Genomic DNA, 72,089 nt, shown 5'->3' on the forward strand with positions numbered 1-72,089 from the left:
CAAAGTAGTAAGATTATAAAACTTTAATAACTTATAAATATATACAAGAAAACAAAAACAGTAATAACATATAAACATTTTTAGGGAAAAACAACGAAGTAGCGGTCGGCTGTGCGAATAGTCCCAACGCAGCACAACGTTCAGATTTCTGGCATGGGGCGTCGCGGGGGGTGGGTCATCAGTAGCAAACTGTTGTGCGAATAGTTCCAAGGCAGCAGAACGATGGCACCAAGGTGATGTCCAGTAAGTTGCCGCACTGGTTTTGGTATCCTACAATGCTGCTCCGAATAACGGCGTGGGGCGCCCCGGGGGAGGCGGCGTGAACGGGCCTCTCCAGGTGGAGTCTCGTCTGTTGTAGTGGGGCGCCCCTTTACCGTTTCAGTTGCCATTCCGTCCGCTTTTGGTCCACTGTGTCAAAAGCCGCAATTCAGCTGAGTTGCGCCCACTCTTGCGGTGCAGCGATAGGCGGCTGTCACAGGACTCTCAAAATGGCGGCAGGCTGTTTCCTTTTTGGGCCTGGTCCACTGAAATGGCCCTGGGACACCTTGGAAATCGGACGTTTGTCTGCTAGGTCTTGGACCCCATTCTCGAAAGCGTCCCCTCCGCCTTGAGGATTCATCAAAAGTTTTGGGGGCCCCCGACTCCTGTAGGCTTCTGGTGGGGAGCGGCTGCCATGATTGCTCGCGGAATGACCACGACGGAGCTACGAGATGGTGGTGCTCTCATGCTGATGCCAGCTTCAGTCTGAAACATCCAGAAACAAGGTGGGGCTTTCATCGTTTGGGAAAAAAAAAAAGTTTTCATCCAATGAAAAGTGTTGTTTTTAGGTCATATGATCAAGCCTTCCATCATTAGGAAACCAAAAGTAAAATGAACCAATGAAAAGTTTTATAAACAAGTCACATGACCTGTTATGCGGCATAGGGTATAAAATGCGGAGAAAATACGTTGGCACGTGAGGCGGCGTCAGTAGCGGACCGATGTGCGAATAGGCCGAAGGCAACACAACGCGCCAAGATCCGGATGGCACCGAGGTGGTGTCCAGCAAGTTGCAGCACTGGTGTGGCCATCCTACAATGCTGAAAGTCGGCGTGGGGCGCCCCGTTGGCCTGTGAGTTTGCGTCAGTAGCGGACCGATGTGCGAATAGGCCGAAGGCAGCACAACGCGCCAAGATCCGGATGGCACCGAGGTGGTGTCTAGTAAGTTGCCGCACTGGTGTGGCCATCCTACAATGTTGAAAGTCGGCGTGGGGCGCCCCGTTGGCCTGTGAGATGGCGTCAGTAGCGGACCGATGTGCGAATGGGGCCAAAGGCAGCGCAACAATATTTTCTGACTAGAAGACACCACAAGGCGCTGAGATGCCAAGATTCGGATGGCACCGAGGTGGTGTCTAGCAAGTTGTGGTACTGGTGTGGCCATCCTACAATGGTAAAAGTCGGCGTGGGGCGCCCTGTTGGCCTGTGAGATGGTGTCAGTTGCGGACCGATGTGCGAATGGGGCCAAAGGCAGCACAACAATATTTTCTGTATGGAAGATACCACTAGGCGTTGAGATGCCAAGATCCGGATGGCACCGAGGTGATGTCTAGCAAGTTGCTGTACTGGTGTGGTCATCCTACAATGCTGAAACTCGGCGTGGGGCACCCCATTAGCCTGTGAGATGGCGTCAGTAGCGGACCGATGTGTGAATAGGCCGGAACCAGCACAAGGCGCCAAGATCCGGATGTCACCGTGGTGGTTTCATAGTTGAGAGGCACTTCATCTGCAGGGGGCGCCGAGATCCGGATGGCACCGAGGTGATGTCTAGCAAGTTGCTGTACTGGTGTGGTCATCCTACAATGCTGAAACTCGGCGTGGGGCGCCCCATTAGCCTGTGAGATGGCGTCAGTAGCGGACCGATGTGTGAATGGGGCAAAGGTAGCGCAAGAATATTTTCTGAATAGAAGACACTACAAGGCGCTGAGATGCCAAGATCCGGATGGCACCGAGGTGGTGTCTAGCAAGTTGTGGCACTGGTGTGGCCATCCTACAATGGTAAAAGTCGGCGTGGGGCGCCCTGTTGGCCTGTGAGATGGTGTCAGTAGCGGACCGATGTGCGAATGGGGCCAAAGGCAGCGCAACAATATTTTCTGACTAGAAGACACCACAAGGCGCTGAGATGCCAAGATCCGGATGGCACCGAGGTGATGTCTAGCAAGTTGCTGTACTGGTGTGGCCATCCTACAATGCTGAAACTCGGCGTGGGGCGCTCCATTAGCCTGTGAGATGGCGTCAGTAGCGGACCGATGTGCGAATGGGGCCAAAGGCAGCGCAACAATATTTTCTGAATAGAAGACACCACAAGGCGCTGAGATGCCAAGATCCGGATGGCACCGAGGTGGTGTCTAGTAAGGTGCACTGGTGTGGCCATCCTACAATGCTGAAAGTCGGCGTGGGGCGCCCCGTTGGCCTGTGAGATGGCGGCAGTAGCGGACCGATGTGCGAATGGGGCCAAAGGCAGCGCAACAATATTTTTGGAATAGAAGAGACCACAAGGCGCTGAGATTCGGTTAGCACCGAGGTGGTGTCTAGCAAGCTATGCAGCTGAGTTGCGTGCGCACTTGCGGCGAATAGGTCGAAGGCAGCACAACAATGTTTTCTGAATAGAAGACACCACAAGGCGCTGAGATTCGGTTACCACCGAGGTGATGTCTAGCAAGTTGCCGCACTGGTGTGGCCATCCTACAATACTGCTCCGAATAACGGCGTGGGGTGCCCGAAGGGGGGGGGGGAGGCGGCGTGAACGGGCCTTCCTAGGTGGAGGCTTGTCTGCTGTAGTGGGGCGCCCCTTTACCGTTTCAGTTGCCATTCAGCTGAGTTTCGGCTGCTCTTGATGCTACAGCGACAGACGGCTGCAACAGGACTCTCAAAATGGCGGCCTGTTCTTTGGATTTGGGCCTGGTCCACTAAAATGGCCCTGGGACACCTTAGAACTCGGACGCTCGGTTTTTTTTTCCTTTCCTGTACATGCAAAAAAAGGTAAATGCCCGGTACGTTACACGCTTCATCTGCCACGATGAACTCTCCAGAGGAACCGAAAAAAAATATAGTTATGGTAACTATACCATGCATCGTCATATGGAGAGGTGGCACCAATTAATTATAGTGCTGCATAAAAGAGAGATTTGGAGGAGAACCCCTGACCTGCTAGTACATTCATCAAAGAAGTGGCACTGACAGCATCAGAGGCAAGGGAAACGGTCCCAAATATTTAGAAGAACTTTGGAAAGATTAAAATGACATGTTTAGATTGTGGAAAATTAATTTCATGTGGACAGATGAGTGTTACTCTAATAAATACAGCATATGAACATCATCATAGTCGATGGTTGGTAGAGACATTTTGACTATATCCTGGACCTGCCCGTCCTCGCCCAAAATGGTGCCGGAATAAATGGGACTCGTAACTCCTTGTTGTGTACTGGTTGCAGAACCTTGAAATCACGAGATACGTATGCAGTTTTGAAGCACATGGCGGGCGGGGACGAGAATTGATTGAATATTTCGACATCCCTATTGATATTAAGTTCTGATGTGTTATTGATTACTGTACTATTGAAAGTTCGAATTAATGTCACCCATGGTACTTGCCCGCAAATGTATATCTAGATAATTTTATTGTAACTGGCCCTGTCGTATTTTAATTATAAAATGTACGTCCACCGATTCCGTAACTGTTAGACACCTTAGTTCTTGCAACCTAATGGCCCGCCCGTTACGTTCCTCTACAGTGTAAATGTCTACTCATCATATACGATTACAGTTTGCTCCGTGGCCGGCCCACGTGGTTATAGGCTCGTATTTATATAATGAAATTTTCACAATAAAGGTTTTTAAAAGAAAACATGGTAGTAGTATATACATTGGTAAAGTTTTTAATAATAGTCACTGTTTTAGAATCATTAAAAGGCAAGTGAAATAAAGCAGACCAATTACATGAAGGGTAAAAGGTATAATACGAAGGAACGCAGTAAAGATAAATGGTCAAGGGCTGTTGTGTTTTCTACTCCTGCAACATAAAGTGATCGATAAGAATCTCATATTCAGGCGTATCGGCGACTAAGACAGCAGGTCGACCCTCTTTTGCTCAACGGCTCCGTCATGGGACGAAGAAACGCTCTTTTTCTCGAAAAAAGAATATATTTTACTTGCAGGACAGTTGTAAATTTTCCGGGAAAGTACATTAGCCTGGAACATTATAACATATATTTAAGAAAAAATAATGTTCGGAAGTAATAAAAAGCATAATTTTTAGGTCATATGACCAAGCCTTTCATCATTAGAATAAGAAAAGTAAAATGAACCAATGAAAAGTTTTATTAACAAGTCACATGACTTGTTATGCTTACGTTACGCGCTGCGCGCCCCGGATGACTTCCGGATGCGCTAACGCGGCGCGTCATATGACGCATTACGCGACAACGCAGGTCCAGAATATAGTCAAAATGTCTCCACCAACCAGCGGTCGGAACACAACCCCTTTCAGCAGGCTAAATAGTTCTGTTAAATGACAACAGAAGGGACAGGCAACAAGAACCATCAGTCAAAGAGGGGAGGGCTAGTTCTTCTCTACCGGGTTACATTGGGGCGCTACCGGAACTGATCGAATTGGTAGTCTACAGTGTTTCTGGATGTTTCAGACTGAAGCTGGGGTTAGCATGAGAGCAGCACCATTTCGTAGCTCCGTCGTGGCCATTCCGCAACCAATCATGGCAGCCGCTCTTTATCGTTATTTTGGGCGGGGTGGGTGGCGGAGCCGAGCTGTTTTGCAGCCATCATTGTGTGGAGTTCAGTTCATCTCACTAGTTTTGTATTTGTCATGAGGGGTTGTTCCTAATGTTTCTATTTTAGCGAGGTCAAAAAGAGATCCCATTAGTGGCCTACTGATTTTGCTCGATTCCTTTTCTTTTTTTTTTACACAATTTTTCGTTATCTGCAAAGACTAAACAGAGTATTGCGACTCTGTGTTTGTTTGTAAATAGAGAATGAACCAAAGAGAACCAATTCTAAAACAGTAAATACTTGGATAAAAATCAATCAAATGGAGAGAGAAGCAGGCACGACGTATTACAACGGGGGCAAAGGCCTGCGTTAACTACCCTTCACTATGTGCAAAGAGAGAGTACTCCTAATAGAAATGAGGGGGGGGGCACCATTCAAAGCAGATCAGTGTGCATAAACACGAAAATGTTTTCACTTACCACGTACTTGACATTCGACAGCTTATGATATTTGCTATTAAAAAACCATTGAAATTCACTGAAAAAACCATAGGTTATAGACCATATATAGTTAGGAATTAGCATTTACAAAACCTTGAAAATTCACTGAAAAAACCATAGGTTATAGACCATATATAGTTAGGAATTAGCATTTAAAAAACCTTATTTTACTCACACAAAACCATTGAAATTCCATATATAGTTAGTTGCACTAACTATATATCGCGCACCCGCAATCCACTGCTGATGATGTCACATATTACATCATTCATGACATGGTCAGTGACATCACTGATGACATCACTGATGACATCTCAAATGACATCACTGATGACATCACTGATGACATCTCAAATGACATCACTGATAACATCTCAAATGACATCACTGATGACATCTCAAATGACATCACTGATGACATCACTGATGACATCTCATTTGACATCAATGACCACATCACTGATAATATCATTCATGTGACAATACAATGCATCTCCTCACACTTTAATATAACCTCTGTTACACCCAGTGTTAAATACAGAGTATAATTTTTGAAACCATTGACACACCAATACTAGTTACTACATACGCACTCAGTGATTCCTATGTTTACACACACATTCACTCATTTACCCATACAATCATTCATACATACAATCACTCATCTTTACAACACTATCATATGCACTCATACACCTATACAGACTCTCACACTCTGTCACTCATCCATGGAGTTACTCACACACCTAGTCAGTCCTGTAAATAATCAATCACACTTCCATTTTCTAATCTATACAGTTAAACATAGAGCACCTTACATTTTGAAACATATACTAACACATACTTACTCTCTTATACAATCATTGATACAAGTACACATTGATCTGCACAGAGTCACACACCTCCCAGCCAGCCACACACACACTCAGTCTCCCATACAAATACTTGGGCAATCAATCAATAACCCATATAGTTACTCATATAGCTACTGACCAACACATGCAGCAGTTTACAGAACAACAGACATAATGATGCACAAATTAAGACAGTTTAGTCACTAACCCATGCACTCAGTGGGACACATTTAATAACTCACTCATACAGTCAGTCACGCACCTACTAAATCCTTCATCCAGACACTTCTACATCTACTCATTCTTCAATATGTAAAACATATTTAAACTTTTCAGAAACACACAGTCACTGGATGATGTCATCAGTGATGTCATTTGAGATGTCATCAGTGATGTCATTTGAGATGTTATCAGTGATGTCATTTGAGATGTCATCAGTGATGTCATCAGTGATGTCATTTGAGATGTCATCAGTGATGTCATCAGTGATGTCACTGACCATGTCATGAATGATGTAATATGTGACATCATCAGCAGTGGATTGCGGGTGCGCGATATATAGTTAGTGCAACTAACTATATATGGAATTTCAATGGTTTTGTGTGAGTAAAATAAGGTTTTTTAAATGCTAATTCCTAACTATATATGGTCTATAACCTATGGTTTTTTCAGTGAATATATATATACATATATATATGTATTATTCACCAAAGGGAGTTGACGCTGCCCTCCCTGGGGTAGTTGACAGTTCCTTTGTTCAAACAACAGATTCCCATGAAGCTTTTCGACCTTGTGTCTTTCTCAAGTGAATGATAACTGTTTGTCATGCTAATTACCATTAGACTTCATCGCTGTGGCAGAGACTCTCCAAGCAATATGGAGAGTAAGAATTCATTGCCCGTAAAGCACCGATGTTGCCCTTTATTGGTGGTTGGGAGGAAGGGCTCGGAGGCAGGTGGACATATCTATGCTGAAACTATATAAAGTGAATAATATTCCATTGCACTAGGCAGATAAAGCACTAAGCAGAATTAAAATGAATGAATAAAGTATAAAAACGACAACTCCCACAATGCCTGAGTAAATATAAATAATGGTCACCCACCCTTTTTAAATGCTTTTGCAGTAGTACTACTTAAAGAAGTCTATGAAAACAGTATGGGGATTTTGCGTTTTGGAACCCCCCTTTTTTCTCCACCCCACTTAACGAATCACCCCGAAACCTTTAATGTACAAAGTAGGCCAAAAAATTCACTTTTTGAAAATGTTTCATGGCTATTCGTCAAATGGGACCAAAGTTAATAGCTCGTGCTCTAAGGTAACTATAACTCGCGCCCCCGCCATGCACAGTTTTCTCATCATTCATTTTACAGCTAATGTTGCAGTGATGTTATCAATGATGTTATAGAAGATGTCATGAGTGATGTAATATGTGGGGAAATTAGCAGTGCATGGCAAGGAAGTGAGTTATAGTTACCTTGTGGCACGAATTATAGTTACTTGAGATACCTATAACTATAACTGCTGAATTTCTATAGGTTTTGTGTATGTTAATTCTGAACCTAACTATAAAGTCCCTGTAAGATTTAGTTTTTAAGTGAATTTCTAATGGCTATTAATGTTATTTCCTAACTAAAATGTCCCTGTAACCTTCATTTTTTTCATTAATTTCTATAGTTTTTGTAAAGTAAAATAATATTTAATTACCATATGTTAATCCAACCACTGTCGTGCACGGCCTTTGACCATGTGCGGTGTGGGGTTGGCCACTGCAGCCAATCCCCCGCATACAGCCAATCACTTACAGCACACGTCCTTCTACTGAGTGCGGCGAGGAGTTGGCCATGCAGGCAGCCAACTCCCACGCCCCAGCTGGGAGCCATGCACAGTGGGAGGTAGGCCACAGGCCTTGTGGCCAACCCTCTCAAGGCGCTTTCCCCCACCCCAGGCTGTTTTATGCCCTGGGGTCCCCCAGGGCCAAGTGCATTTTTTAGGGAGAGGAGGGCATGGGCCGCCCTACCCGGGCCACTTTTGACCCCAGGACCCAACAACAAATTTCAGACAGAGGGTCTGCAGCTCCCCTCCCTGGGCTGATTTCGGCCTGGGCACACCATTCCCCAGGCCCAACTACTATATTTATGGCTGAGGGCGGGCAAGCAGCCCACCACCCCAGAAAAACTTGGGTCCCAGGGGCCCCATCTCCCAGTGTGGGCAGGGAAACCACTATGTCCTGGGGTTGGGCACCCCAAGACATAACAGGAGCCGGCCCTGGGTACATGGCTTTGGGAGGGGGTGCTGCTTGGCCCCCTTTCCTTTCAAAATTGCATCCAGGCCCTGGAGGATGGGGTCTCCAGGGCCATGATAAGCCTGGGGAGGTGGGCCACATGGCCCCCTCTCCATTATTAAGACAGCCAGACCCCTGGGATGGGGACCCCCATGCCAAAATCATGCCGAGGAGAAGGGCTGCGTGTCCCTTTCCAATTGATTATAAAGGCCTGGCCCCGGAGGCTGAAATCGGCATGGGAGAGGGTCCGCACAGTCCTGGTCCCCCTTCTTATAATCAAAGGGGCCACAGGGGATGGGTTCTCCCTCCCAGTTAATTATAAAGGCCTGGCCTCAGGTATCGGGGACCCAGGGCTGAAATCAGCCAGGGAGGGGGGCACATGGCCCCCCGCCCTCCCTCTTATAATCGGCAGGGCCCTGGGAGATGGAGTCTCTAGGGCCAAAAACAGCCTGGGGAGGTGGGGCCACTTGTGACCCCCCTCCCCAAGTGTATCTATTAATCTCTCCGGGAGCTGGCCAACACGGAGGGCATAAAAAAAAAACAAGCACAGGAGAATGCGCTTTTTAAAAATGTTGCTATGTATCCTCTGCGAATTTGCAGTACAAATTAACCATGGCGTGGAGATGCACTATGCGAAGTGCAAAAAAAACTCTGTCGCACTACCCAGATCTCCGCGAGCAGCGGAGTAAGGTAGAAAAATGCTGTTTGTGGTGATTGCACAATGCCGGATTCTTGTACGCACTGTGCAATCATTGTGAACAGCACCATGCACAGCTCAAGCTTACCTTTTCTGCCGCTCAAGTAGATTTTTACTCGAGCATCAGCTTTCTCAACGTGAACGGGCAGTTTCTCAACGCGAGCGGTCACAAGCATACTTGACCACTCGCAATGAGAACCTGACCCCCGCGTTGAGAAATCTCACCAGGAGGTTTTTTTCCATGCTCGCGCTCGCCAACTTGATGTTGGCGATCGCGAACGAGGAAAATTCTCACCAGGAGGTGGATTTTCCTCGCTCACGCCCGCCAACTGGATCTGTAGGATTCGCTGGACCCTTTGTGTCCCTAGATATTCATAAATCTTTTTTCTTTAATAACTCCACAACTACTGAATGGATTTACATCAACAGATCTTTCAGCAGCTATGGCTGTAGTTGTGTCTAAATTCCCACTGGAAAATTGCATACGAAAAAAGCATTTTGGGACCCCTCCGCTTGACGAATCACACCCGAAACTTACCAGACTGCAGCTGAAGTGAGTGACAGACTAGTTTTGTAAACTTTTGTGAAGAAACGATTTTCCTATGGAAACTAGGTCCTAACTAGAACTACCTACTGTATACACATGTAGATTTACCCACATTTGATTGTACCTTTGTGCATAGGCCCCTATGTGATTCACCTATAAAAACAGAGTTGCAAAACCTCTGGCACCATTCTGGTCTTTTCCTCATAAAACAATGACTCAGATAAATGTTTTTAAATATAAAGGACAGAGAAGGAGATGTGGGTTAGCACATCGATTTTTTTCTTAATACAATGACAGCTTAATCCATCAGCTTTAACAAGTCATTGACTTAGTGGGCTAATTGGCCTAACTTCGACAGGTGGTGGGGTATATAGGATGCAAGAGATAACCTGACCCTCCTGGATATATGTAAACATTTTACCTATGGCTAAAAAGATTTTTTTGCGTATATATTGCTTTTGTCAAAAGAAAATAATAGATTATTGTTCAATCAACTAGGAAAAGTCATTTTTAGAAAATATATTAATTGACTGTGCCTTCACTTCATTGCACACTCTTTTTCAGATTGATATCAGTAGCTGGGATCTAGCTAATATTGCTGCTTACTCTCTTTACATAAAAATAGATATATCTCCGGCCTCTGAGCGGATCAAGGCGCTTTTCTGAATTTCCTAACTGCATTGGCCAAATCACCCTCTTCTTAATCAATGTAATGATTATTGACAGATTTAGAGATGGGTAGTGATGTTAAACCAGTGGTGGAACCGCCCTATTTACAACTGAGTTTACTACTTTTAGGTATTAACAAACCATGTGCAGAGTTTTACAACCCTGCACTCCCTATACTTATGTATACAGAGTTCTCTGCCCCGACTGTGGTGTCTCCAGGTGCGGAGAACTCCGCACACATAAGTTTTGGGAGTGCGGTGTCATAAAACTCTGTACATAGTTTGTGAATACCTAAAAGTAGTAAAGTGTAAGTTTACCCATGTGAATCAGGCCCAGAGATTTCACGCTGCCATCGGAGGCTCCTCTGACTCTATCATGGACTCTGGCAAGGATAGGAGTTAATTACGACAGACATGAGCATTTTAACACTTGCCAGCACAATGTGACCGAGCCAATCCTAGCGCTGCTCTCATGCTGTTTGCTCAGCAAGGGAGCAGCGTCTAGATTGGCTCAGGGAATGAAGGGTGGGACTGGAGGGCCGAGCTCGTGGTCAGCTCACAACTTCCTCAATGCACGCTTGGATATGCAGCAAGTCAGAAGTCACAACGATGAGTGTTCACTCTTCTCTGCAACAAATCGACCGGGTGACTGTGAGTCACACTCACTGGTAATTTGTACTCAACTTACTTTGAGAAGTAGGGCTTCCATGCTTGTGACCCCACAGAGGCGAGATGCCCCCAGAACGTAAGAGCTTTCACCTGATGACATGATCATCAGAATGCAACTAAGATGAGAGACAACGATGTTTGTGCAGGCTGCTGGTCCATGTGTAAAGCGTTGATGTGCCCTTGCAACTACTTCTCAGCGTGAGAGTGAATTGTGAATTTTGGAAGAGACTGGACCTGCTGCTGCTGGTTGTTCTTTTTGCAGGGTCGGACTGGCCTAAGGCTATAGCCAGGTCAGTCTGAGTCTCGTAAGGGCAGGGCCATATGTAAAGTGTTGATGTGCCCCGCTGCACGCTCTGAGAAGAAGTGTGTGTAAATTTGATTGGAAGACTAGGCCTGCTGTTGAGTGTTCTTTCTGCAAGATCAGACTGGCCTAAGGATATAGGGCAGTCTGACAGTGCCCAATGGGCTGGTCCAACAGGTCAATGTGTAGACCTTTTTTTGGCTGTGTGCTGGCCTCTTTTGTATTCTGGTAGGTTGGTGTTTTCGTGTATACTGTTCTTTTCCCTGATATTACTGCAAACAGCTCAAGCAAAAACCCAAATGCATACAGTCTACTGTACCATACCTTGTACAATTATAGCTATGCACACTCACTGTGTCTTTACAAGTTCAAATGTGCTCCAATTTGCAAATGTCATCATGTGGGACCGTGGGCCGGTCTTTAGCTATCTCATGGGCGCCTTTATTTGGGTGCCTGACGTGTTCACATGCTGGAGCTTATTTATTCTGTGTTCACCAGTCTGATCCCTATGTTGTTTGTGCATGCATTTGTTTTTCTCACATTAACATTTGGTTGGCGGCATGCGAAGTGATAGTGAAACTGCCTAATAATGGTCATAAAATTCTCTATAAAATCACAGACGCTGCAAAGTCGTCATATGTTGCCATGGTTTGTGTTCTGTTGCTGCCGCCTGGGTTGGTATTCGTAAAGGTATATCAATAAATAAAGAAATGGTCTTCTAGCTGGTTCTCTTCTAAATTGTGTGGGTTTGTTTTAAAACCAGTCGCTGTGTGCTGGCAGCGGACTTGCAATTTACTCATCTGGATAGCTTAGCCAGATTGATCAAAGTATAACAAGCACTAAGACCGGGATTTATCATGTTGGACGCAGCACAACACAAGACAACTTGCTGTACTGTGTCAAATGGAAAGAACAGGAATGCCCCATATTTACCAAGATACTGCACATTCTTGCTCTCTCACTGCGCTGGCGCACTATGTGCCGCCTAGCGCCAACGCAGACCCTCTTGCTCCATGGTGCAAGGGGAGCCTGCGTTCAAGACAGGATTGTTTCTGTGCTGGAAGACACACCTTCCTGCACAAAAAACAACCCTTAGAGGCTTTTTCCTCTTTCTATGTGTGCTTCAGAAGGCATCACACTTAGAAAGAGGAAACAAGGAGGAGAAATAAAGATATTTCTCCCCGTTGCGCCTCTATAGAGAAGGCGTACACTTTTGATGCATTCCCAGGTTTACTTGTCTTGATAAATCCGGGAAATGCGCCAAAATCAATGGGTGGATGCGTGGAAACACCCACTCTCTACCCATGTAATGCCTTCCAAGGGCAGAGTAACACAATGCAGCGACTTGCGCTGCCTTGCATTACTCCAAATTTACCAAGCCAGGCAGGAAAATGCAAGGTGGCCCTGTGTGACCGTCCTGACTCGTTCCTGGTCTCCTGGGTATCGTAGTGCTTTTCCCCACTGCTGCTAAAAACGATCTTGTGCATTGCCGTGTAATCATTTGCCTGTTATTATTTTGTGCCCGCTCAGTATTGTAGCGCTTTTCCACTCCCTGTGGCCAAGAAGTAATTGTGCCCTGCTCGCATTGCTTTGTAATTAGTTGTGCCTGTGTATTATCGTAGCGCTGCACTGCTTGCTAATATTATTTAGTGCCTGATTCACATCGTGCCCCAATCTCGTCCTGTTTGCTTTTGTTGTTGCTGCCATTTTGTGTTGTGCCTCCAGCCCGTCTCTCCAACCCGCTCCCGCCTCCCAGCTGCTCCTCCCTTGCCCCTCCTCCCCCACCATCCACTTATGACAGATGATTTTGCGCGCAGCGTTCACGCGCAGCGGACGCGCCCCTTGCGTGCCGAAGGTGCGCCAAAGGTAAGCCCGTCTATGCCCGTCCACGCCTGTACCGCTCCCAGCGCCAGACCCCCTGGCCCCCGCAAGACCCACTCTGCCCGCCTTACATACGACGCAGCTACCCTCTCAGCACTTAACCCCGGCAGACTCCCAAACTGCTACCAAGCCGCCCCAGATCACACCCATGGACCCTTCACCTGCCGCTCCTGCAAGTTCGACTGCATCAGGACCCACACCAAATCCACAGACTCCAAACAGAGCTCTGACGTTAACCACCTGAAGTGCATCCTACTCAACGCCCGCTCGATCCACAGACACGCCATTGAACTTTGGAACCTACTCGACACCACAACGCCCGACGTCGCCTTTCTTACAGAAACCTGGATGAACGCCTCATCAGCGCCCGACATCGCTATAGCCATCCCGGACAACTACAAAATCATCCGAAAGGACCGTATCAACCAAACAGGAGGAGGCATCGCCATCGTCCATAAGAACACCATCCGCATCACGACCAGTTCTGACGATAACCTCGCTACCGCCGAACACCTCCACTTCCAGATCCACACTGACCCCAAGACCACACTCAGAGGCACCCTCATCTACAGGCCACCAGGACCCCGCACACAATTCAGCGAAGACATCACTGACTTCATCAGCCCACACGCCCTCCCCTCCGAGGACTACATTCTACTGGGAGACCTCAACTTCCACCTGGAAAAGAAAAACGACAGCAACACCACCACCCTTCTGGACAACCTCGCCAACCTCGGACTCGAACAACTTGTTGATACCCCCACCCACTATGCCGGACACACGCTCGATCCTATCTTCACCTCCAGCAAACACATCTCCTTCAACCACACCACAGCTCTCCATTGGACTGACCACAGCTGCGTTCACTTCAACTACAAAAAGACCACGACCCACAACCTCCCACAACCAATTCCCCGAAAAAACTGGAACAAAATCACCACCGACCAGCTCTTCACATCGCTTCACCAAAACCCTCCTGCCAAATCATCGGACCCAAACCAAGCAGCCAACAACCTCACACAATGGATCACCCACAGCGCTGACGAACTAGCACCCTTGAAAAACCATCAAATCAAGCAAGGTAGCAAAAAAGCCCCCTGGTTCAACGATGACCTTAAGAAATCCAAGAAGTTCTGTCGCACCCTCGAGAAAGCCTGGAGAAAAAACCCTACCACTGACAACCTGACCACCTTCAAGAACGCCACCCGCAAACACCACCAACTGATCCGATCCACCAAGAAATCAGCATTCAAGGATCGACTTGACAACAACGCCCACAACAGCAAGGAACTATTCAACATCGTCAAAGATTTTACCAACCCCACCGCCGGCACCAACGATATCACTCCCTCCCAAGACCTCTGCGACTCCCTAGCCTCATTCTTCCACAACAAAATCGCCGACATACATAACAGCTTTGATAACCAATCCGGAGACCAGTCCACCCCACCCACCTCCGAACCAAAACCCCCCTCCAACAACCTTTGCGCCTGGAACCCAATCACCACTGAAGACACCATTTGCCTGATGAACTCCATCCACTCAGGATCGCCAACCGACCCATGTCCCCACCACATTTTCAACAAAGCAGACTCCATTATCGCACCCCATCTCCGAGACGTCATCAACTGCTCCCTCAACTCCGCTACCTTCCCGGAAAGCTGGAAACATGCAGAACTCAGCGCCCTCCTGAAGAAACCCACAGCAGACCCCACTGAACTTAAGAACTACCGCCCCATCTCGCTCCTCCCATTCCCTGCCAAAGTCATTGAGAAAGCCGTCAACAGTCAGCTCGCCACCTTCCTCGAATCCAACAAATCCCTCGACCCCTCACAGTCCGGCTTCTGAGCCAAACACAGCACCGAAACCGCCCTCATCGCAGCAACAGACGACATTCGAACATTACTGGACAACGGAGAAACAGTTGCCCTCATCCTACTTGACCTCTCCGCAGCCTTCGACACAGTCTGTCATAGCACCCTCATACAACGCCTCAGCAACGTCGAAATACAAGGAAAAGCATTGAACTGGATCATCTCATTCCTAGCCGGAAGAACCCAGAGAGTCTGCCTCCCCCTTTTAGATCAGAGGCCACTGAAGTCATCTGCGGCGTACCACAAGGATCGTCACTCAGTCCCACCCTCTTCAACGTATACATGAGTCCCCTCGCATCCATCATGCGCCAACACAACCTCAACATCATCTCCTACGCAGACGACACCTAGCTGATCCCCTCCCTCACCAAAGACCCAAACACCGCCAAAACCAACTTACACGAAGGAATGAAAGATGTAGCCAAGTGGATGAAAAACAGCCGCCTAAAACTGAACTCTGACAAAACGGAAGTCCTCATCTTAGGCTCATCCCCCTCTGCTTGGGACGACTCATGGTGGCCACCGGCCCTGGGAACCGCACCCATACCAACGGACCACGCATGTAACCTAGGCTTCATCCTGGACTCCTCCCTCTCGATGACAAGACAAGTCAACGCCGTCTCATCATCATGCTTCAACATCCTGCGCATGCTCAAAAAATCTTCCGTTGGATCCCCACCGAAACAAGAAAAACGGTCACCCACGCACTGGTCACAAGCCGACTGGATTACGGAAACACCCTTTACGCCGGAACCACAGCCAAACTACAGAAAAAACTCCAACGCATCCAAAACGCCTCAGCCAGACTCATACTAGACATCCCCGCCAAGCTCACATTTCCAGTCACCTGAAAGACCTCCACTGGCTCCCCGTCAACAAGAGAATAACGTTCCGCCTCTTCACCCATGCACACAAAGCCCTCTACGACCTAGGACCCGAATGCCTCAACACGCGCCTGTCCTTCTACACCCCCACCCGCCAACTACGATCGTCCAACCAAGCCCTCGCCGCAATTCCGCGCTTCTGTAGATCCACCATGGGGGGAAGATCCTTCTCCTACTTAGCGGCCAAAACCTGGAATTCTCTCCCCACCCACCTCCGCCTCACACAGAACCACCTCTCCTTCAGAAAGCAACTAAAAACTTGGATATTCGACAAGTGAAGCACCCCCCTCCCTCAAGCGCCTTGAGACCCTCTGGGTGAGTAGTGCGCTATACAAATTCTTGAACTTGAACTTGTGTGACTTGTTAAATCTGACCTAAGCGTTGCATTGCCCTTGCTTAACCATGCAAGGGCAACGCAACATTTTGACAAATCCTGGCCTAAGTTCCTTTCTCCAAAGACTGTGTAATTTCTGATTTAGCCAATCAATAATAAACCCAATTAAAAAAAACCTCCCAGAACATCATTAGCTCAAAGCTTGTGAAATTTCTGGGGGAGATAGGGCAAAAAGCCCAAAACAGGTCAATTACTGCAGGACTCTGGTGAGGTAATCCTGATTCATATGGCGATTGACTATTACCCCCAGATAGAACTGGGAACTGCTAGTGGGATGTGTAATTTCTGGAGCAGGAATAAGGTATGGTATTCAAGAGCAACATATTACCGTCCCTGGTCTTACATTCAGAAATTCTGAGCTCTCTGTGCCCTTTTAGTTTTTTTGTGTGCTTCAGCTGAACCAGTTGAACTAAAAAACACATGATAAGAAGGTGCTAGAAAGTTGAGAAATTGATGCACGGAGCTATGAGACAACCCTGCTTGAGACCGACTCTCCTACTTTTTCTGATGAGGAAAATGACCACTGCTCGTTTTATTTTACTGTTGTTGTCTGTCCTTGTCTGAAGGAGGCACTTATTGTGATTGTTATGCCAGCACAGACGGACGGGACAGCAGGCGCTATGACCTTTCTGTATCCAGAGATCAGGCGGTGCGGCGCGAGCTTCCCTCACCCACCGAAAAGGCGCGGTATAAACACTGAAGACTCTCTCTCAAAGAGAGCAGGCACTGTGACCGGGCAGGCGGACAGAGTCCTTCCCCTTGCACTGAGAACGGGCAGCGCGAGCTCCCCTCCGACTCCGACATGAAACAAGATGGAGCTAACATCCCTTCAGCCTTGAGCGAGGGAAGGGCCGCGCGGGAGCCGGTGATTAGCATTCCGTAGGCACGAGACACTCTGCTGATGTCAGTTTACGACACTAGATCATCGTGTTGCAGAAGGAGCGCGCGTTAAGATAATGGACCAGCCACTTCGAGACGACAGAGCCGATGGGAATACCATTCATCAAGCCCTAGAACCCGGGGGTGGGCGCGAGCACGCGGGGACTGGGAAAAACGTAGGAACTCATTAGGTAGATGAGAAATGCACTCACTTTCCACTCGAATATACTGGCAAAAGGGAGGGGACAGACAGGCTCTTAGGTCCACGTGCCCCGGGGTGGTCGGTTCCGCTGGTAGTATGGGTGTGGGGGAAAGGGGTGCTGCAGCACCGACATATATCTTTGATGGAGTTTAGATGCACAATTAAGAATAAAGAGGCCTCTGTTTATTAGGTTTGAATCATATGCATGACTGCATGTTTAAGGCATATTGTCGCTTTAAGTCGTGACACTCTTGCTGGGGTATGGGTAAAAGGGGGAGGCCAATATTCCAGAGTTATTGTAAATAAATACAAACATGGCACAGTCACACACTTAAGAGGGGTGATGTCAATGACCAGTTCCCCGACTGTGAATTGTTCCAGTTCAGCTGGTTAGAACCAGTCATCGCACGGCATTTACTGAAGTGTGACAAGCATGCAATAGCCTCAACAGAAGTATTCGACCTGTCCACGGGCCAAGCAGGCAATGGGCACCACCGTGCTGGCGAAACTACTCACCGGGGTGTCTAAGTCAATTCTCTAGGCATCACCCTTGACAAGAACTTATCGATGGAGGTCCACATAAAAAACTCTGCAAAAACGTGCTCTTTTCGCCCTAAAACACCTCAAGAAACTAAAACCTTTTCTACCTCATGATGACCTCAAGAAGGTGGTCCAATCCCTAGTTGTCTCCAAAATCGACTACGGAAACGCCATCCTTACAGGGACTCCTAAAGCACACCTAGCCCCGTTAAGAGTATTGCTGAACATGTCAGCTCGACTAGTATCTGGAGTTAAAAGATTTGAACACATCACTCCAGCTCTCAACTGCCTCAATTGGCTTCCCATGGAAGGGAGATGTATCTACGAATTGGCCTGCATCACACACAAAACCCTTCACTCTCCTACCCCCAAATACTTAAACAACAAACTGATTAAAGCAGGTCAATCCAGAACACTAAGAAGCACCAACTCACTCCTCCTTATTCCTCCAAAAGTGAAAAAGAAAAGTACCGAATAACGATCGTTCCCTGGCAACGCTCCCAGGATATGGAACGCTCTCCCTGGAGTCCTCAGATGCAACCCCTCCTTCTCCTGTTTCAAAAAGGACCTGAAACTCCATCTCCTAAACAAATACTTTCATGACCAACGTCAACTAACCCAGTCTTCCTTATCCAAGTTGTCTCCCCTCTCCCTGGACTTTCATGGATAGTGGGTGACCGGACGATGTCGTTCTCACCCTTTCTTTTTTCTCTCTCCCCCTCCGCTGTACTGCATATTCATTCATTCCCTTTTTGTTTTTGAATCTAGGGTTTGCTTCCTTACTGTAGGCCTACTATGCAATTGTAATGTACTCCTGCTGTTGTTCTGTGTGTATGTAAAGCGCTCTGATACCTACGGGTCGAGCTAGCGCTATATAAAACTTAAAAATAAAAAAAATTAAAAAAATCTTTGTCTACTTCCTTCTCCCTCTGCAGGCTATTATAACTCCAGTGTCCGTTCACGCCTGTGTAGTGCTGCACTGTAACAGTGTTACCATTCATTCATTCATTCATCTGTCCATCCTGCCTCATTCTCTTGTGATCTGGCTTATTTTCGGAGACTCTAAATTGCCCAATGCCATGTTTGAAACATGAAGCCAGTCTTGGCCTTTTTTGCTCAATTTGCCGTTTGGTACTTTTTACTTCTGCATGTGCAATAGGACAAGTCTGACTACAAGCACAGGCATAAGCAAACAACTGTACATCTAGCGCCTAAAATGAGACTACATGGGATCTCTGTTTTTGCAATACCTGTGATGAGTGGAGTCGGGCGGTTACTTCTTGCTAGCTTTTATCTCCAGGACGCAGCAGTTTCTTGGCCAGTTGCTGCCCCGTGTGGACCTTTGACTACCTCCAGGGATTTAAGTGGAGCGGGTCCTGCTGGGTCTCAAAAATGGCTTTATTTAACCCCTTCGGCGCTGATGACGAGCTCAGCTCGTCATGTAACGCAGCTTTTGGAAAAAAGCCGCGTAGCGCAAAAATAGCCGCAGCGCGCATGCGGTTAAAAGATGACTCTGAAATGGAGCACTCTATTCAGTGGCGTAGGAAGGGGGGTGCGGTATGTGTGGGCCGCCCCGGGTGTCACCACTAAGGGGGTGACAAAAAAGCAAAAATATGTGTTTTAAACACATATATTTGCTATTTTGTCAAGCCGTGGGTGACAAGAAATGTTCCGCACCGTGTATCACCTGACCTTGCTACGCCACTGCATCTATTCATGTCATTAATTTACTGGAAAAGTCACTGATAGAGTTCTCAACAATGGCTGTAAAGACCCTTAAAGTATTTCATGTCGGCAATGCAATTCGTGTTTACATTTCACATATTTTACTTTATCTTGCAATCTCTAAAATTATTTGCTTTTTTGAAAAGATGTTCTGTTTCTGTCATCTTTTTCATGCAACATATAAGTCTTGTATAGTGCATACTTTGAGCGTAGTCGTCTTCAGGTATCGGAGTTAGTTCGATTTTTTCCTGTGAGTGTTTATGATGCACACAATTGAGAACTCTGAACTTGGGGGTGAAGCCAGTGCGCCCTAAAGGTGTGCAGACTACATGCACATCCAATTCCTAACCTCCCTGCGGAGCACACAGAGTCACAGTTACACATGTGCAAACTGTCGTTGTGGAAAAGTGCAGGCTGTGCGAATGGAAGTTTTCAGAAAGATGTGGGGCGAAGAAGGGCGTTCATGTCTAGCATGGTGAGAGACTGCAGAAAAAAGTGGTGTGAAGGGTAGAAAGGGATTGTTTGAGCCTCTCAAGCCACTACCTCTACTTCAGATCTTAGTAATGTTTAATTCACAGTCTCATATTTTCAAACCTGAAACATTTTGAATTCTACTTATTCACAACAAATCATTGTTGTTATTCATTTATCTGATACAACAAAAATGCATTGTGAAAGCCAACAGGTCAACTATGTTGTTTTGTGACATGTCTAGATGCAGTTGCTGAAAACTCACAGTGATGCACCCAAATACTGCTTAGGTGGAACACTGTGTCCAGCACAAGATTTTAGTTTACATGTTATAATCTGAACTCTTAATTACATAGGCCACATCTCTTGGAAAAGATTCCTAGTTATATTCCTTTGGCCACGCCCATTTTAGAGACCCTCCACCTTTTTCATCCTACTTGAAACGCTGAGTACCACTACTTACTTGACAGGCTGAAGAGCCCTGAGTTTAGAAGGTTAGAACAGTGCTCACCTTAGACCTTGTCTGAAAGTGCTTTTTATCTGTTTGACAGAAGTAAGGCAAAAGTATTGCCTGCTTGATAGCGGCAAGCCACCTGTTTCAGACGTGCCAGCCAGATCTTTGTCAGAGGGACGATAGAGCCATGCATAAACAGACATGTGACATGAACACCCATGACCATAGTACAATGTGGTGTGTCATGGTTGTGTGAATATGTGTCTGTGGATGGGACAGTGGTTGTACCACTTGATGTGATCGGTGGTCAACATGTGTGTGTGATATCACTGTCATTACCCCCATGATTTGTTGACCTAATGTACCAGTAGAAGATAAGAGTGGGACAGGCTCGGAGGGCAATGGTACAAATTCTGGTAAGGTTTACATGACCAAAAGAGCAGACCAGGATCTGCTGTGGCAGAGAAGTCTGTCATCTTGCTCTCATGTAGTGGCTAGACTAAATGCGACATTGAGGAAACCAGCAGTGTTCTTCCTGACTCAGGCCAGGCAGTAAGCTCCATACTTAAGATACATAGGTGTAAGGTTTCCTCCATAATGGAGAGATGGGGTAAGAATAAGGTTCCCTGATGACTCCATGTCATTATGGGCACTTGATTCCGGTCCAGCCTTTCTATCTATAACCCACTGTTAGCTGGAAATATAGTCCAATTGGTTAAAATGAAGTGATCTGGGACTACAAATCCTAGAATACAATCCATTGTTTAATCAATGTCCCTAATTAGGAAATGGTGTCTGCAATGACACAGAGTCACCTGGTAACCTTAGGTTAGTGAAACAATGCATCCTGTATCAGGCACAGGTGATTTATTTGCAACAGAAGGTTAAGAGAGGAGCTATAATTATGTTCTCTGTTGGCGGCTTAGGTAGCAACCACTGTGGATGACTTGAGGAGGGCAAGATAACTACAGGAGCATTTCCTAGCAATAGTTGGGTGACTTTCTGTTAGTGTCTGTTAAACGCTGGCCTGGTGTGTGAACAGGAGCGCTTGAAGTCTGCTTGGAGAAAGAACTATATAGTTTGTGTGCAGCAGTTGACTAACCAATGCTAGGAGCTGTAGAGGTTAACTATTACTGCAGCACTCCTAGACAATGTCACCCTACCCACCTGCCGAGGTTCCCTCAAGTGATTGCTAGATTAGCCCTGGAGTGGCATGCCCTCTCCCCTTTGGTAGGACTAGAGCAGCCTTTGATACAGATGGTTGCACAGTGCACCCACTATAAAGAGGACCTTTGGAGGGAAGATTGCCTGAACCACCACAAATGGCCTCCAGCCCTTTGAGTTATTGTGCCTGTGACACCTCCATCCTAGGTCCAGGACGGGTACTGGTCCCACAGGGACTGGTAGCAGATCATTCTTTTTGTTATTTTTTATTATCTTTATTAGATTTTATACAAAAAAAGACAAGACGATACAACACATATAACAACACCCCCCCCCCCTCCGGTCGGGCAGGTTGTATGTGGAACAAAAGGAAAGCATAAAACATATATGTAATAAAAGTAAAATGTAAACTAAAGCATTATCGGATAATCATTCAAAGACAGATGAACATCAGGTTACAAAGGTACACGTGACAGTTAAATCATTACAACCAGATTGTTACTATATATGTCATTGAGATTGAGACCATTCTATTAAAGGTGACCAGATTTTTAACCCTTTGGTCCTACGCTTCCTACCTTTTGTTTTATATATTGCCATTTCTAGATTAAAGATGGCTAACAGTCTTGAAAACCACTGTTGAAATGAGGGGGCCAAAGGATCTAGCCAGGCTGATGCTATGCAAATTCTTAGTACGGCCATCGAGATAAAAATCAATTCATGACCGATATTCTGGTTGGTACGATTTGTTACGCCCAGAACAACTGTTTGATCAGATAGGGTAACCACTATTTTGAGAATCAATGAGAGGAAATGTTCGATTTTTGACTTAAGAGGAGTTAAACCGCGAAAGGATGAAAAAATGTGTACACAGTCCACATTTGGTAAATTACATCGAAAACAGCATGTGCCTCTCCCACTGCCCCATTTAGCAATTTTATCCGGAGTATAATACATAAAAAAACATATTTTATAAAATTGTGTTTGTAGTTTCGTCGACATAAGAACAGTTTGCGATAGGCCATATACATAATGAAATTCTTCTGTGGAAATAGTGATTTTACTTTGCCATTTCTGAGTGATTTTCTGCATATCATCCGTAACATGCATAAATAATAACTGATATAACCCCCCTGTTGGACCCGGCCTCGTGGCGTGGTCCTACCCCTCCCGCATGGCGGGCCCCGGACGACATCGGCCCTCCATCCAGCCCGGGTCGGCCTCGGGCACACCTCTGCACGACCCACAAACCACCAGATCCGCCACCCGGCGGCCCACAACCACTGACACGGCACACTCGGGCCGCCCCAGCATTACCGGTCCGGTGCCCACCCCGGACCCTCATTCCAGGCCCGACGCCATCTTAGGCCCATCACGTCACAGACACGTGGTCCCGGACCAGCCGCGGCCACGGCCCCAGCGAGCCCGCCATCGAGGCACCAGGAACCCTCCGGGTGGTAGAGTGGCCACTCAACCAGAGACAAGGAGAGGGGAGTTTCGATGGCTCTGACCGTCCCCGGATGCCTGGTTTCGATCGGCCACCGGCCTCCCTGAGCGATGGCTCCACCCCCCTGCTGGGTGTCTGGACACCATCATCCCGGCCCCTCTGACCCCCAGGCGAGAGGGTCCGGACATCAAAGGACTCCAGACCTATATCTGGGCCAGCCCCGGAGTAGGACGGCAGTTGTATCCCGGAGTCGAGAAGCCCTGCTGACGCTGTCGCGGCTGACCCTGAGACGAACTCCCCTTGCTGCTCTACCTGGAACCTGCTGGCGCTGCCGCGGTCCATCTTCGCTGTAACCACCTTGGAGCCTGCTGGCGCTGCCGCGGTCCATCTTTGCTGTAATCATCTTGGAGCCTGCTGGCGCTGCCGCGGTCCACACTCGCTGAACCATCTCGGAACCTGCTGGCGCTGCCGCGGTCCACACTCGCTGAACCATCTTGGAACCTGCTGGCGCTGCCGCGGTCCACACTCGCTGAACCATCTCGGAACCTGCTGGCGCTGCCGCGGTCCACTCTCGCTGAACCATCTTGGAACCTGCTGGCGCTGCCGCGGTCCACACTCGCTGAATCATCTTGGAACCTGCTGGCGCTGCCGCGGTCCACACTCGCTGAATCATCTTGGAACCTGCTGGCGCTGCCGCGGTCCACACTCGCTGAACCATCTTGGGACCTGCCGGCACTGCCGCGGTCCACACTCGCTGAACCATCTCGGAGCCTGCTGGCGCTGCCGCGGCCCAACCTTCCGGAACCCCCCAGCTCGAGGATTGATAGCTGTGCGTAGGGTCTCCTTGCAACCGACCATCTATAAGACTGTCCCGCTACCTTGCCCCTTGCCACGAGACTTTCCAGATCTCGGGATCTGCTGTATATATTGAAACGATACTTATTGCCCGATAAAGATTGAAAACTCTATCTACGTGTGGTGTATATTTGTAGTGGTGTGGTTACTCTGCTGTACAATTCTAGGAGAGGGCCCTCCCGTCGGAGGCCTCTCGACATCGCTCGGTCCCTTCTCTGAAGGAGGGGTAGACCTAGGGGTGGTCAGTCAGACACCTTCTGCCTCCCCCGGGTTCGCCTTTTTAACATTGGTGGCAGGCGCTGCGATCCGAGCCAACGCAAAATCGTACAGAGAGTGATCTACCCGCTACGACGGAAAAACACACAGAGACCATGACGACCCAAGGAACCAACCTACCTGCCGAATTCCAGAAAGAGAAGATAGAAGAATACAGCCACAAAGAACTAAAACAATTCTGTAAAGGCATGGGTATCGCTACCACTGGCCTGAGCACAAAAGAGGACTTCAAATCGGCCCTACAAGCCTGGGTGGAAACCCGAGACAGACCACCCCAAGAGGAGAATAGCCCGAACGGGCAACAGGAAACCAGCGCACCCCCGACGGGGGAAGGAACCGCAACACTAAACGCGGACCTCATCTATGAAGACGCTCGAGAACGAGAGCGCAACCGGCTACACGAATTGAAGCTGGCACGACTCCGGCTAGACGGAGAACTCCAGCTAGCGGAGAAAAAGATAGCCCTCGAGCAACTACGGCTGGAGGGGGATCTAGAAGAGAAACGGAGACAACGTGACCTCGAAGAAAAACGGCTAGCATATGAACACGAACGAGGCCTGAGAGAACTAGAAATCCAAGCCAAGGTCAACGAAGATAGCGCGGCCGGGGCCAAGACCTCGGCCCCTCCCGTGGACACCAAGGTTCACCTACCGAAAGATGTAGTCAAAGAATACTACAAGAACGATGATATCCAGCAATGGTTCAAAGCCTACGAGGTGGCCATGACCGCCCATCGGGTGCCCCTGAAGGATTGGGGCGCCGGCCTGTGGGGAAAGTTCGTCAACGAAGGGAGGGACGCCCTGCTGGAACTCCCTGACACCGAAATGACCTCCTATGAACACATGAAGACGGCCCTACTCACGCGCTACGGACTCACCCCCGAAATGTACCAGCAGAGGTTCCGAGACTGTAAAAAAATCCCCGTTACCACTTGGGTGGAATATGTGAACTTTTTTAGCAGAGCCTTCGAGGGGTGGGTCAAAGGCAGTCAGGTCACTACCTACCAGCAGTTGGTCGACCTTATGTTATGGGAGCACCTCTCCAACAACTGCTTCATTGAACTACGACAGCACCTCCTCGACAGCAAGTTGACCGAGCCGCGAAAGCTAGCGGTCGAAGCAGATCGGTGGGCGAGCAACCGCGTCCACCGGAACACCACAGGAGAATACGGACGAGGGTCCCCGGGGAACCACCGGCCGCGAGGCGGCGGGTCTGGCATCAGCCGAGGCCGAGACCTCCCGCCGGGGTCTTCGCCCGCCTCCTCTACACCAGCCTCCAGCCCGGGGGGGGCCCATCCAGCCCGACCAGGGCCACGCCCCAACGTTACGTGCCACAGATGCCAGCGGCTGGGGCACTATGCCAATGATCCTCTCTGCCCCATGAACCAGCGGCCCGGCACCACCGGGCCCCCCGGTCGACAAATCGCTGCAGCCGCTCTGAGCGAAGAAAAGGATGAAGAAGAAGAGGTCCCTATGGAACCAGAAGAATGGGAGTCCGCGGCCATGTGCCTCGCCTCCCTGGGCGACAAAGACATGATCCCCCGAGACCAGATTCTGATCAACACCCAGAAATACCGCCAGTGGGTCACCATCAACGGACGCCGGGCCGAGGCTCTCCGTGACACGGGGGCCAGCATAACCGCCGTCCGCTGCCATCTGGTGACCCCAGAACAAATCTTGCCCCACGTTCTGTGCCCTGTCCGGTCAGCGGACAATTCCGAGAGCCTGTGCCAGATGGCTCGCATCCCCTTCGAGTGGGGAGGAGTGTCCGGCATGCTGAAAGTCACCGTCCGAGACGATGCCCCGGTGGACTGCCTCCTAGGGAATGACCTGGAAAGTTCCCCCTGGGCACAGATCGAGCGAAGAGAGCATCTGGGGATGCTAGGCCTTCCTGAATGGGTTTGCGTAACGACCCGCTCCATGTCCACCCGGGACGCCGTCCCAACCGAAGACAATCTGCCCGAAGAACCTGAATGGCCGGCACCTCCGCCACCCGCCACTGCCACAGCCGAACCCGAACTGGGGCCGCAGGGCCCCAGCCATGAAGAACTTCCCGAGCTCGGGCCCCTTCCCGAACTAGCCTAGTGGCGCCAAGAAGGGGGCCCCACCCGCGAGCAGTTCCGTCGGGAACAAAAGACAAGTCCTTCCCTCGAGGGACTCCGACAACAAGCCGCCACGCAAGCCACAGGAGACTCTTCGGGGTCCCACTGGATCTATTGGGACCAGGACCTCCTGTACAGTGAACAAAAGATCACCGAGCTGGGGGCCGGCCGAGTGCTAGTCGTCCCCCTCCACTTAAGAGACTTTCTCTTAAACCTGGCACCTGATGTGCCCCTCGCCGGGCACCTGGGGCAGGACAAAACCTACAGCCGCCTGGTGACCCACTTTTATTGGCCGAAGATGCGCAGCGATGTGTACAACCACTGCCGAACCTGTCCGACCTGCCAAGCCAGCGGAAAGAGTGGGGGGAGAATCAAGGCCCTACTCCAACCGTTTCCCGTGGTGACCACTCCCTTCGAGCGAGTAGGGATCGACATCGTGGGGCCCCTGGATCCTCCAACCTCTCAGGGGCACCGCTTCATCCTCGTCCTGGTGGACCATGCCACCCGCTACCCAGAAGCTATCCCCCTCCGGACTATCACAGCCCCCGTAGTGGGTCGGGCGCTAATGGGGATCTTCTCTAGAGTCGGCTTCCCCCGAGAGGTCGTAAGTGATCGGGGCACAAACTTTATATCGAAATATATGCGGTCCCTGTGGCAACAGTGCGGGGTCGCGTATAAGTTCACCACCCCGTATCACCCTCAAGGGAATGGACTAGTGGAGCGATTTAATAGGACCCTGAAAGGAATGATCAAGGGCCTAGAAGAGCCCCTCCGGCGCAAATGGGACGTTCTGCTGCCATGCCTCCTGTTCGCCTACCGGGAGGTACCCCAGAAGTCCCTGGGGTTCAGCCCCTTTGAACTATTATATGGACACCCTGTGCGAGGCCCCCTCAGCCTGGTCAAGGAAGGCTGGGAGCTGGCCGCCTCCGATACTCCGCCCGATGTTTTCCGATATCTCTTGACTCTCCGCAACCAGACTCGGAAGTTCCGGGAACTGGCCGAAACCAACCTGAAGGCCAGTCAAGAGGAGATGAAGCGCTGGTATGATGAAAATGCCTCGTCCATTGAATTCGAGCCGGGCCAGCAGGTCTGGGTCATGTCCCCGGTCGACCCCGGCGCCCTCCAGGACAAATGGACGGGGCCCTTCAAAGTGGTGGAGCGCAAGAGCCCCGTCACCTACCTAGTGGACATGGAGTCCCCCCGGAACCCCCTCCAGGTCCTACACGCCAACCGGCTCAAGCCCCACTTTGTCCGCACCGAACTGAGCCTGTTGTTGGCTACCGATGACGGAGCAGAGGACGACTCCGAGCCTCTACCAGACCTCCTGAGCACCTCCGAGAAAGATGGCTCCGTCGAGGGGGTCTCTCCCGCGCTGACACCCAAACAGCGCCAGGACTGCCAGAAACTGCTGGGTCAATTTGCGAACTTATTTTCCCTCACCCAGGGGTCACCCAGTGGTGTGTTCACGACGTCGACACCGGGGACAGTCCGCCCGTGCGGCACCGAGCCTACCGCGTCCCCGACCGAGTCCGGGCCTGCATCCAAGCCGAAGTTTCCAAGATGCTAGCCCTAGGGGTAGTCGAACCCTCAGACAGTCCATGGGCCAGTCCTGTTGTCCTGGTCCCTAAGGCCGCCGGCCCCGGGGTGCCCCCAGAGCTGCGGTTCTGTGTCGACTACCGGGGACTGAATGCCGTCACCAGGACCGACGCCCATCCCATTCCCCGAGCGGATGAACTGATCGATCGCCTGGGAGCCGCCAGGTACCTCAGCACCTTCGACCTCACGGCCGGATACTGGCAAATCGGCCTCACGCCAGGGACACAAGAACGATCCGCTTTCTCGACCCCCAATGGCCACTTCCACTTCAACGTGATGCCCTTCGGCATGAAGAATGCTCCGGCCACCTTCCAGAGACTAGTGAATCGGGTGCTGGCAGGGCTGGAAGAGTTCAGTGCCGCCTATCTGGACGATATTGCGGTGTACAGCCTCTGTTGGGACGAGCACCTGACCCACCTCTGGAAGGTCCTGACGGCCCTCCAACGGGCCGGACTAACAATAAAAGCCAGCAAGTGCCAGATCGGTCAAGGGTCCATGACCTATCTGGGACACTAAGTGGGGAGCGGCCAAGTGGCTCCCCTTCAACCCAAAATCGACGCCATCCAGGCCTGGGAGCCCCCCGTCACCCAGACCGCCGTCCGAGCCTTCCTGGGGCTCACTGGATACTATCGGCGGTTCATAAACGACTATGGGAGCATTGTGGGGCCCCTCACAGAACTAACCTCCAAGAGACTACCCCCGAATGTGCACTGGACCCCCGAGTGCCAAGTAGCCTTTGAGACACTAAAGACTGCCATGTGCACCGCCCCGGTGCTCCAGGCCCCCGACTACAGCCGAGAGTTCATCGTCCAAACTGACGCCTCGGAACACGGCATTGGGGCCGTACTCTCCCAAATGAACTCTGACGGAGTCGACCTTCCTGTGGCCTTCATCAGCCGGCGCCTGCTGGCCCGAGAACAACGATGGAGCACCATCGAGAGGGAAGTATTCGCCGTCGTATGGGCCCTAAAGAAGCTCCGGCCCTACCTTTTCGGCACCCATTTCCGAGTACAGACCGACCACCGGCCCCTGCGGTGGTTGATGCAGATGTGGGGCGAAAACCCGAAGTTGCTACGTTGGTCCATCTCCCTCCAAGGGATGAACTTCACCGTGGAGCATCGCCCTGGCAACGACCACGCCTATGCTGACGGCCTCTCCAGATTCTTCCGCCTTGGCGAGGAGAATCCCCAAGAAGATGGGTGACTCTCCCCTGCCTTCAGCTGGAGGGGACGTGTGTTGGACCCGGCCTCGTGGCGTGGTCCTACCCCTCCCGCATGGCGGGCCCCGGACGACATCGGCCCTCCATCCAGCCCGGGTCGGCCTCGGGCACACCTCTGCATGACCCACAAACCACCAGATCCGCCACCCGGCGGCCCACAACCACTGACACGGCACACTCGGGCCGCCCCAGCATTACCGGTCCGGTGCCCACCCCGGACCCTCATTCCAGGCCCGACGCCATCTTGGGCCCATCACGTCACAGACACGTGGTCCCGGACCAGCCGCGGCCACGGCCCCAGCGAGCCCGCCATCGAGGCACCAGGAACCCTCCGGGTGGTAGAGTGGTCACTCAACCAGAGACAAGGAGAGGGGAGTTTCGATGGCTCTCCGACCGTCCCCGGATGCCTGGTTTCGATCGGCCTCCGGCCTCCCTGAGCGATGGCTCCACCCCCCTGCTGGGTGTCTGGACACCATCATCCCGGCCCCTCTGACCCCCAGGCGAGAGGGTCCGGACATCAAAGGACTCCAGACCTATATCTGGCCAGCCCCGGAGTAGGACGGCAGTTGTATCCCGGAGTCGAGAAGCCCTGCTGACGCTGTCGCGGCTGACCCTGAGACGAACTCCCCTTGCTGCTCTACCTGGAACCTGCTGGCGCTGCCGCGGTCCATCTTCGCTGTAACCACCTTGGAGCCTGCTGGCGCTGCCGCGGTCCATCTTTGCTGTAACCATCTTGGAGCCTGCTGGCGCTGCCGCGGTCCACACTCGGTAAACCATCTCGGAACCTGCTGGCGCTGCCGAAATCCACACTCGCTGAACCATCTTGGAACCTGCTGGCGCTGCCGCGGTCCACACTCGCTGAACCATCTCGGAACCTGCTGGCGCTGCCGCGGTCCACTCTCGCTGAACCATCTCGGAACCTGCTGGCGCTGCCGCGGTCCACTCTAGCTGAACCATCTTGGAACCTGCTGGCGCTGCCGCGGTCCACACTCGCTGAATCATCTTGGAACCTGCTGGCGCTGCCGCGGTCCACACTCGTTGAATCATCTTGGAACCTGCTGGCGCTGCCGCGGTCCACACTCGCTGAACCATCTTGGGACCTGCCAGCACTGCCGCGGTCCACACTCGCTGAACCATCTCGGAGCCTGCTGGCGCTGCCGCGGCCCAACCTTCCGGAACCCCCCAGCTCGAGGATTGAGAGCTGTGCGTAGGGTCTCCTTGCAACCGACCATCTATAAGACTGTCCCGCAACCTTGCCCCTTGCCACGAGACTTTCCAGATCTCGGGATCTGCTGTATATATTGAAACGATACTTATTGCCCGATAAAGATTGAAAACTCTATCTACGTGTGGTGTATATTTGTAGTGGTGTGGTTACTCTGCTGTACGATTCTAGGAGAGGGCCCTCCCGTCGGAGGCCTCTCGACATCGCTCGGTCCCTTCTCTGAAGGAGGGGTAGACCTAGGGGTGGTCAGTCAGACACCTTCTGCCTCCCCCGGGTTCGCCTTTTTAACACCCCCAATCCTGAATTTTTCCTGAGAGTTGCTTAGAATGTCGGCTATGACGTTTTTAATCAGGGTGCCCTCTCTCTCTATACGTCGTGATAGAAAATCTCTTATTTGGAGATATTTGAAGAAGTCTCTCCATTCCAAATGATACTTATCTTTCAAAAATTCAAAAGAATGTATCCCCTCTGAGGAAAAAAAACATCCTATATGAGTGATTCCGGCTGTATTCCACCTATTGATGTAGGTATCTTTAAATATTTCTGGTAAGGAAGGATTATTTTGTATAGGGGTGTAAAAAGATAAACGTCCCACACCTATCATTTTCCTCACAGATTTCCAAACCTTGAATGTTCCTATGAGTGTTTTTAATCTCACTTTTTTATGGTAACTATCGAAGAGATATCTCCAAAGATAGCCAGTGCTTCTATTGCCCAGTATTATTTGGTGTTTTGAAGGGGCGTCATTATTCCCCTCTGTCCCTGTCCCATCAAGATGAAAGAGTTCATGACTATATAACAAGACTGTTGCCCAGTAATATAACTTGAGATTTGGGAGGGCTAATCCTCCTCTTTCTTTGGGAAGTGTCAGCAGTTTATAGGCGCGGCAGGGCTGTGTGTACAACCAGACAAAGTTCGTGAAAATACGCTCTATTTTTTTAAACCACTGGTCTGAAATTTCTAGATTAATGGCCCTAAATATGTACAAAAGTTTTGGAAAGTAGACCATTCTTAATGCATTCACCCGTCCGATCAAAGAGAGATGTAAATTATTAATACGGCGGAGATCTTTTTGTATTTTATTTAGTGAGGGTTTTAGGTTCAGGTCGACTAAATTCCCTAATTCAGATGTAATAGTGACCCCAAGATATGTAGCTGATTCTGTTATGCGTGGATCTGCCATATCACATTTGTTATTGATAATTATTTGGGTTTTCCCTTGATTCAGAGCATACCCTGAAACTTTCCCGAATCTTACAGCCTCCAGCTCAATGATAGGCATAGCCAAGTTTGGATTAGCAGTGACAATGGCGATGTCATCGGCATATGCAAGAGTCTTTGTTGAATATCCATGTGTCGAGATAGCAGTTATATTCCTATTACATTCCAATCTCCTAATAAACGGATCAATGTAAATAGCGAACAGCAACGGGGAACATGGACATCCCTGCCTAGTTCCTCTCGAGATTTTTAGTTCTTTAGAGATACAGCCGTTGACCATCACCATAGCCCGAGGACTAATGTAGAGTTTTTGGATTGCCTGAATGAAAACCTGCTTGAATCCGACCCGGGACATAGCCTGCCAGAGGAATGACCAGTAGACCCTGTCAAAAGCCTTCTCGGCGTCGAGTAGTATTAACGCCATCGGGTCTCCTGTCACCTGGATACTGTCAAATAAGCTGATTACCCTCCGTGTGTGATTAGTAGTGTCTCTCCTGGGGATAAAGCCATGCTGAAATTTAGATATGACCTTATCAATAATTAATGAGATACAATTAGCAAGCAGTTTAGAGTAGATTTTGGAGTCTGCGTTTATTAGCGTAATGGGACGATAAGAGCCCAACTGGTCCGGGGGTTTGTTTTTCTTAGGGAATATAACAATTTTTGCCCTTGACCAGGAGTTGGGGGGTTGCCCTCCTCTAAATAGATGTAGGCATAAGTTTAACAATATTTCTTGAAGCTGATCCATGAATACTATATAAAATTCCAATGGAATAGCATCTAATCCAGTTGCCTTCCCACGGGAGAGATTTTTTACTGTTTTTACTAATTCCTCTATGTCCGGGGCCTTTTCCAAGCTTTCCTGGTCTTCTGTGTTAAGTTTGTTGCAAGTATCTGTATCTAAATATTTGGTCATTTTCTCTTGATCTATTTCTCCCTCTTCTGTATATAGAGCACTATAAAAGCGCCAAAAAGCTTCTCTAATCTTCTCTGAGTCGGATACTCTGCCATCTATAGGATCCTGGATTTCCTGTATAACATTCTGTGAGGTCTGTTGTCTCATCCGGATGGCTAATTGCTGACCGACTGATTCACTAACCTCATATATTTTTTCGCGGTGAACTGTAGCTTTTTTAACTGCTTTGATGGTATATACATTTGTGATTGCTGCTTTGGCTATAGCAACCTGAATTTGAGCATTAGTTATCTCTTCTGTTGTAAAAGAGCCTCTTGTTACCCTTATAAGATCTTCTTCCACCCCTTTAAAGTTTCTTGTAACAATCTTAATGATTCTCTTGCACACTTGTTAGTCCTGAGTGAGTATTGTATAGTTTCTCCCCTAATTCCTGGTTTTAGGGCATCCCAAACGAAATCTACCGTTGTGCTCCCGGTATTCACCGCTAAGAAGTTAGGTATCCAGCTTCTCATGTGGTTACAATATTCCTTCTCAAGGAGAAGAGATCTCTCAAATGTCCTAGTTTGTGGTGTCTGTGTCAAAGATGTTATCTCGACTGTGAGTAGTAAAGGATTATGATCCGACATGATACGGGGTAGTTTTTCTAATTTAGAGGAGGTTTTCACTGAACTAGAGATTAAAAAGTAATCCAGCCTGACATGTGTATGATGCGGATTTGAATAAAATGTGTACCCTGGATCATTAGGGTTACTGTTTGAGGTCTGCCACGCATCCACTAACCCGTGGGTGATACATAATTCTTTGATTGCCATAAAGACTTTTGATTTTCGTCCACGGTAATGCCAGTCATCTTTTATTGACCAGTCGTGTGAAAGATTTATATTAAGATCTCCACAAATTATAACAGGTAGCGGCCAATTAGTGAGTTCATTAGAGACATTATTAATTACCGAGGGGTCATCACTATTATTCCCATAAATTGAGCAGATGGTCATTGGTAAAGATTGCCCTGTGTGAACTTCTGTGATCACCCACCTGCCTAATTTATCCGATTTTGTTCTGATAAAATTATACCCTCTACCTTTGGCTAGCAGTGCTACCCCTCTAGCCCGAATACCCTGTGTAGTTGCGCCGATCACATTGTATCCTAATGATCTTAACATGTGTGATTGAGACCCTTCGATCTTCGATATGGGTTTCCTGCATGCATACAATGTTAGCACCGATGGTCTGTAAGCCCACTGCCACCATTTGTCTCTTCTTTATATCATTTAAGCCACAAATATTTAATGACAATATTTTTGACATACCTATCTATCTATCCATTTTTGTATCAATAATGTGAAGTTTGTTCCTTTTAGTTCCCTAAGGAGTTTACCCAATAGGTGTCCGATCTGCCCTGCCCCCCCCCTCTTTCCCTCCCCCACCCACCACCACCTTTGGCAGATCATTCTAGCGTGGGAGAGTTCATAGTAGATCGAGAGGAACCATATCCATGACAGGTAGTAATCACTGACTAACTGATAATCACTACCTGTGTATATGATTTAGGGTTAGATTGTTTGATTGCTAATATTTCTTCTCTTAATGTCCTGGCAATTTGTGACGAATGTAGCTCTGAGGTTCCTGGAGTGTGACATGAGCCTTTTAGGCACCTTTAATATGGGGTGTAGAAAGAGCAGGTCAAAGTAAACCACAGGTCCTGGCTCCGGTTTGTCTACCAGTTTCACACAAGCAATTTGATGTTTATTAGTTCTAATAAACAGAGAGGCACCATAACATAAGTTACTATCCAGTGCCTAGAGGGGTTGCAGAGAGATTCACAGGTCAAACACACAAAGGATGATGTGAGGAATGCTTGCAATACGTCTAACCACTAGTATTTGCTTCGGGTAGCATCCCAACCCATCGTTCTTTTGCACATCATGCCACCTCAGTATGGACCCAGTCCTACGTAAACAGTCTTTACAGTGCTCCAATCGTAAGAGTTCATCTCAAGCTGCTAGGCCAGGCCCTCCCTGAATTGGTACACAAACAATTTTTGACCTGATTGGGGCTCATTAGTCCAGTGTAACTTGGTTCCAGTGGCACAGTGTGCACAGGACCAGCGCCTCGGCATACTCTTGCCACTTAAGGCAGTACACCAAACACACAAAAAGTGATTGGAGTACTGCTTGTAATTAGGTGACCACTGGCAATTGCCCAGGGTAGCATTCCAACTAATTGTTCTTTTGCCCACCATGCCACCTCAGTTTGGACCCAGCCACATACAAATCAGTCTTGAACCTGCTCCAATAGGAGCAGCCGAGACCAAAAAAATTCCAGGCCAAGTCCTCCCTGAAATGGAACACAAGCAGCCCACAACTTGTTTCACCCATATATTGGCAAGGGTGTGCCCAAAATGGATTTCTCTTATAGTTTATGTGTTATGTGTCAAATGTTCTTGTACTTTTGCAGTAATAACGAAAGTAAACAACTGTGGTGACTAGGTGTTCCCGGTCTGCAAAACCAAGTAGATGCACTGTAGTTCTGTATGATGGGTTTTCCACTAGTGAACTTCATAGACCACACACACATGCACTGGAAAGCCTCTCTTGCTTACATGTGCCAATAATGGCACCCTGGTTTATCTTACTGCGATAAGGAACTACGCTGGCCCATATGGGCGGTATTTACATAGATAAGTACTCAAGGTACCTAAAGTGGTACAGGGATGGCTCAGTAAATATAATTTGCCATCCCACATGCAGGCAGGTACAAACATTTAAGAAAGGTGTGTTTTTTTTAACCAATCAATTAAGAGAGACTAGAAAAAGAATGGGTGAGGTCATAGCTGATTGATTGGCTGAATAGGCAAAATGGGAAATAGGAGGTGTATTCTGTCCCCTGAAGTACGAGGGCTCAGAACAGTGCGTTGTTACCCGTATGGGCCCCATAGTAGTGCATAACAACAGTGGGCTAGTAGCCCCAAGCATGGATTTGGGCAACACATAACAACACATTTGCAGTAACACCTACTAAGACCTTAATTTCAAAGTTCCTACACCCAGTGTTTTACTTGTGTCAAATCTGGATTACAGTGTACAAAAAGTGGTACGAAGTTCCTCCAAGGTCATAGATAAGGAAAGGAGAGATACTGTAACGTGGGGTTCGGGGTAATATTGACCCCACTTATTGTAACAAAAAGGGGGAAGTTCCTCTTGTCGGAACTAGGGCTCTCAAACAACCAGCAAGCTAGGTGTCATGCTTCATCATATGAGCCTGCCCCTCGTCTGATCGGCGCTGGAATACCAGACGGGCACCCATACCGGGGCTCTTTATCAGGGATCTTTTGTTCCTGCCGGTGGGTGCAGTGGGGGTGAGAGGCCTAGTGTGTGTAGATGTGAATGGTTTTTAAAAAATCTAAAACAGGTCAGTTAGTCCTAACAACCAATTTATTATAAAGGTAAACTGCCTGATTAAAAGGAGCGAGAGGGGCAAAATGACTAGGGACAATGTGTGTAGCTGTGGGTACCCTGCTCTCGAGTGATCAACATGTTTCGTGTCATGAATGTCGTAAAGATCTGGGCACTTCCTCAGGATCGAAGAAAACGCTACTCTATCTGGATTACACACATCTCCCCTCTCCCCCAGGATGACAGACCAAAGAAACACAGGCCGACAAATATTTGCCAACTTTCTCTATATAGAGATTCAATTCTGTGGGTCTTCTCTACAGTCTCACAGGGAAGTACATGAGGAGGATCCTTATCAGGGAAATATGCCCACCCAAATGTTTTAGGCAGTTTCAGGGGTCACTCATCTTACACACACACGGTACAACGCCTTAACACCTAGCCTTAATGGATTTGCTACAACTAGACAAGGTACACAAGGTATTGGATAGAAGGAGCAGGGCACCCCTTTTTTCCCTGAATATTTCTCTCAGTGGGCTCCCTAGGCTATTAATGCCCTAGGAACTGGTGCATTCCTCGCCCCAAGAACAAAAATTCACCGGAGAAATCTAAGGTAGTCTCATAGGAAGGGCAATGTAGACCTTTTGGTCACTATGGAGGAAATACTCCTGCTCATCACCTTCAAAAAGTAATGACCTCAGGATTTGCTTTCAATGGTGCTAAGCAGAATATTTAAGCTTTTCCCTGTCAGGCCGCCATTGCAAGAACGAAGGCAATAATGTAAGGGAGTGGCGTGCTGCGCCACCTACCCATAGGTCTTTTTCCCCAATGGTGACCTGCATGTCTTGCCAAGTTACTACTTTCTTCCTAGAATTCTCAGTGCTTGTCAGGTCAATGGTCATTCCATTATCAGGAATGAAAACAAGAAGAGTTAGGTCAGCCCAAGAGATAACACACCACAGGCTCAAGTTGAACCTAGTGCGCACTAGACCTACTCTTGGGATTCTTCTCAGGTCCTGTCCCGCCTTTCAGGGAACCGTCGCAAACAGCAACTTCCACAAGCAATAGCCTCCCTATAATTATCTTCTCTGTCTGAAATTGATCTTAGACATTCTCAGTCTCCCAAAACATTGTTTCTGAGGTTCTTCCATCAACAAACCCTGCCAATCATTTGCTCATCCCAGGCATGTTGGTGACCATATTCTGTCAATACAGAGCATCAGCCCACTACAGTATAACATACAGGGAATCAAAGGAAGTATCCAACAAGCTGCAATCCACCCCCTTATAATGCCATACAGATCAATCACCTAGTCACTGCAGGCACTCACCCTTTCACTTTGGGGAAGCGAACCCCTAACCAATTGCACATTCACAGAACCCAGAGCCAGTGCTACATTAAGACTACTGTAGGCAACTACTTTATGGCACCACCAAAAGAGATCACAAATGTCTTAAAACAAATGTTGGGAAAGGGTTATTCTCCCTGAAGCTCAGAAAATCCTTGCACTGGGGCTCACGGAAACCTGTAGGCAGAGCACACCTCTGATACACCTAGCATTTACATTAATTCTCCAAGCCAATGATCCAAGCCGGCGGTCACTAGTATGCAATCTACTAGTAGATTCAATGTAAAGTCTCTAAATATGCTTTCCAACCATCTGTGTCTAGGCCCGAAGCATCCCATTCATACTTGATATTCAAGAGTGTCCCATTGTGCCCAGCACTCAAATACCATTCTCCTTCCTCCTGGAAACAACACACATGTCCTCCTTAGTTACTCAATCCACAACATGCCATTGTATCCAATATCACAAAATCAAATTGGATGAGGCATCACGCCTTGACAGGCCTTGTTCTTGCGTAATACCCTAACTATGGAGACTATGGCTATCCGTATTCTCTCTTCCCATCTTCCTCTATGGGACATCTACATTAAACCTCCAAACCCCAAATTTCCTCCAACATTTTACCTACCTAACCACATCCAATCAAACACCATTAACCTGTAGTCAAAATCATCATTTACTGTCCAGCCAACCCACCGCCATATTATGATTCACATTGACTTAACAACTACAAATGGCAAATATTTCCAACAAATAGGTATGGAACAACATTGATAGCACTTCATACCTCACTTCTCCCATTTGTCATCTCTGTAAGCACCTGCTGTTTCTATTAACTGTTTTAATGCTTTTTACATTTTGGCCTCAGAAAAAAATTAAAGCTGAGTTTGCCTGTTCAGGGTTTGAAGTCAGGGCTGGTGGATCACAAGACGCCAGTAGTGAGGTTTTAATACAGTGAGTTATCTTGCCAGCTAGAGCCTTCCCTCAGCCTCTTGGAACTAATCGCCATTATCTTGTCCCTATGGATGACACAGCCACAATGCCAGACCTTGATGTGTATGACCTTCTTTAACTCCCAGGGCCTCTCCATCTGAGTAGCATTGCCATCCACCAAAAGCATGGTCTCTTTTCTTTCTTACACCCATGGAGTACCGAGCATCTCCACCTCATTGTTTACCAACTTTTGAACCTTGGGCTTCTGTGAAGAATAGGTAACTGAAGAGGAGAACTTATATCGCTTAGGGATAGCTGAGGTAGGTACAACTCATGAAGGTAGGAGTGCTCAGACACAAGCGGATTCCTAACTCACAGAATACAATGTGCATTTCCCAGACAATAGGACAATACCTAAACATGTTACATTGTAGTGTAGTTCCTATATTCCCAATAAGCTCTGCGCATTGGAATAACATAAACGATAGTTTAGACGTAGGACTTAGGTCGCCTAGGTCTCTATTGAATATGTTAGACTTAATTATGAATGCCAGCTATCTCAGAGGTCACTAGAAACTTTCTTGAATTCACAAGAAGGGATTAGTTTCTGACAAACGCATACACATGACAACTTTGCTCCCTCAAGAATAAGGAGTATACCTCCAGAGTCGCGGAAACAATAGATAGCTATTTTACTCAGTCAATCGTGCATGCTTAGTTTCACCAGAAGTGCAGAGAAACAGAGAGACGGGCGTTTTCAATAAAAGAGGTTGCTTATTGAACAGTCTTCTTTCTTATGCAAGAGAAGTGAATTGCTACAATCACAATACTTGTCATAAAGTAAAGTGCGTACAGTAAAAGGAGTACTATAAAATAATACTGTAAAAGCATGGTATGGTTTCTAAGCCATACGGTGTTTAAAATGGATAAAATACATACAGTGATAAAATAATGACTAAACATACTCAACTGGTGCTTCTAAGATACGCCTACCCTGGTGTACCTAACCTAAGCCTAGTACATGGGAAGGAGTAAGTGAGATGTAGTTTGAGTTAAGATAGTTTCTGCCAAGAATCTAAATCCAGAATTCTCTAAGGGTCTAATCAGCTCCGTACCTTGGTTATAGAATGAAGGAGGTCTTGTATCTCTCTCTCAGGACTCGATCTCCCAGCAACCCGCAAGGGTGACAGGGAAACACTGGAGCTGGATTTCTCGGCAGGAGAAAAGACAGCGTCTCTCTCAGTGCGTCAGCGGGAGGGTCGGCTTCCTTCGGCACTTGCTACAGCAGGGCGTCGGGCAAGTAGATAGTCGATCTGCTCCAAACCACCGTGTGTCTTGCTAGGGCAGATGCTGGCATATTTATACCTGGAAGGTGCTGAGTTTGACGTAAGGTTGGACATAGGACGTCACTAAGAACTCGCAGTTCTTTCAGGACTCCGGGAGTTCTAGGACAAATTAATACAGAAGCAGGGGGAATTCCCGGGCTGCTGGAGGCTTGGTTTATCTAAGAACACGTTGTGCTTTCTAGAAGTCTATGGGAGTAGCCTTGCCGTATTTGGACTGCATTGGCTATGTCTTAATATGGGTATGATTCTTATGCCTACATAAGGATATGATTTGATATAACCGCATAAGGGCATAAATCGGGAATACTTAAATAGAGTCCTAGATTCATCTACAACACCCACTCCACGTATAATGTCCATGAATTGCTTTTAAAATCACTTAGCGCCCACTCCCCAGCACCTACCTGATACTCCCCAAACAGCCGATCTAAACGCTGTCAGGGGCAGGAATCGCTCGCACGCCGCCATCACCAGCCTCGGGGAGCCAGGGGACACGCCCACCCCTGTTGGCCACGCCCACCCTCCAACGCCCCGAACTTCTTCCATAAATCATGTGTCAGTTCAGGCAGCGCAGCGGACGGGCGCAGCGGGCGCGCCAAAGGCAAGCCCGTCTGGGCCCGTCCGGGCCCTGCCGGACCCAGGCCCAGTTACTCTGCCCATTTCTGTCATGAAATGCCCGACCTACACCCGGGATAGGCTTCTGGCCCTAAACACACAAAACCACCCCTTCTGCAATTACACCCACACGGGCGACAACCCTTTTACCGGCTGCAGTCTCTGCAATCCTCCTGGCACAGACTCGGTACCTGGTGGATCTCAACTAGGCCTCCTTAACTGCAGGTCGCTTGTTAAACACGCGCATGAAATTAACCTCCTGATCCTAAACCACGCTATGGATATTCTGTTTCTTACTGAAACATGGCTCACTCACAACAATGGCCCTGACATAGTCCTCGCACTCCCTCCTGGCTATCAAATCTGCTCACTGAATAGACCAGATGGTAGAGGAGGCGGCCTAGCCATAATATTCAAGGACGTCTTCACCTGCAGAATCTCTGATGGCAACATCAAAGGCTGTGAAAGCTGCCACTTCTCCATCCAAATCTCCCCAGTAACATCTTTGTCGGGACTGCTTGTATATCGCCCCCCCGGCCAACTCGCCGAATTTCCTAGCAAACTCATCGACCATATCACCTTGGAATGCACGACTTCCTCCAACTATCTCTTACTGGGGGACTTCAATATCCACTTTCTGGACCCGGTCGACAAGCAGGCTGTAGAACTCCTACAAGATATCGCCTCCACTGGCCTCGGCCTAAAAAACCCACAGGCTACTCACGACAGAGGACAGCTACTAGATCCCATATTTACAAACATCCAAGATCTGAATACTCGCCCTCACGTCCCCCTCCCTTGGACCGACCACTTCCTGGTCCCCTTCGAATGGCACATCAACATCCCTCCACCTCAACCTCCCAAATTCAGAACCCTTATCAGACGCTGGCACAAACTGGTCCCAGATGAATGGGCAGCCAAACTAAGTGAAGATACCCCTTCCCCCTCTCAAGACACTATCACTGCTGACACCGAATTCAATACATGGGTCACCCAATCTCTGGATGACATCCTCCCGAAATCCAGCACCCTTAAACGTACCAAGAGAGTCAACCCTTCCCCTTGGTACACGCCTGAATTAAACCTATTACGAAAGGAATGCAAGAGAAACGAACGCTTATGGAGGAAAGATAAAACGGCAGACAAGAAAGACATATTTCGGGCCTCCTTAAAATCTTATAAAATGGAACTCCTCAATACCAAAATCGCTTTCTACGAAGATAGAATCAAAAATGCCTCCTGCTCGGCCCATGAAACCTTTGCCGTTCTTAAAGAACTCCTCCAGGCCCCAGACCCCCCAGCAAAACCTTTGGATCCCAAAGCAGCGGCAAGCAAATGTATTAAACTTGCCACCTTCTTCGACGAGAAAATTAAAAAAATTCTCGCGGCCCTACCCCCCATTGCTACCGGCCACATGGGCGGGGGTCCTCCTAACTTTCCCCTTCACCGCTCTCATTCCCCTGATGACCCCTCACCCTCTCTTGACACCTTTGGCCCAGTGTCTACGGAAGAGGTAGCCGCGACGTTGGCTACAATCAAAAGTGGCTCCCCTCGCGATCCCGCCCCTCTCCGTTTTCTGAAAAAAGTGTCCAGCACCATCATCCCCCCCTTACGTCCCTCATCAACTCCTCCCTTTCGCAGGGTCTAGTCCCTCCTAGCTGGAAAGCGGCAGTGATTAAAGGCCTTCTAAAGAAACCCTCTCTAGACCCCCAGGACCTAGCCAACTACAGACCTATCTCCCTCCTCCCAGGAAACAGTAAGATCACGGAGAAGCTAGTGAATAAAAAACTATCACTATTCCTTGAGAGCAACAACTTACTCGGGTTCTCCCAGACAGGGTTTCGTCCAGGCCAGGGCACCGACACCGCCCTCCTGGCAGCAGTGGAGAAGGCCAGAAGCATTCTGGACACAGGAGGATCAGTGGCAGTGATCCTCCTGGACCTCAGTGCGGCCTTCGACACTGTGAGCCACCACACCCTAATCCAACGACTGGGAGACATCGGAGTAAGGGGCACGGCCTTGAAGTGGCTAAAATCTTTCCTAGATGGTCGCTCCTTTCAAGTCTGGGAGAATGACAGCCACTCCCCCGCGATCCCCCTCCGTTGTGGAGTACCGCAGGGCTCATCTCTTAGCCCTACGTTATTCAACGTGTATATGTCCCCGCTGGAGAAACTGGTCAACCCGTTCGACATCTCGATCATCAATTACGCCGACGATACCCAGCTGGTGGTAACCCTCTCACATCCGCACCAATCTCCCTCTGACCTTCACAGCTGTCTCACTGAAATCCACAGCTGGATGAACTCCTCAGCACTGAAATTGAATGGGTCCAAGACCGAGATTCTGCTGCTCGGTCATAAAGGGCCCTCCCTGCCGCCTTACATCTGGCCCGACTGCCTAGGTGACCCCCCTGCACCCAAGGAGGAGGTCAAGAGCCTGGGCGTATGGCTCGAAAAGGACCTGAGCTTTAGAACACAGGCCAAAAAGATGGCAGGAATCTGCTTCGGACTTCTCAGGGCCTGCAGAAAGGTCTTCCCCCTGCTTCCCGCCACCTCCAAGAAACTCCTGATTCAGGGCCTCATCCTGGCGAGGCTTGACTACAGCAACGCAATCTACCTGGGTGCCCCTGAAGCTACACTCAATACCCTGCAGAAAATTCAAAACGCCGCGGCCCGCCTACTTACCGACACCCCCGCCAGATCCTCGACAAAGCCAGCCTTGAGGCTCCTTCATTGGCTCCCAGTCAGAGAAAGGGTTGCTTTCAAGGCCCTTTGCCTGGCCCATAAGACTCTCCATAACAAAGGCCCACCCCTCCTCAAGGAATTCATCATCCCTTACAAAGCGAGTAGGGCCCTCCGTTCAAGCGGAGAGAACTTCATCACTGTCCCCAGAGTTAAAAAAGCCCGGTCCGGAGGACGCCGCTTCTCGGTCCACACGGCCAAACACTGGAACAACCTCCCCCGGAGACTGAGAACTGAACCTAATCTCCTTCAGTTCAGGAAGGCACTGAAGACCCTTCTTTTTCCTTGACCCTTAACCCCTTCCGATGCTGACCCCTCCTGAGTTCAGGTTCAAGCGCTGGGATGCTCTAGGGTTACTACGCGCTCTATAAAACCTTAAAATAAAATAAATAAATCATTACTAAATACTAAGCAATTTGAAACATATCTATGCATGTGTTTTCCATCCCACCCCAAAATACATAAAATGCATTTGAAATGGTATCTAGAAGCAAGATGGCGGCCGCTACTGCAGCCGAGTGAGGAGCTGTGTGGCGTCCTACCCGAGGTCCGACCGGCTCGCTGTTTGATGTTGCTGTTTTATGTCAGCCCTTTCTGAGTGGGAGTCTTCTCGCTTTGCCTCCGTCTCATTCCTGTGACATCTTGTTTGGGGCTGTTTGGTGCCAGTTGGTGACGTGCTTCAGGGACGGCGAGTTTTCCCTGGTCAACTCAGCTGAATCCAGAGCTGCGGAGAGTTGTGGAGAGTTGTGGAGAGTTTCAGTCCGTAGCGGAAGGCGGAAGGCGGGGAGAACGGAGGCGTGCAGAGGGCGGAAGACGCTGGATTGCTGGCATGTTGTTCGGAGAGCTGCAAGGCTGTAGCGGAGACGTGGAAAGCCCTCATCCCGGCAGAGGTCGGAGCGGCTACGGAGCAGCTGTGAGAGGTGTATGACGGAGATGTGAGACGAAGGGCTGGGAGTGGATACATTGTTGCAAACATCCAGGCGTCCGCGTTAGTTGAGCAGGCTTGCTCTCATTTCCTTTATTGAAGGCACGATTGTCCAGGACATTTTCAATAGCAGTAAGTAGGTTGCAAGAAGCCTCAAAGAAATAAGCTACTGTGAATCTGACTGTTACTGTGATTGACTGTTATCTGGCACCGTTATACATTAATACATTATCAGTAGCAGTAAGTAGGTTGCAAGAAGCTTCAAACCCTCAAAGAAAACGATAGTATACGGAATAGCTGCTACTGTGAATCTGACTGTTACTGGGATTGACGGTTACCTGGCACCGCTATAATCTAATAGCTAACATACTCTGGCCAGTGGCATCTGTATAAGGGCATTTAATATAGCTACTTCCCTGCTATCTATCAATCTATTTAGCTGTGTAACTGTTTACTGCTTAAGTGACAATTATGGCGCCTAAAGGCAGAGGGATAAAAACAAAAGCCGCTACTAATTCAGCTAACGCTGCTAATACGACGCCCAACACTGTGGAAAATACTGCAGCAACGCCAGCGACACAGCTTAATTCGCTCAATAGAGCTATCCCTGAGACTCGAGCTCGTCAGCAGAATGAGGTCATTAAGGAGCCAGTAACACCTGATTTACTTAAAAAGAAGAACGTAATTACTTCATCCAAGAGTAGTACTCAGACACCTGGAGGTCTTATTCAAGGAAGTGTGCAAGGAGCTGCTGACCCATCTGGCGCTGTACCGAAAAACCAGGGTGCAAATCTCTCATCACAGTCCCCTATACATTTAATCTTGTCCACAGCTGGAGGCGGAGGGCCCCCCTCGAAAAAGGCATTGATGATGACTTAGTTGAACTCTGTCAAGCGGTGAGGGAGGTTAGAGTCTCGCCACGGGTCAACGAAGGGGGTATTAAAGAGAAAGATGGATTAGTCTTAACTATAAATGATGCAGAATCTATTGAATCGGGGGGCCAATTTTACTCCATGTCTGACGTATTGGTAGGATCTGATGGGGAGATTGGCGAGGAGTTGATTAATGAAGGCCATTTGCTTTCAAAAGATTGGGCTGATGACTGTAATCAAACTTTCGAGGAAGATCTTCTTGATCCCCGATTTCCAGGTGAACGAAGGAGCTCCTAACACAGTTCGTAGGGTTGCGAAGGTGCAGAACCCCCTTGCAGGTGATAATTTAGGTGCAATAGACCAACCGCAGTGGGAAGGGGGTGGAACGGCATCCGAAACCCAGGCTGAATTTCCAGAATTTTTGGAGGGAGATGAGGAAATCACACTAAAATCTATCTATAACCTGCAAACATCGATGTACAGATTAATCATGGCTCATAGAGAGGAGACCAAGACAGAAGGGCTCCGCACCCAAGGAGCGGTTCGTAAACTGCAAAACGTCGTTCGCCGCTTAGCTAAATCCAGCAATGAAACTAATTTGAGAGTACAGGAGACCGAAGTTCGGATTTCTGCCGTGGAAGATGAACTCTCCACACAGAAAACGTCAATCAAGGATTTGGAGAATACTAGACAAGATATTGACTGGAAATTGACCGACCTGGAGAATCGTGCACGGCGCAATAATTTGCGCATATGGAGATAGCTGAACAATCAGAGGGAAGAGACACTCGTCGTTTTGTTGTGGATTTGTTCTCGGACGCCTTTCCAGATCTCAAAGGATGGGACTGGGATAAAGAAATTATAAGAGCTCATCGCTTTCCTTTTAATCAAAAACGTGATAAGGGGGGGGAAATAAGAATTTAAGAGCTATTCTCATATGTCTACAAAATTATTTGCTTCGGGAGATCTTGTATGATCTGGCTAGACCTTTAAAGACTAGAAAGGGTTTGGGGCATGAGTTCTTTGTACGGCCCGATTTCTGCCCGGCAACAGTGCAGCAACGTTGGAGGCTTAAACAGCTAATGGCACCAATTCAGTCTAAGGGGGGGCAAGTATTTTTACTAAACCCTGCAAAACTCAAGGTGGTGCACAAGGGGAAAACTATTTTCTTTGTGTCTGAGGTTAAAGCGCAGCAATTCTTAGATGCAATGTAGTAGAGATGGGATAAGGGTCATACACTTTCCTCATGTTTTTGTGGTTCTCTTTTCTTTTTTTTTGCCTCCCTAGGAATAGGATTACTGGGGGTAAGGCACAATATGGGTCTGGTCGGCTCGGGTAGAATCACATAGTCTATACTCACTTTCCATCAATGAGGGCATTTGCCCTTAAGCTTCCGGTGCTAGGGTTCTGGGAGGAGGGTGGGCCAGGCGGGGTGGACTGCCGGGGGCGGGGGGGGTGCGAGAGCGTGCTATGTTGGGTGCAAGGAAGTACAGCTGAAGGATGTTTAGTTTCTGTGTTTACGATCTTTGGGTGGCTGGTGCCAAATTGGAATTATTTGTTATTGCAAGCTTAATTGCAGAATTGCACTAATACAGGAAAATGGTTACATTTTCGATTTGCTCCATTAATGTTTGTGGCTTAAATGACAAAAGAAAAAGGGGTATAACGGCTCAGATGTTTAAAGCTATGCGGGCAGATTTAATCTGTATACAGGAGACCCATGTTTCTTGGACTAACAGAGGATGGCTCAAAGATCTCGGACTGGAGGTTGTGGGGTGTTCTCGTCAAAGCTCTACGATAAGGGGGGTGGCCATTTTAAAGAGGTTTGGGCTGGGTGAAGTTAAAAGAATTAAAGAAGACCCATTGGGACGATGGGTTATTACTGAACTCAAACTTGGGGGATCGACTACTACCATTTGCTCGGTTTATGCTTCTACTGTCGATGACCCCACAGTCTTGCATCAATTAAGTGTGGAGCTAGCTTTATGGCCACCTCGGTTAATATTATGTGGGGGCTTCAACTTGCATTTGGATGAAACATTCGACATCTGTGGAAATATTGCATATGCAGGGAGAAAAAAGAATGTATGTAAGGCAGTTAAGGGGCTTGTTCAAGAATATCGATTGATAGATGTGGGGTATGAAAGAAGGGGGGGAACTTTTGGATGCACTTTTTTCTCTGCCCCTCATCAAAGACATTTTAGGCTGGATTACTTTTTTGTTGCTAGGACTTTATTTAATGAATTTGCTCAAACGGAATATAGGGTGTTACCAAAAATTATATCAGATCACAATCCCATTACTCTTAGTTTTGACTTAAATATTCTATTCAGCCCCCGGTCGTGGTCTTTTGATCGTAAGCTCCTGTTTGATTTATCCTACGTTGGGCATATGAATACTTGGATTCCGGAGTTTTTTGCCAATAACAGGGGATCCGTTTCGGCAGAGGTAGTTTGGGATACATTTAAGTGTGGGGTTCGAGGAGAAACCTTGAGCTACTCAATAAGAAAACAGAGGGAGACTCGAAAGAAAGAGGAAGCAGAGATGAATAATTTGAGACTGTTAGAGATTCAGCTTATGCAGGCTTGTAACAAGGGTTTACCTACAGATACCATTATTAAGGAGCTATTGGCTCATAAGGTCAAGATCCATCAAGGATTTGCTTTAAAGTTTGCCAAGCAACTTGAAGCTTTTCGAATGGAGGTCTATGAAGTAGGAGAAAACTCAGGAAAACATCTGGCTAAGAGGGCGAGGCAGAAAGCTGTGTTAGCTAGTATTGACAAAATTAATAATACTGCAGGGATGACTGTTAACAATACTGCTGATACACTTAAAGTGTTCTGTGATTTTTACTCTAAATTATATGCCGAGGACGTGGTAGGAGATTGCTCAGACCGGATAACTCAATTTACTGAATTGGCTTTGAATGGTATTCTATCTATACAGGAGAGGGAGAAGATGGATCTGCCTATTACTTGGGAGGAGATTGAGCTGTCATTGCTCTCTTTTGCCTCTGGAAAAGCTGCAGGATCTGATGCTATTCCTCTGGAGTTTTTTAAGCATTTTCGTGGTATTCTAAGATTAGACCTGGTGGATTTATTTCTAAGAGCCCAACAAGGCATTGCCCCTCAGTCATGGCATGACTCTATAATAACTGTGTTTCTTAAAAAAGGCAAACCCCCTCTGCTACCGTCATCTTCTCGTCCCATTTCACTTATAAATGGCAATAGTAAAAAAATGTCTAAGATACTTGCCTCACGATTATCCAATGTTATTTCTCCGTTAGTCTCCAAATATCAACATGGTTTTATTCCTGCCCGTGACACCGCAGACCATATTCGACGGGTGATTGCGTTTCTTGATTGGTCCCAGGCAACCCGGTCTAATGTCGGACTTATATTTTTAGACGCTGAAAAAGCCTTTGACCGGGTTGCCTGGGGTTATCTGTGGGACGTGCTAGCTAGGAAGGAATTTGGCCCAGGTTTTCTAACGGCACTAAAAACTATGTATATCGCTCCAGAAGCTTGTATTTGAATTAATGGTCAACTTTCCCCTTTTTTTCAATCACTAGGGGCACCCGTCAAGGATGCCCCTGTTCACCTTTACTTTTTGCACTTTATATTGACCCTCTAATTAACCGTTTTATTTTGGAACAAAAGATTAGACCTATTTACTTGGCCAACACTAACTACCGAGCATTGGCTTATGCGGATCACATTGTAATAACCACCATTGATGTCCAGACTGCTCTTCCGGCAATCAATGAGCTCGCTAAACAATTTGGATCATTTTCCGGTTATAAACTTAATCTGGAGAAAATGCAGATCTTATGTTCTGGAGATAATCCACCCTCGAATATTCCTACCATCTCAGAAGTCACATATTTGGGAATCAAGATATCCGGCTCGATCTTTAAGATCTGAATCTCTGCTTCTTGCGGTGGTTCCGCGGGTAAAAAAGGCTCGTATTGGAGGCCGCTCCTTCAGCCTGTTGGCGCCACAGCTTTGGAATACTCTGCCGTTGGCGTTGCGAGGCGCCACTAGTTTGTTTACTTTCAGGAAGGACCTTAAAACCTGGCTTTTTGCCCTTTAGCCTATCTACCCTGTTTTCTCTGCTTTTTTATCTGGTTTTATATTACTGTGTTGTGTTCACTCTGCCTTAGGTTCTCAATAAAAGCGCCGGGACACTCTTTTTGAGTAGCCGCGCGCTATATAAAACAACGTATAACATAACATAACATAACATAACATTGCCCATAGAGAAAATACCGGAACTTAATATAAACCCTGTGATAGCCCAAATTAACATTATGTTACAGCGCTTAGACCATTTACATCTATCATTGCATGGTAGACTTAACATTTTAAAAATACTGATCCTACCAAAAGTGCTCTATATGTACCGCACTATACCGCTGGAATTCCATCCTCTCTGTTTTAAAAATTTAGAAAGGACTACCTCCAGGTTTTTGTGGGGCTACAAGCGCCATCGGAAAGCCCTTAAAAAAACGATTCTGAGTAAGGAGTGTGGGGGATGAAATGTCCCTTATTTTCTATTTTATCACTTAGCGGCAACACTCCAATTTATTAGTCCTTTTATAATTGGAGATAGAGCAAATATACCTGCTTGTCAAACTCCATCTATAATCGAAATGACTATGGGTGAGAAAGTGAAAGGTAGTTTCCTTAAGGTTGTTGAGCCCAGCTATCATAAAAAAACAAAGTATAAGATGTTGAAGGCTGCTTTTGGAGCTTGGCAAAAAGTACGGAAGCATTTGGGCTTATCTAAACTAAATGCCTATACCCCCTTAGTTTCGCCTGGTCTTCTGCCAGCTATTTTCTGTGATTTAACGATTTATAGGTGGGAGCAGAAAGGACTATGATATTTGGGCGATTTATTTATTAAAGGTCAAATTGCTTCATTCCATGAATTAGAGAATACATTTTCTTTGGTAAGAAATGACTTTTTTTAATTTTTTCAGATCCGTAGTTTTTTACAGAGCTCTTCATTTACTACTTTAGCTAGAGTGACAAGCATTTCTTTATTGGATCTTTTGCAGAAAAAGGCCCCTATAGGCTCTCTTTCTTTAAGCTTGATTCAAGAATGTGGGGATGATATGGAACAGTGCCAGTTGAAATGGGCTAATAAATTAGGTATCCCTGGTATTGATGTTTTGTCTTCCGTTAAGTGTGCTTCAGAATGTTTAATTACAGGGATGAGGAAATCTCAGCATTTTATGAGCATACATGACCTTTATTACACTCCAAGTAAGGTTGTTAAGTGGAGTACGACTATTGGAACGAAGTGTAGCCGCTGTGGGTTACATGCAGCTAATGATTTGCATATGTTTTTTCTTTGCCCTAAACGTAGGTTTTTTTTTCAACAAATTGAAAACTTTCTTGCTGTTGCTCTTAATTGCGATATTACGGTAACCACCGAGATGGTGTTACTGGGCATGGAGCTTACTATCTCCAGACCAAAGCCAATAACCTACTTCTTATTTATTTGTATGGCGGTAGCTAGAGCGTGCATTACTAGGGAGTGGATTAACTCAGACCCCCCTTCCTTTTTTACTTGGCGTGAAAAATTATTGTTTATGTATAATATTGAGTCTGCCATCTATAAGTTAAAAGGATCAAAAGAAGAGCTTTGGGGGAGAAAATTTGGGCACCTATTGCTGATTGGATCTAATCACTTTGTTTGAATTTTCAAGTGTCGTATTTTGTATGTATTCAAGCTGGATTTTTGTTCTTATGAATTGCTGTATTTCCTTGCAAGAAAATAATAAAACTATAAAAAATGAAATGGTATAAACACGAAAAATGAGTATTATACTTTACGTTTTCAAGCAGTGGTATCATTCAGATAGTATATTTTTAGTACATTGGAATTTTGACTGAATGAAGCACGAAATTTACATTTATGAAATGGCTCTTAATACAGAAGAGAGGGTCGAGACCATTTCATCACATATTTATACAAGACTGTACATGTGCTAGAGGCTAAGTCAAAATATTGTCTCTAGAGTTTTCAAAAATAGAAATCTTGTTCTCTAAGAATAGTTCTACTTTAAGCAGAGGATCATGTGCCATAAGGTAAATATTTTGAGAACGTGTAAAAAATTATAATTTTGCTTTCAGGGAAAAAAATGGTTCCAGAGTTTTTAGAAGTTCTGTTGATCAAAACTGAAGGCCGAATTCAGAGTTCAGGGAACGCTGTGTGCTCTTGTTTTCAAAAGCTATTCTTGTTGTTAGGAGAGAACATTAACTCAGATAGGCTGGCAAAGAATTTGTCTACAACAGTAGGTGAAAGTTGGACCATGTCCGAAAAAGTAGAAATAGTGCATATGTGAGATGCATTGCCGTCATCGGTGTCTAGATCAGCAATGGTCACAGAAGGTTGTACCTGTGTGCCGCTTTCATCTCGTACCTCACCGCCACCTAGTCGTAATGGTGAGGTCTCAACGAATGCCATCATCAGAAAAGGTAGCCGCTGGGACAACACGTTGCATGAGCCGTTACCGAACCAAGCAAAGTATCGATATCCATAGGTACTGCTGATGGGAGTGTGAGAAAGACGTCTAACACGCATTCTTCTCCACAGAGCAGGCATCGTAGAACAGGTAGGATGCAATCTTGCCAGATTGGTCTGAATGAAAGAAACCAGGTAGTATTCAGATCTCTTAGCCGAGCCAAGCCGAGGACTTTAGTAATCCGATCTCGGTATCGCATTGCTAGGAGCGTTTCTTCCATTGTAGCCTGAGTTTTGTCTGTGACTGGACTTGCCATATCGGAGCAGAAGGAACAAAAGTAAGATTCCTGCTACGAGTCCCAAGATGAGAGGCAGGCCGCCGAACACAGAGTGCACGAAATTTGGGAAGATGCTCAGGACTGCTTCAAAGGGTGCTAACAGTCCCGAAAAAATTGTCTTAAATACATGTGTGATGCCACTAGTATCAGACATGTTTAAGATTTGACTTAACATTTCTACGAAATGCACGGGGCAATTTGTTGATAATAATGCATGTATCTCTGCTGCTGTCCTTGCGACTTGCAGATCATACGTTTCTTTAGACGAGGATAAAGGCACAGTTGTTTGTAAAAGAATGGACTTAATTCTGCTTAAAGTATCAATTCGAATAGAAGAGATATTCAAAGAAGGCCATATCGTTGCCTCGTTGTCTGGTCTGCTGTTTGGATACAATATTTGCATACAACAAGTGACCCTGGATGTAACACTGACGAGATAGGCCGTTCCTGGCAACATGCCACAACAGCTGTGATCACTTAACATAACGTAACTGCCGTTGGAAAGTTGTCTGAAAAAAGGCTCTATTTGTGTAGCAGGGGTGCCGTGAAAGGTTATTTGATGAACCTTCGCAGGCTCCATGCAAGTTAATTCCATTACACAGAAGTGTACCGCTCAGTGAATTTTTACAGTTGTTACCTCTAAGAAATACCTCTTTTTTCCCCCCACTCCAACATCTATGTGTGTAAGGTAAATTCCAGGTTGACTTGATGTACCCTTTATCCAACCTTTCATACAGGCCCGCTGGTACGTGCTTTTGGCAATATTGAAACTGAAAAGTCGTTATCGGAATAGTAATGGTGCCATGTATTATCCATTCAATTACAGATTTTTCGGAGACTGTCATTGGTAATCTTTCTAGTTTTTCAATGCTCAGCACTGTATAGTCTGCCCCTCTTTGTGCCAAAGAGATTTGTTTATCTGTAAGGTTAAAGACAGAAAACAATGACGTTGTGTTGATTAGACGCCATGGCACGTAGCCTGAACGGAGATTTTGTAACGTCCAGCCTAACTGTACAATAGAATGTAATTGGGACTGGCCATGTTGTAACATTAGCATATCCTGTTCTATTATATCAATAGCAGATGATACAATATTGCCCAGTAAATAAATTCTGGAGGACAGAGTCATTAACCCATTGTCCACTACAGACAGTGTTTTTTCTAAATTAATACAATCAATTTCTCGTATTTTTTCAGCAGTTACAATTTGCGTTACTTTCCAAGCATCGTTGTAAGCAGAATATATACCGGCGTATATGAAACGTTTTTGAGCCTGTTTGCGAGGTCCCAATAAGAAATCTCGCAAGTCAGCACCTTCTTTAAGTAAGGTCAAGTGCTGCTTAATTTCAGGTAGTGTGGATTTCTGTAGCCATTCCAGCCATAGTTTTCCTACACTGTATGTTGTTATTATCCCTGGATGTTGTCTCTGGGAATATCTTGGGTCTGGCCTGTTCTGTTCGAACCCCTGTGTTTTGTTCAGGAATCTATCTTGACAGTTATTAGTGTCTGTGGGCCAGATCAACCATTTTCTTCAATCAGGATTAGTTCTATTTTGGTGTAAAATATGGGATACGTCTATCTCCACATCTGTAGTGCTATTACTATCAGGTATGGGCTTTGGTATAGACGGTTTGTTTAAGTCCTTTATCCTGGCTAGGCCAAGACAGGTTGTTTGTTGAATGGTGTCATTCAGGAACATTATCTGTTCTGGGATCATGCAGGCTCTGAATAATGATTCTAAACCTTGTACCTGCCAGTCTTTTGTACCCCAGACAGTTTTTGCCTCAATGTTGTTTTTCCAAAATTCAAAACCAAATGTAGACAATTTTTCATAAAAGTTTGCAGAATATATCAGTTTAGTATTTGTCAACATGTTTTTCATTCCTGTCTTATTTATAATCTTAAAATAAAACGTTTCTGGATCAGTGTTATTAAACCCTGAGAAGTATGGGAATTTCTCATAAAATGTTTTCGAGCTGCCTTTTGGTGATGTTGGACAATGTTCCCATTGATTTAAGTGAAAACATTTCTAGGATTAGCAGATTTATGCAAATAGTGGTGCCCATAATGATTAAAGCGATACATTTCTTCATAATCTGATGAACCTTCTAAATAATCATGTTCTGTAAATTTTGCTGACATTTCTAAATCTGACATCATATTATTAATAGTTTCAAAGTCCCAATCATCAGAGAAAGTGCTAGGTGATACAAAGTCACTTAAAGAAACCTTGAACTGATGTGGATATTTCAATAGTTCAACCGGGCCATAGATGTCGTAATCAGTAGCGTCCCATGCTACACCACCAGGTATAGGAATGGCTGTGATGTTTACTGATGATAGTTCTCTTTTTCCAATGTGAGAAGATCTGTGAGGCTTTAGAACCAAGTTGATTTTCTGACTTGCTGTGTCCATTGTACTGTATTTTCCATCAATCATGCTTCCCAAGCTTAAAACCAAAATGAGCCAGAGTAGGAGGAAAAGTACACCTAACACAATCCACAATTCAATCCATGGTGAAATCAGATATGTTTCTCCAAGTTGATGAAAGAGTTCAGTTATTTTTTCTTTGAAAGTTTTATTTGCTGGCTTTTCTTCATGTTCACTTGGATCTTCAGAAAAGTCATCGAAATTGATGAAGTAGCCAGATGTAGTTCTGTCAATTGTTGGAATTGATTCCGGACTTTCATTAATCTTTGCATTTGTATGGTCAGAGGCTACATCATTGTAGGTAGGTATTTCTTGACGAGCTGTTGCAATTTGGATTTCAAGAGGCACAAGTTCCATGGCTTTGTTGCATAGTCCTTCTTTATTCACTGCAGGTTTATCAAATGTGATTAGTCTCTCAGTTTGAACCTCTTGAATTGTAGCAAGGTTTGGTCTTCTGCTACATCTTGGGAGTCCACTGGGCCTACTACTTATTATTGGCCACATTATTGTGGTTTTACCAGGTCGATTGATACAACTCTGTTCTCCTTTTTACCAGCAAGGGGCGGTAGTACTACTGATCTTGTTCTGCTGACTGCTAAAACAGGTACTGCTTTCCTGTAAGAAGGCCCAAATTCCTTCTTCACCGCAATCTTTTCTCTGACCAGATCCCCAATCTTTGGAATCCAGACAGGTCTTGCTGGGACAGGTGGTTTTTCTTCAGTGGCCATTGGCTTTAGCTTTGTGTTACTTAGACTTCTTCTTCTCTCATTTAAGTCCTGTAAAACAACCAAACGATCTTTGATATCAAAGGTTTTTTGTTCCACCACTGAAGTCTGACTATCGAGGTCTTTGTTTATCATTCTTGTACCAAAATAAATTTCATACGGAGAGATTCCACCCAGAGAATGTCTTGGCAGATTATTAAGACTACGTTGGACACTTATTAGATGTTTGACCCACCCATCACTCGAACCTAATACCCTCGCTGTTATAGATTGCTTTATGTCAAATATTTTTCTCTCTACTATCGCATTTCCCTCATGATGGAATGGACTAGAAGACTGCAATGCAATGCCCAAGCTGGCCATGGCCTCCTTGTAAGCTCGAGAGCTAAACGCAGGACCTTGGTCAGAATGTAGCATGCCAATTGCGTATGTGCCAATAAAGACTCGCAAATCATTTATAACAGTTCTGGCGTCAGCCGAGCGCTGGGGCCACATCCAAATGAATCTCGTGCAGGAATCCACTGCGACCATGATATATTTATAGTTGCCATCACTTTGTAAGGGACCACAGTGGTCCAGGTAAACACATGCTTATGGTTTATCTGAGATTAGAAGGGGCGTCTGTGCAGGTCGTTTCACTGTTGATACCTTCATTTTTTGGCATCTTTCACATTCTAAAACATAGTTTCTAGTCTGTTTTCTCATGGGTGGCCACCAATATCTCTGTTTTAATAACGATACTGTGGCGGAAACACCAGCATGTGCAGAAGCGAGCCCTTCATGTGCCGCTAAAATTAGTCCTAACCTATGTTCCATGTTTGGAATTGCCCTATCCCCCACTCCAGGGATTTCAGCAAAAGGAACATTATTTGCATCAGTTTTGTATGAGTACTTTACTGGAAAGCCTTTCCGGAGTGTCTTACCACGGTTTTTTACTGAAGCACCGACAGCTTCCATTATCTCGCTGTCTATTTTTGTTTTTGACCGGGTAATGGCAGCTACGGAAGCCATTTGCACAGCTGCCTTCGCGGCCTCATCAGCCAATGAATTCTCTGCAACGTGAACGCCATCACGTTGATGACTCAGTGTATGTATCACGTGAGTCTTTTATAGTTCTTTCTGTAAAAGAACTACTTGTTCCCAAAGTATTTTATGCTTGATTGTGCCACCTTTTGCATCTTTGAAACCGTTTTGAACCCAGTTCTGCAAGTATTCACTATATTAGTGTGGGGAATTCGCGATCGGTATTTTCAAGCGCCATCTTAAAAGCCTGTAGTTCAGCTCGCTGAGCTGTACATTCTCCGAGTGATTGAGTTTTAGTGACTAGGGGTCTAAATTTTCCTTCGTGCCAACGACCTTTAACAATCGCGCACGCAGCACTATATACTTGTTTACCCCCAAATGCGGGTTGTGCTGAACCGTCTATATATATTATACAGTCGTAATGTTCTAGAGGCATGATCTCAGTTGGCAGAGGACATTCATATTCGTATTGGAGAAACTCTTGCGTTTTTAAGTTAGGATCAAATTCGTATACTACGTCTGATGCAGCAAGAGAATTAACCCATTGTATCCATCTCGGATGTAAAGCTTTAGCATTCGGAATGCTGGCTCTTGTTACTGCCTCTAGGGTACGATTATTATACGTTTACCTTGTGCGAGGGCTCTTTCTTTTGCTATAGCAGTTTGGACCGCAGTCAGAATTTTTTCAGTAGAACTGAATTTCATTTCAGCTTGTGTTTACAAGTGTGATTTATAAGCTATTGGTACCGTTTCTCCCTCATTAGAGGTCAGGTACGTAAAGCCGCATCTTCCTGGGATGACTCGGATTACAAGGTTGCGTTCGTTTGCGCGTGTTTGCAGTTTTGTTTTAGTTAACATGTCTGTTTGTATTGATCGTAAAATGTTTGTGTGTTTCTGTGTCCAATTAATTGATTTGAAATCAGGTTTTATTAATTCGAAGAGGGGTTTAACCCTCTCTGCGTAGTTTAGAATGTAAGTTCTTCCGAAATTCAGGAAACCTAGAATTGATTGTAAGTTTTTCAGCGTTTTTGGAGCTTGGAGTACGGCACACTTCTCTAAGAAGTTGTCTGCTAGGCTTTTGCCTTTACTTGATATCTCATATCCTAAAAATAGGACAGTGAGGTAGGCAATTCGTGATTTTTTAAAGTTGAATTTGTACCCTTCAGATGCGAACCCAAGTATAATGGTGTCTGTAAGATAGATGTCATCGACATAAGATGATGCCGCATCATCATACATTTGTAGTAATTCTGTTACCCTGGCTGAAAATAATCCTGGGCTGTTCTTGAATCCCTGGGTGAGACGACAAAATTGCCACTGGGACCCCCATACTGGAGAAAGCGGTCAAATACCTGCTTTCTGGTGCAATGTTTTGATTGAAGAAACCACTTGAAATATCTAATGTTGTTTTATATTTTTTGCGCACGATGTTATTCATTAGTGCTGCACTGTGTGAGTTTTGTACTACAAATGTTTGGCAACAAGAGTTTAGGTGTCTGTAATCCAAAACTAGACGATATGAATCATCTGGTTTGGAGACAGGAAACAAAGGGTTGTTCATTTGTGAGGTGCATGTTTCAATCACCCCCTGGTATTCAAGTTGATCTAAGATCTCCCTGACTTGTTTTTTAGCTTCTTGCTTAGCAGGATACTGCCTCTGTGCAGTAGGTTGATTTTGTAACTGAATTTTATGGTGAGGAGAATCCTCATCCCATCCTACATGATTTTTATATAATGCAGGGGCTTGGGCCACTGCCCATTTTCTAGCATATGTGTATTTTTTATGAATTGAAATGTGATTTGAGAAGGCAGGCATAATCATTTCTTCGCCACGTGGGCACACCCTGACAAACTCTGGTGGCCAGTCTTTCTCTGCTAGAAGGGTATCATAGCCTTTAGATAGATTCTCCCAAAAGAGACCTCTTATTTTCCTAGTTTTATCCCCTTCTATACGTAATGTTATTTCATATAATTTATGGGGTACACTAACTCTGGTGTCTGCAGTTTCCACCTGAATGTATTCATTCGTGTCCACTGTCTCCAGAAGATTCATCAGGATCTTGCGAGCTATGGTCACTTCTACTGTGCTGTCTAGCATTGTCTGGGCCCATTCTCCGTTCTTGAGTTGTGTCCTCAGAATCCTCGGCATGTTTTATTTTAATACTAGCTACCTTCTTTTTGGGAAATTGTAATTTTTTACTTTGATGAGCAGGTTCCTTGTCTTTGGACTTGACGCGCTCTTCTTTATGTTCTGACCGTCCTCTTCTTTCCGATTTCTGTGAGGAAGTCTGAAAAGATCGAGAGGGACGTGTATCATTATCTTGATATCTGTCAGGTTTTCTTAAATTGTCCCTATCTCTAAGGTTGTATCTTTTTTCAGAGGGCTCCCGTTGTGGAGACCTGTCCCCTCGTCCTGGAGATCTATTTCTCCGTTGGGGAGTCCTTCCTCTGGACTGAAACTGTTTTTCTCTCAGAGTGGTTTGTTTATTACCCTTCCACTTCATTTTTAGGAGGAATGAGATTATTCTTAATAAAGGTTTTTTTAGCATTTTCAGTTAGTTGTAGTTTTAGTGGTTTCCCACCTAAACTATCTCTACCTAATTCTTCATAGCACTTTTCAATTATTCTGGCAAGTTCAAAAGGTTGGTCTGTTATTTCTGTTTCTTTTAATTTTTGGCGGATCGCTACAGATGCTGCTTCTCCTTTTATGTTGGCTAGTAGTATAGCCGAGACTTGCTTAAAGTCTTTCAGTAATTTCATACCTAGATTTAAAGCAGGCTCCGGACCGTATTCATTTTGAATCTGTCTTAGTACATCTGGTATAACAGCCATAGACGGAACAACATGTGTTTTTGTGTATATTGAAGCAAAGACTGTTCCCCAAGTGTCACAGTCCTCCACATGTGGTGCGATCCCCATTGGTAGACAGATTGTCAGTATTCTGTGTTTTTCATGAGGTGTACTATCAGGAAATACTGCCTCTATTTGAGTAATTTTTTGAGCTAACCAGAACGGAATTTGTTCCCGTTTTGCGGGTAATTTGCCAATGACTGATTGTATAGTCTGTGGTGTAATTTTATTTGTGTTCCCCTGATGAGGGGTGTGCTGTGGAACTTTTATTGCTGGTTGGACTGTTAAAGTCTGCATGACATATTTGACCAATTGTCTATGTATTTTAATTAATTGTTTTAGCTGAACTAAAAGTCCTCTGTCTGACATTTCTTCAATGTCAGGATGTGGTGTATAGCTGGCTAGAACCGGCCATGTGGCTCCTGGTCTACCTAGTGGACCGAGCCTGGTAATGTGATTTTGATGTTTTAGGGCGCCATTAAACCAGAGCTGATGCTCCTGGGAAGTTAGTGGAATTTCAACGTCCTCAAAAGGAACGTATTCCACCGGAGGTTCCTCTGCTTTGTAGTAGTGGAACTCGTGTGTCATAGCATTTGCTGCTGGAAAAGTTATCCGTGAATAGAATACCTCTGTCTGTCGATCTTCATGTGCCTCTACCACAAATATGACTGTACCACCTCTTGATGATACTCCAATTTTTATAAGTTTGTAAGTTACACTTCTTCTTATATTTATCGGGATCTTTATTGCATCCGGGTAATTTTGGAGGGCTGTGTCATCTAAGACTGCTTGAGCTTCTATTCTAGCTCTTTCCCTTTCATCGTCACTTTCCGTAATTTTTGCTGACAGAAAGTTTGCAGAGCAAGTTTCAAGGAAACAAAGATTAGGTGCACAATATTTTGGAACACTGTATCCTTCAACGTTGACTAAACCAAAAACTAATTCATAGAATTCGCCTCCTACTAAGTTTTGGCGGATATTATCCTTTCAACCACTCCAGACGTCTATTGGAGTTTTTACGGGAAAAAGGGGTCTGTGTGAAAAGCACGACTGAGTTACTCTAGTATCTTGCGTTAAATTATCGCCTTACCAAACGTTGGGCGCCATGTAGTGTAGTTCCTATATTCCCAATAGGCTCTGCGCATTAGAATAACATAAACGATAGTTTAGACATAGGACTTAGGTCGACTAGGTCTCTATTGAATATGTTAGACTTAATTATGAATGCCAGGTAGCTCAGAGGTCACTAGAAACTTTCTCGAATACACAAGAAGGGATTAGTTTCTGACAACCGCATAAACATGACAACTTTGCTCCCTCAAGAATAAGGAGTATACCTCCAGAGTCGCAGAAACAATAGATAGCTATTTTACTCAGTCAATCGTGCATGCTTAGTTTCACCAGAAGTGCAGAGAGACGGGCATTTTCAATAAAAGAGGTTATTTATTGAACAGTCATCTTTCTCATGCAAGAGAAGTGAATTGCTACAATCGCAATACTTGTCATAAAGTAAAGTGCGTACAGTAAAAGGAGTACTATAAAATAATACTGTAAAAGCATGGTATGGTTTCTAAGCCATACGGTGTTTAAAATGGATAAAATACATACAATGATAAAATAATGACTAAACGTACTCAACTGGTGCTTCTAAGATATGCCTACCCCGGTGTACCTAACCTAAGCCTAGTACATAGGAAGGAGTAAGTGAGATGTAGTTTGAGTTAAGATAGTTTCTGCCAAGAATCTAAATCCAGAATTCTCTAAGGGTCTAATCAGCTCCGTACCTTGGTTATAGAATGAAGGAGGTCTTGTATCTCTTTCTCAGGACTCGATCTCCCAGCAACCCACAAGGGTGACAGGGAAACACTGGAGCTGGATTTCTTGGCAGGAGAAAAGACAGCGTTTCTCTCAGTGCATCAGCGGGAGGGTCGGCTTCCTTCGGCACTTGCTACAGCAGGGCGTCGGGCAAGTAGATAGTCGATCTGCTCCAAACCACTGTGTGTCTTGCTAGGGCAGATGCTGGTATATTTATACCTGGAAGGTGCCGAGTTTGACGTAAGGTTGGACATAAGACGTCACTAAGAACTCGCAGTTCTTTCAGGACTCCGGGAGTTCTAGGACAAAATAATACAGAAGCAGGGGGAATTCCCGGGCTGCTGGAGGCTTGGTTTATCTAAGAACACGTTGTGCTTTCTAGGAGTCTATGGGAGTAGCCTTGCCGTATCTGGACTGCATTGGCTATGTCTTAATATGGGTATGATTCTTATGCCTATATAAGGATTTGATTTGATATAACCACATAAGGGCATAAATCGGGAATACTTAACTAGAGTCCTAGATTCGTCTACAACAACATCAAAGACTTGCGAGTAGCTCTGGAAAAGAAGACAAATGAATATTTATGGAAGAAAGCAAAGGCATTAATGAAACTCACACGACGTCAAGGACAAAAGACATTCAGACATAACAAATGACACATTTCTATTGAAGGGTCATTTTCCGGCTTTAGCAAGAGGTAGAGTGAGATTGAAAGTGTGATTCATCACACTTGATAAGCATTGACAAAGGTATTGGGTCATGAAATAGGGCTTCCTATTTCTGTCATGCAGCCCAACCTAGCGATCTACAACACCTGCAGATTGGTGAAGGAATAAGTTGATTTTATGAGGTGAAGTAAGGGTTTCATTCCTTACCTAGAGTACATGTGCTGTGGTGGCTTTCCACAGCTGTTTTTTCCACTGCACACGGCTCCCTGCGGAGACCTTTCTCTGAAGCCAATGACATGGCATTGCTTAATGAGGACACAGCAGCGTCCTCCCTGGTGGCCATTTTGAAATTACACTTTTTGACTTCCAAACATGTTTTTTTCTTATTAGAATACTCTTAAGTTGTTTTAGTCCATTGGTTAAAATTACACAGAACTTACTGGCAATATCCTTGTAATTGTTGACTATTTACATTTGCATGTTTTTTAAATAGCTGCTGTACTTACTTCCTAATCCAAAATGATGAATCCTTTTTGAGATTATATCATATCCTGTTTTTCACAAAGGCCTTGAGAGGCAAGATGGCCGCTAGTGGACTGTAGAGGACAGTCGCACCTCACTCCCTCTCCTGCTGTCAGTCATGTAAGCTCAGGAATGCTGCTGACCTACGATTACATCCAGGCTCAGGCGAAGCACCTCACACATACAGTGCTGTGGCGGAACCGAGGGGGATACGCTGCACTGCTGTTAGCGAAATCCTGGTGGAAAAGATTCTACTACGGCCTGTGCGGTCCCAGAGCACACGGGGCAATGTCGCAGCGCCCGAGACAGGAGAAGGAGAAGCCCCCACCACCGCCTCCAGCTAGCGCGAAGAAGGCGCAGGACCAACGCGATGACTTGAACTCTGGGAGCAACACGAAGATGCTACCCAGTAGTAAGTGGGCGGCACCAGTAACCAGTGCGGCAGCGAGAGCACAAATGAAGAAATTGGAGAAGGCAAAGAAGACGGAACAAAAGCCGATGCATAACGCGGACTCCACAGGAGAAGGAATGCAGGCTACCCCGGCATCCAGAAAGCAGGATAAAGTAAGCCCCGGTAAATATGCTACAAGTAAACAGGCACATGGCCCTAAAGGCACTACCTTGAGGCAACCCACATTAACGGAGGCATTCTCACCGAAATCGGTGACAGGAGCTGGCGCTGGCGCTGATATGAAGCACCCAACACACATAGACGCCGGATCAGCAGAAGCCGTCCTCGAGGACGCAAGCATCACGGTCTCCACGGTCTCCAGGCAACCGCAAGGGGTAGAGACGTCTTCAGATCGCACGCCTCCCGCGGAAAGCTCACAGGCAACAGCACACACGGGCAACAAGCAGGAGGTGAGCGGGGGAGTACTGGAGGGGGCTGAGGGGGCAGAGGCAGCGCCACAGGGGGGAGAGAACCCCATCAATGTGCAGATGCTGGACGCTATACTGCAAGTCGAGGCAGAATTGAATGGCAGGAAGAATGATCGTGATAAATGGGGCAGCCTGGTGAGCCTGGACTTACAAAAGGAGTTGGATGAGAATAAGGAGGCCAGAGGTGGGGGCTCCCCAGAGCTGGACAAATTCTTTTCAGTGAATGAAGAATCTGATTATATAAGATCAAGTGAAGGGGAAGCTTCACGGGAGAGAGCTCTGATTCAGAACTAAGCTTCACAGGCTCGGGGGAAAAAGCACGCAGAAAAGAAGGAAGTCTGAGATGAGGCGGGCAGGAGGCAGTTCCCCTGCTAGCATGAGTAAAAAGCTACTGTGGGACTATTCAGCAACTTCAAAGGTGTATCAAGAGAGCACTAGCGTTTAAAGGGCAGTACCAGAGAATAACAATGGATCGCCCCCAAAACATGCTACACTGGACTTACTATTCGGCACCTTAGAACAGATGCAGGTGAAAGCCAGAGCGGAAAGCCGGAGAGCAAGGCAAGCAACCAAAAAGATTCAAGGCACATTAAGGAAGATGAGTAGGAGGTATGAAGAAGTTGAGGAAAGAGTGACCCAAGTGGAGGAGAGAACGGGTAGATTGGAGGACAACGTGACGAGCTGGCAGACTTTCAAAGCAGACCAGGAGAAAGTGGTGGAGGATCTCCAATGGAAGATGGAGGACTTTGAAAACCGCCAGAGGCGGAATAACATTAGACTTCTAGGGCTGGCAGAGGGGGCCACGTAATGGTGGAGAGGAGGTGGAGGCTTAGGCAACTAATTGCACCCTTCCAAGCTCAAGGCTCAGAGGCATATCTTTTGGTTCCGGCAAGATTAAACGTTATAACTAGAGGGCAGGTCAAGATGTTTCAGTCAGAAATAAAAGCCAGCCAATTCCTAGCGGAACTTACAGAATGTCGAACGGGGCAGGGTAACAGAGGGAAAGGGCCACCTACAGCAACGTAGGGAGGACGCAGCATAAATAAATGATAAATGATAATTGATAAATGATAAAGGTACATTGTATATTGGTAAAGGGAAGGAGAGGGAGGCAACACTACAATCTACAGCAGTCACATATAGGTCATGTATGACCTATTTGCCTGTAGTAGGGGGGGAGGGCTTCTTACAGGGAGGGGAGTCAGGGGTGGAGGGGGGCTGGTGGTTTTGGTAGGATTGTTACAGCACAAATATGGAGGACACATTTGTTTGGTGATTAATGCACATTGTATGTTCAGAGGGAAGCTGGTAGTAGGAAAGGAAATACTTAGCAAACAAATATGTCGCTGAGGATTGCCTCTTTAAATATCTGCGGACTGAATGATCGAGGCAAAAGGCTGAAGGTGGCCGCCATGCTAAGAATGTTAAAATTAGATGTGATCTGCCTACAGGAGACCCATGTCGAGGGGAATAACAAATACATGCTGGATCAGATAGGCTTCGAGGTATTGGCTCACACAAGACAACACACAAAGACTAGAGGGGTTGCCATATTAGCTAAGAAAGAGGGGGTCAGGATCACAAGGAAAAAAGAGGATGAATGGGGAAGATGGGTGATGGTGGAAGGTGAAACAGACGCGGGGAGGTGTACAATAGTCTCAGTTTATGGTTCTACAGATGACGAACCAGAAATATTTTAATTTTTAGATGCAGAATTGTCACTGTGGCCAGAACCAATAATCTGCTGTGGGGATTTCAACATCAATGGTATGGATGGGCTAGGTACATTGGGGGGGGGAGTATACAGGGGAAGAAAGAAGAAGACCTGTCAGGCGATTGGGAACTTATCACGAAATAATGCACTGGTGGATTTATGGGCTCAGAATAACCCACCTGGTACAGGGAGCACGTATTATTCGGCACCCCATAGGATGGTGGCTAGGCTAGATTATTTTTTTGTTTCAAGCTCCCTGGTAAGCTGTAGTCAGCTGGTAAGGATACCAAGAATATTGTCAGACCACAACCCACTTATCCTAACAATAGCCCTCAGCAATAAAACGAGGAAGGAACAAATGTGGACTTTCGAGAGAGGGCTTCTTAGGGATGAAGGCTATGTCGAGCACATGCAGGATTGGATTTCATTCTTTTGGGAGACAAACAGAGGAACGGCTTCTGCAGGTACAACTTGGGACGCGTTCAAGGCCGCAGTAAGGCGGGAGACGCTGAGCTACACTCTGCATAGGGACAGGTTGGAAAGAGAAAAGATGGATAAAAGGATCAAAAAAGTGGCGGAGTTGGAAGAACTACTTATTGAGGCTATAGTCAAGCAGGATCCATTAGAGGACATCTTATTAAAGATCGAGATATCTAAGGCAGAAGCAAGTGAAAGTATAGCAAGGAAGACTGCGGGACATTATCTCTTTAAGAAAGAAAAATGCTACGAATATAGTGAGAGGATTGGACATTTGCTAGCAATTAGAGCAAGGCAAAGCTCGGCATTGGGAGAAATAAAAGAAATAAAGGACGGGTTAGGTGGGGTTGTAAACAAAGTGGAAGAGGTTAGTTATGAAAAACTATATGACCAGGGCCCCTCTGCCAACTATACAGAGACTTTGGAATATCTATCCGAATTGCCACACCTAGGACTGTTAGGGGAGGGAAAAGAGGAGTTAGATCACCAGCTAACTATGCAAGAAATTCAAGATGCTTTGAAGAAACTTCCCTCTGGAAAAGCCACCGGCCCGGACCAAATCCCAGGAGAATTTTATAGAACTTTCTGGAACGAGCTGAGGAAGGATATGCATGAGACCTTTAGGCAGGCACAGGAAGGGCTGTCTGTCCCACACTCCTGGGCAGGGGCAGATATTATAGTCATTCTTAAAAAAGATAAGCCACCACTAGACCCGGGATCCTATAGGCCTATTACGCTCATGAACGCGGATGCCAAAATTTACTCTAAATCACTGGCACAAAGATTAGGTAGGATCATAGAGAGCCTGGTCACTAGTACACAGCATGGGTTTATCCCAGGGAAAGGGACCACTCAACACACAAGGCAAATGATTACTATACTGGACGCCGCCGAGGTTGCAGGAGACCCTGTCGCGGCTATATTTCTCGACGCGGAGAAGGCTTTCGACAGGGTCTCCTGGAATTACCTCTGGAGGGTGATGGCCTGGTCTGGCATTGGACAGGGATTTATTAAAGCAATTCAGGCCCTATATATGGACCCAACGGCTAGGGTTAGGATCAACAAAGGCTATACTGAAGTAGTACGAATAAGGCGCGGGACGCGACAGGCCTGCCCAGCCTCTCCGCTTCTCTTTGCCTTATATCTGGATCCTCTACTACGTAGGCTGGCAGGCAACAATAATATCCTCCCCGTTAAGGTGCGCAATATGGAATTTAAGGTATTCGCCTACGCAGATGATGTGGCCATTATTACACCAGACCCAGGGAGGGCTATCATGGAAATTGAGCAGGAGGCAATACACTTCGGGGCAATTTCAGGATATTCGATTAATAAGGGGAAGACACAGATAGTGCAGAATAACATCACAGTACATCAGGATGTTAGGGTGGTCCCCGAGGCAACCTATTTAGGGATAAAGGTGACTGCGGATCTAGAAAGGCTGGTGGAAAAAAATATGGAGCCTCTAATAGCCATGGTGAAGAAAAACACCGAGAGAATTCATAACCTGCATTTAACTTTAATGGGCCGTATAAACTTTATGAAAATGGTCACTTTTACCAAATTTCTTTATATCTTCAGAGCTATCCCCCTTTTCTGTGGTCATTCATGGTTCTCCAAAGTAGAGTTAATCCTTAACAGACTTATATGGGCACAAGGGAAAACAAGGAGAGCATACCGGCACATCACACTTCCAAGAGGGAAAGCGGGATGGGGTGCCCCAGATTTTAGACTTTACTTCTGGGCGGTGGCCCTACAGTACTTTCAGGGGATGATAGGGGGAGGAGGGGTAGGGCACGGGGGTAATGGACCTATCTTCACAAATGTATATAGTGCACTGCTGGGGGAAGACGCTGCAAATGGCTTGTTAAACACAATTGATTTCAGCTACTTTAAGCACACAAGGTTTAAGACATTGAGGTCGGCGTATCAAGTGTGGATGGCAGTCTCAAAAAACTAGGGCTGGGAAGGTACAACAGATATACACGTTTATATACTAATCAGTCACTCCCTGGGGATATTTTTAGGGATCCAATTATGAGAGAATGGGAGGAAAAGGGGATTAAGAAAATAGGAGACCTATATGATCAGGAAGGTATCCTCCAGTTTCAGGAGTTACAAACAAAGCATAAGCTATCTGGTAGGAGCTTTTTTAAGTATTGGCAGCTGATAAGCTACTTTATGAATAAACAGGGAGGTATACTCGGGTTTGGGCAATGCCAGATAATGGAATATATAGAGCATAGTCATCACTGTACGATTCGGCACTTGTATGCAGAACTACATTCACTTAAAAAAGACGATAGGGAAAAATTTGCTATAAAATGGGGAGAGAAAATAGGCTCCTCTAATGAGATATTTCAAGATTCACTAGACCTAGGATGTACTGTGTTATGTTCAGCAACGCTACAAGCACAGCATTACAAGACGCTGTTCTCGCTATATCATACTCCTGCTAGAATAGCACAATGGGGCGGCACCTCGGGAATAACGTGTCTGCGCTGTAATTCAATCAATGCCGATATAGTTCATATGTTTTTCGGAATGTCCACAATTGTACTCATTAATAACGGCAATTAAGGCCTTTATATAAGGATCACTAGGGATTGAAGTAGCAATAACATCGGAACTAATACTGCTCGGGCTGTCGGGGGAGGGAGAGAGCCAATTCAAAGAGTTTTTATTTGTTGCTATGGCAGTGTACCGAATATGTATTGCAAAGGCTTGGCTTGATAAATCTCCTCCAACGTTTCAAACCTGGATTGCTAGGCTACTTTCTATGTACAATCTGGAGAAGGCAATATACGACAAGAAAGGACGGAGAGCTAGAGCACTGGGGGAGAAGATATGGCACCCTATAGAGCGATGGAAAAGGGGACTGGCGCACTGATATTGCGAAGGTCCTCAGATGTACACAGTGCTTAGAAACTATGGACAGCGATGATGTAGTAAGAAGCCCAAATGCTTATGAATATGTTTATGTCTACAACTAGAATTACGGTTTGATAATCCTAAAGATCATAAGGAATAGAAAGTGCATGTATAAAGACTTGATTACAGAATGTCTTATGTAGGAATAAGATGTGCTATGTTATAAATCATATATTGTGCTGTAACACTTGGTGATATATGTTGGTAACTTAAAAAAAACTTAAATACAAAACAAATCCTGTTTTTCACTATATAATAGAGGTCCAAGGTAAGTCCAGTTACCTCGCAATTCTTCCTGAATCATTGCTCTCTCACTGAACTTTGTGGACTCCGCGTTCACTCCAGTTCCTTTTGTTACTCCTCATTCTGTCACTCTGCTCCTCAGCCTGATTTGCTGGTGGTTTTTGTCTGGACTCCAGTTTTTTCTGCCTCTTGCTGAATTACTTGTTAGAGCACTGCTGGAGTTCCTGTTTAAAAAACTGGCGTCCCTGCTGCCTCTGGAGATAAGAGGCCTTTTCTTCAAATCAAGAAGACATTCCAGGTGTCGCCCAGAAGATTAGCACTAGACAGGTGATTGAGCAACACTCACTGCACAAGTGGGTGGGAATTTCAAAGTAAGACCAATGCAAGTTGAATCATCATTTTATAGATCTCATCAGATCTACCAGGAGAGGAAGTTAGTATTGAAAGCTCTGGTCTAAGTTCACTGCAAGAACAGTATGTGAGAGAAGTACTTAGGAGAGAGTGCATTAAATGGTAGGTCATACAATAGGAGATTTTGTGCAAGATGGAAGGCTAGTCTTCAAAGTGCCATTTATTGAATGGTTAGGATATCGTCTGCAAGGGGCATCTGTTTCAGCCCCTTTTACCCGGAGTATAGTTACTGAACACCATAGCCCAAAGTCATTACACCATCCTGATTCTGTTCTACCGTCAGCCTTGTATATACCGTCCTCAGTGATGACCGTTTGATGCCCACTTACATGGACGTAATGGACCTGGACTGCATTCCTCACACAAATACAACACATTAGAACCCCACTACAAAACTGATATAACTTATAAAGTGTTTAAAAGATATCCTTCATATTTTAATGTTATATCATTCTAAGGCCATCAGTATGGTTACCATCCATATCTTGTAGTGTAAAATCTTTCCATATTGTGAAGGATAATGAAATGTAGAAAAATCCCACCATGCATTTAACATACAAATATATAAATAAAATATCTACAATCACCAGAGCCCGGCAAAAATAAGAGGAACAATTCAAGTATTATTAGTGCACACTAGAAACGCCTGCAAATCCCAGTTTCTCAACCAAATACCAACATTCAATGGACTGCAGTATGTAGGATTGTCTTAATCAGAACAAGAGACGATTTGGGCAAACCGGCTAATGGAGCTTTAAACGAGTTCACTCTTGACAACGCTGATTCATCGACTCCACCTAAACCCTCTGTAGTGGAATGAAAACAGCTTAATCTGTCAGTGTAGGTGAAGCTGGGCACTAGCTGCTTTTATGATGACCCTCTGAGAGTGTCCATTCTCCACTCTGTGTCCCAGCTCACCTTCTTCATCAATGACAATTCTCTTATCCAAAACTGAGTGAAACCTACTCACATTGAATTTTCTGTACATACGGACGGATGTGTTTGACCTTTGTCTGCCCTTTGTTTTTTCTTTGATAGTTCACATAAAATGTTCCATGTATTACATCTTGTCATCTCAAAGCCTGACATCTTTTGACCCGACTGAATGTTGACCGGGTGAATCAATTAGAGGTCCCTTTCTCTCTGTACTTTGACACATACTCTGTTCTTCAGCCAGCAAAAATGAGATACTGTTATTGTTAGTGACTAAATGCCTGGACTTGTAAGAGCTACATATTTGCTCCATCTATCTAACAACTTTTAAGCCATAGATCCTGGATTCCTCACGTCACACTAGTGCCAGACATCATCAATAAACTTTTCACTTTCAAACTGAAAAAAACATAATCAAATCTACTGAGCAGTTCTCAGCAGAGCTGAATGAGAAATAGAAAAATATAGGACCATGGAGCTTAAATGACACCAACATGCTTCTGTGGCTCACCTATCCCACTTACCAATGACTAAACAACATTACAAAAATCATCTCCCAGTAACAAGGCGTTCTACCAAAAATCTTCAATTTGTCAAAGAATTGTCCCAATATGTTTGAGTTCATAGAGACAGTCTAGTAATCCCTATCTAATAATAATAATATATTTAGTGTGGCTCACTGGTTAGAGGAGGCAGACCTAGAAGCAGAGGTCAGCCCGGGACCAGGGTTCAATTCCCGGCTCGGCAGGGTCTTGAGTCCTAAAATGTCCATGGACTCGACAATTCTCGCTCCGGTGCCTACTCGATTCACGGGTTCACACTCTGCGACTCTGGGCAATAGCTTGCTTAATCTCCACAACGGCCCCTCGCGGTGGGATGCCTGGCTTTCACCTTGCGGATACCCTGCCGGGGTTATCTCACAGGGGAATACCAGGACGGGTTGCCTAAGCAAGCGCTTAGAAACCGCTTGGTGATTTGCGCTATATAAATTCCTGTACATTTACATTTACATTTATTATGCATGGTTAATAAAAACCATTTCATCAACAGAACATTGTCATATCCATAAAAAAACAAATTAGAAGAAGGGTTAAAATACAGTTCGAGATGGGTTACAAATGGTGGGGACTTTTGCATCTGGAGTGTAAAGTGCAAACAATGTGTGGACACCAGCGGCTCCCCCACTAAGGCGGAGGAGCGTCGCCCCACTGCTTTGCATCAATGAAAAACAGGAAACATAAAATGATAATAACTCTAGGTTGTTATCATTTTATGTTTTTAGGTCTCGGCCTAGAGACGCGCGAAGCGCGTTCTCGGCAGAGAACTATTGTGATCATGTCAGCCACCAAAGCCGACAAAAGGAGACAAGAGCTGGGCACGCGCCCAGCAATCCTAATGGGAGAGGGAGCGACAAGTGCTGGCCACGCGCGGATTCAGTCGCGCGCACGCTCACGGCGCCAGCGTCCCCGCCGCGCGCCGATCACTGCTCTCTTCCTGGCCGGCATCGTAAAGTTTCGCATGGCAGTGAGGGCACTGAGAGGTAGGTGCTTGTTCAGAATGTTATGTCCTCTAATTGTATGGACTTGAGTGAGTGGTGAGTGCAGAGTGGTGAGTGCAGAGTGGTGAGTAGTGAGTAGTGAGTGCAGAGTAGTGAGTGCAGAGTAGTGTGCAGAGTGGTGAGTGCAGAGTGGTGAGTAGTGAGTGCAGAGTAGTGAGTGCAGAGTAGTGAGTGCAGAGTAGTGGGTGCAGAGTAGTGAGTGCAGAGTAGTGAGTGCAGAGTAGTGTGCAGAGTGGTGAGTAGTGAGTGCAGAGTAGTGAGTGCAGAGTAGTGAGTGCAGAGTAGTGAGTAGTGAGTGGTGAGTGCAGAGTAGTGAGTGCAGAGTATTGAGTGCAAAGTAGTGAGTAGTGAGTGCACAGTAGTGAGTGCACAGTAGTGAGTAGTGAGTGCAGAGTAGTGAGTGCAGAGTAGTGAGTGCAGAGTAGTGAGTAGTGAGTGCAGGGTAGTGAGTGCAGAGTAGTGAGTAGTGAGTGCAGAGTAGTGAGTAGTGAGTGCAGAGTAGTGAGTGCAGAGTGGTGAGTAGTGAGTGCAGAGTGGTGAGTGCAGAGTGGTGAGTGCAGAGTGGTGAGTGCAGAGTGGTGAGTAGTGAGTAGTGAGTGCAGAGTAGTGAGTAGTGAGTGGTGAGTGCAGAGTGGTGAGTGCAGAGTGGTGAGTAGTGAGTAGTGAGTGCAGAGTAGTGAGTGCACAGTAGTGAGTGCACAGTAGTGAGTGCACAGTAGTGAGTAGTGAGTGCAGAGTAGTGAGTGCAGAGTAGTAAGTGCAGAGTAGTGAGTGCAGAGTAGTGAGTGCAGAGTAGTGAGTAGTGAGTGCAGAGTAGTGAGTGCAGAGTAGTGAGTGCAGAGTAGTGAGTGCAGAGTAGTGAGTGCAGAGTAGTGAGTAGTGAGTGCAGAGTAGTGAGTAGTGAGTGCAGAGTAGTGAGTGCAGAGTAGTGAGTAGTGAGTAGTGAGTGCAGAGTAGTGAGTAGTGAGTGCAGAGTAGTGAGTGCAGAGTAGTGAGTGCAGAGTAGTGAGTAGTGAGTGCAGGGTAGTGAGTGCAGAGTAGTGAGTAGTGAGTGCAGAGTAGTGAGTAGTGAGTGCAGTGTAGTGAGTGCAGAGTGGTGAGTAGTGAGTGCAGAGTGGTGAGTGCAGAGTGGTGAGTAGTGAGTGCAGAGTGGTGAGTGCAGAGTGGTGAGTGCAGAGTGGTGAGTGCAGAGTGGTGAGTGCAGAGTAGTGAGTGCAGAGTAGTGAGTAGTGAGTGCAGGGTAGTGAGTGCAGAGTAGTGAGTAGTGAGTGCACAGTAGTGAGTAGTGAGTGCAGAGTAGTGAGTGCAGAGTAGTG

The sequence above is a fragment of the Lissotriton helveticus genome, chromosome 11 (genome assembly GCF_964261635.1).
Source record: "Lissotriton helveticus chromosome 11, aLisHel1.1, whole genome shotgun sequence".
Taxonomy (NCBI): Eukaryota; Metazoa; Chordata; class Amphibia; order Caudata; family Salamandridae; genus Lissotriton; species Lissotriton helveticus.